This window comes from Acipenser ruthenus, chromosome 2, assembly GCF_902713425.1.
Source record: "Acipenser ruthenus chromosome 2, fAciRut3.2 maternal haplotype, whole genome shotgun sequence".
In the NCBI taxonomy this organism is placed as follows: Eukaryota; Metazoa; Chordata; class Actinopteri; order Acipenseriformes; family Acipenseridae; genus Acipenser; species Acipenser ruthenus.
In genome coordinates this window covers 66,097,549-66,153,032 of record NC_081190.1, presented here as the reverse complement: position 1 = coordinate 66,153,032, position 55,484 = coordinate 66,097,549, and the positions used below count along the sequence as shown (strand labels likewise).

The 55,484-nt window shown below is 39.5% G+C and overlaps 1 protein-coding gene across 1 annotated transcript; it reads left to right on the top strand.

Moving 5' to 3' along the window:
* The first annotated feature begins 7,609 nt into the window (after window positions 1–7,609).
* On the top strand, window positions 7,610–27,499 carry LOC117408931 (G protein-regulated inducer of neurite outgrowth 3-like). Its single transcript, XM_034014401.3, has 3 exons — window positions 7,610–7,861; window positions 8,819–8,866; window positions 23,477–27,499. Exon 3 carries the CDS (start codon window positions 23,616–23,618, stop codon window positions 26,073–26,075), a length of 2,460 nt encoding a protein of 819 aa, XP_033870292.3. The 5' UTR covers window positions 7,610–7,861; window positions 8,819–8,866; window positions 23,477–23,615; the 3' UTR covers window positions 26,076–27,499.
* The last annotated feature ends 27,985 nt before the right edge of the window (window positions 27,500–55,484 follow it).

Here is a 55,484-nt window from a genome sequence, read left to right as displayed (position 1 = left end):
CTCTATGGTGGTCTTCCATCACGCGCCATAAACCGATTGCAGCTGGTTCAAAATGCCGCTGCTACGATCCTTACCAGATGTAAAAAACATGATCACATTACCCCCTGTCTTGCCCAGCTGCACTGGCTACCTGTAAAGTTTAGGATTACTTTAAAAATTATCCTGCTTGCCTACAAGGCCCTTCATCACACAGGTCCAGAGTATCTCTCCAACCTGCTGACCCACTGTGCTGTGCTGTTTTACCCTTTCTTAGGCTTTCCCGTTTTCTTTTTCTTAGGGGATGCCAGATATTATAGCTGGCTATAATATTTGGCATCCCCTGTCTTTTAGGAATTAACATTTAGTTGGCTTAGTTGGCTGCACTTATTTGGCTGTAGCACACAGCCAAAACAGTGTGCTTTGGACTTTCTTTTCTTTTCTTATATTATTTTGTCACAGTCTGAGTAGCACTACGCTGGTAAAGCAGCACACTACAATATATACGTTTTAATGTCACCATTCACGTTGAAATGCACTGTGTAGGAATGCCAAGAAACTCATGTGCAAATATAATGCCGATCTCAATTTTCAAACTGCACAATATTTGGCAGGGTTAAAAACTGATAATCAAAATGATCTCCTGCCAGACCTGTCAACTCTCACTTATTTGCCGGGACTATCCCCTTTTTTGGACATTTTTTCCTGTACAGATTTTCTCCTGTATTTTGCTAAAACCTCTACTGTTAAACAGACTTGTTAGCAAACCTTTAATTCCTGCAAAGTCATGTACGGTATGTGGTAACTGCAATCCCCATCTGTACTTAGCAGGGTTTAGGACGCAGGGGAGCCCTGTGGCAGGCATGCATTCAGTGAGCGAGGCAAGCTCACATACACCCTGTTCACACTATTGTGCTGGCCTAGGGCCACTGCATATTTAGGTCTGCAACCCTTTTTACATTTGCGGTTTAAGGCGTCTTTACGCGTTTATATATGCGACTGTAAAGCAAGCCTAAAATGTGGCAAATTGCTTTTTTTTTCATGGAACGATAGAATGGAAAAGCTACCGGGATATACAGTTATGCTTGATTTGTAGCAGATGTTTCTTTATATATATATATATATATATATATATATATATATATATATATATAATTTCAATGCAGCACAGTAACAATGTTATGGTGTGTGTATATATATTAAAAACATATATATTACTGACTATTTTGTTATGGTGTGTAACAGGGTGATGATCTGAGCTTACCCCCACCCACAATCACATTATTCTCTCAAGAACACAGAGGTATTTACAACGCAGGAAACAGCAACTTGCTAGTGTTCACAGGTATAAATATTTATTTTTGTTGCTATATTGTTGCTTTCTTGGTGAAAAAAAAGTTATATTTTGGATTTGTCTGACCATAAAATTTGGTTGAAGAAATCATCTTCAGTTATTCAATAGAGAACTCCAATTGCTTTCTTTTTTTTTAAGGTTTGCATCTTGGTTTTTGCCCATGGACATTCGTTAAGGTATCTTTGATTTTTTCGCTCGTGAATTTCTTGACCATCTTCTCTCAATTCTTGTGTCAAATCTTTTGCAGTAATCCGAGGATTTTACCAGGATGCTCGAACGATTATTCTTCCAGATTTTGCAGAAATCTTTCTTGGTCTTCCACACCTAGAGCTAGTTGCAGTAGTTCCTGTTCTCCTGTGTTTGTCAATAACAGCCCACACAGTGCTTTCCAGTAAACCAAGTCTTTCTGCTATTTTTCTGGTAGTTTCTCCTTTTTCGTTTAGTTGTATCACTGCCATTTTGAGATTGTTGCTGTACTCTTTAGTTTTAACCATTTTTGTTGCTTTTTTGAATCACAAATTTCCAATTTATTTTTCAGCACTTGATGGTTATGTATTTATTTATTCTATAATTATCATCAGGTGTTGGTTTTCAACCATGATAATTGCCAATAATAATTAATTGCCAAACAAATGGCTTTCATACGAAATATGTTGATTGCCCAAATACTTTTGTCAAAGTATTAAACTATTTTTTGCATGTTAATTTTAATTTTATGCATGTTATGTAATAATTTGTTGTTTTATTATAAAGCTGAATCTCTAATTTATATCTTTCAATAGATTAGAAATGATAGAAATCACTTTCTTTGTGGGTTTTCTCATTTTTTTAAGTGCTAAAATAATTTTGTCTGTGACTGTATACGCAGTGTAATGAATAACATTGCAATACCACGTTGTTGTGTATTTTGGCTTTTTTTAAATACATTTTTTAATGATGCTTATTGGATGTAGAGTTTTTCTTGTTATAAAGTAGGTGCTGTACTATTTTCTGGTCACTCTTTAAGTAGTGTCTCTGAATGCTCATAAATACAATATGCAATACCACAGTATGTAAACGTGCCCTTTATTCAACTCCCTTGACAGAACTGCTCTACCCACTTGAACCAGAAACACACATTCTCATTGGTCTTAGAGACCTGTCAATCTTATAGCATGGACTATGCATAGTGATATCGCAGACTAAGATATACTAAGTGGATTTAACATTACTAAATGTTGCAGATGCCATAGCTCGTCCTTTGATGACGAGGTTAATATGCAGTACCAAACTCAGTCTTTGGTTTGTTGTGTGATGAAAGTAACAATGCCAACTGTGTATGCTTTGCTGTCGTGCAAAATCAGCTACAGTGGACCTGTTTACAAGGCATTGGCTGCTGCCAAATGAGCCACCTACAACTACAGCACAATAAGAACCACAGGGGCCAAGAGAAGGAGCACCGTATCACTGTATCATTCTACCAAGTAATAAAGTGGAATGGCTGCATGCCTTTGTCTTACGTAGGTATTCACGTCAATTCAGACCACTACGATTTCAGTTTACAAAATCTCCCTTATTTTGAACTCAATGTTGACAGGTATGTTGTAGAGAAAATTGCCTGCCTTGATGCCAACTATCAGTTTGGTTATAAATCATATATACCGGTATAAAAGATTTAAAAAAATGTGAAGTCTGGTCAGTTTCCCAAATGCATATTGAAAGCCAAAACTGCCAGCTGTGAAACACAAGGATAATAATCACTTTGTTTCACTGCTGTCAAGGTAAGGCACTGGAGTGACTGTGCACAGTGTATGCAGTGCATCAGAAAGGCCATTATTGAAAACTACTGTTGTCATATTATAGCCAGAAAAAATATCAGGAAAATGTGATGAGATTCGCATTGGGAAAGATTGTAATGCACTACTACAAATGATCTGACATGAACTGGCACAAGTGAATGCAGGTGGTAGTTGTTTTTTAAGGGGGTGCAGTAGACATTATCAACCTCTCTGACAACCTGACTCAGGTGCTGTGGCTCAGCAAGGTTAGACTCTCATGTTTGGTTATTAACATTTTTTTATTTTTTTAGATTATTGTTTTACAATGCAGTAATCTGCAAAATGCACAGAACCCCGACTTCTCACTGGAATTGACAGCATGGCCTGCTGCAGGGCATCCCTTATAAAAGTACTTGCAGTACACTATACATTGTTGCCTATAATTTTGTGACTATGTTTTTACTACCGTTCACTTTATTATTATCATGGTATGCTGCACTCAAGTTTTATTAGGGAATACAATGGTTGCTATTAATAGATTTGTTTTATTTCATATCAACGGTGTCAAACCGACTGTTTATTATAGCTGGGTGTGTAAAATAACCACCACTGGTTCTTGACATTTAAAATTCCATAGTCCAACAGACAGAGAGGAAAACTTTACATTTGACTGCAAAACATTTAAGAACGTGCATGAATGAAATGATTAAAAGGTTTGCTGGCCCACTGAACAACAGAAGCCTGGGGATGAACTGTTTACTTCAGTAAAACCGTTTTTCTTTCCAGATGACACTCTTGTTTACAGTGACACATTTTAAAAAGAAAATGTAAATATAAAAAACCTAAATTATAAGTCTATAATATACCGTATACTTAGTATTCCGCGTTTTCGGTTTTTATCTTTAAAAAAAAAAAAAAAATGGGTAATTTCAGAATAAACCAGAAACGCGGAACTCCACGTATACTGTACGGGGCGGCGCTTTTTAAAAAAAAAAAAAATTTTAACAAAAAAAGTGTAAAAATGTTTATAACTAGTTGAAACCGGAAATCTAATATGGTTGAGCAAAAGCACCCGAGTCAAGTTGTCAGACAGATAGAAAACATTTCTGCTGCAGTCCCTGATAAAAAAAAAAAAACCTGCTTAGTCTCAGACCCCTGCTCTGATTTACCTGACAAATGATCTTGCCATAACAAGACTACAGTTGTGTATAACAATAATACCAATTTGATCCACTGCATACACTCGCAGAAATGCTTTACCTTGACAGCAGTGAAATAGTATTATAAATTCACCTCATAGTATTTCTGCTGTGAATGAAATCCAACAAAAAGTTTGCATGATGTAGCAGGGCAGCTGAGTGATGACGCCCCAGACCAGAAAGCTGACAAAAAACTTTTTCACACTACATTATCCATCCCCAGGTCGAGTCGCCACTTGACTCACCCCTGAGTTCAGCCCTGCCTGCACTCCTATTTGCCTTGCTCTGCAATCTACAGGGTGAGGGTCGTCCTGGGGTTGGCCACAATCGTTTCACACTACATGTTTTCATCCCAGGGCGAACACAGAAGCGGAAGTAATGCGCTTGTACTCAATGGTAGGTCGGCCATTTTGATATTGGAATGAATTTGACCCTTGACCCTCAACGTCTGTTTTGTGGCTACTGACATGCGTGTTTTCAACCTGAGGCGAACGTTTCAGACTGGGTTGGAAATTCTCAACCCTATCTCGGGCAAAGGGTGCGTTCGCCCTGGGTTGACAGTTTCGCTGTATCCTTTTGTAAGGATATACAAAAACCACTGCTCACAGAGCAAAATAAAAAGTTAAAACTAAAACAAATCACCAACACTGACACCAAACAAATACCGTGCTTCCAGCACGCGTAGCAATTGCTTGCTTACAGTTTCATTTTTACTTTCATTTCTCTCGCTTTCTGTACACCCACCCCCAACACAGAAAAGCTGCAGTGTTTTATACACATGTGACTATCTCTGAATTAACACTCAGTTATTCAATTCGGAGATGTCACATTCCACACAAGTTTAACAGGATGAGGCTTTAACCCCATCCAAACAATAACAAACCAAAACCTTGTATAAACACAAAATACATTTAAATCATACCAAAGCAACACACAAACCATTATTTTAAATGCATGCAAAACAATACATTAACTCACCTGTTCTTAAACCCCAAAATAATACATTTAAAGCCCAATACATTTATTTACAAACAGGGCTTTGCCCTGCATGCCCCCTCTAATTATGTGCAGGGCTTTTCTTCTGCCCTGCTACAAATAGAAAGTCTAAATATTTATATCTATTTGTCCTATGTTTCAACCTTGATACCACCAACATACCTTACATCGTGTTGGGTTTCAGCCAGTTCCAATAGAAACTGTACCAGGGAAACTTGAGACAGAAATCCTAATTTGCATTTTGTTTTAAATGTTTAATGGCTATCTGACAGTGTACTAATAATGGATGACAACGTTTGACATTCAAAGGGCTGTTTACTCATTTTCTGTGTGTAAATATTTGGCCCTAATATAATTCAAACAGTTTTCTACAGCATGACACGTCTGGCCGTTCAGTATGTGTAAATGAACACATCCAGTAGATTCTAGCCTTTATTTCTAAGAATATCGTGCAGTAAATTGATTTGCCAGTGTTAGAACCTCACCCCATAGCTCACACAAAGCAGTTTGTCAAATTCAGATTATAACTAATATCGAACACAAACAAACATTTGAATTGCTAATACACAACATTAATAGGTTTCGGTAAATATCATCAATATTTCAATATGTGTGGGTAATAAATTTACAAAAACATATTTATCTGTAATGATTTATCCTTGACTATCTCTTGTTCTACATAAATGGGGCAGCAGTGTGGGGTAGTGGTTAGGGAGCTGGACTCCTGACCGGAGGGTTGTGGGTTCAATCTCTGTACCCTTGAGCAAGGTACTTTACCTAGATTGCTTCAGTAAAAATCCACCTGTATAAATGGGTAATTGTATGTAAAAAGAATGTGTAAAAAAGAATGTAATTGTGTGTAAAAATAATGTGATATCTTGTAAAATTGTAAGTCGCCCTGGCTACGGGCGTCTGCTAAGAAATAAATAATAATAATAAACCTCTATGATGCGTATCTAAACAGGAGAGGGCGCTTCAAGACTCCAGTTGGTTCTGGTACTTACAGTGTGACTCTATTACACCCATAGCTTCAAACACGTAATCATAAATACTGAGTTAAAACTAAATAGTCAAACGTTTTGAAAATGTATATGGAACAAGTATTGTTCTGAAAAACGTCATTCTTTTAATACAAAATTTATATTTCTGAAATCTGTGAACGGGCACGAGACTTTTGGGTACAGCAGATAATCGTAATAATATAATTTGGAACAAAATCTTCAACATTGAATTTGCTAGAAATATGAAACTCTAAAATTAAAAGTGTGCTTTTCTGGTTATCACCAAATTGCTTTTTAATACTAATATGAGTAGATGCTTACTATAGATATTCAATTTCAAACTGGCTATTGTATATTATATTCAAGGTTTTGATAACAAGTTACCTACTAAACTATATTGGTGTATGAACTAGTTTAATTACATAAAAACATCCACAATTGCGTACTAATTTTGTAGATACATTTTGATGCTTTTGTTTTTCAATGATTGATTGACCAGCAGCTTTTTTTTTTATTAGTTATTACTGATTTTTAATTATTTAAATACATACTTACATTTAAATTATACTTACATTAATATCGATGACAACAATATATTTTAATCCAACACACTTTTAACAGGCGGGGGAAATGAGCATGTGCAAAAAATAAATACATAAATAATCAACCGAATAGTTTACGATAAATCTTAAAGGAAAAACGTTATAAACTGGCTTTTATTGTATAAGGCAGTTGTGATAAATTAAATACGACAGTAATGACTCAATAGTGCCAACTTTTTTTGGTCTATAAGTGTAACATAACATATGATATTGTGGAAAGCACATCCCAAAAGGGAAAATCCACACGTGTCCCTAAAACTAATGGTCCTGTCAGCAATGTATAACGTATACATGTTAAAATGAATATGAGTGCTATGCAAGATCACACTCACCGAGAATGAGGAATACAAGCACAGTTTCGGCTCTCGCTGAGTTAATGCTAAATAATGTAATTTCTGTCTGTACGGGAGTGCGTATTTGTGTATTGGGGTTGCTGTGTTGACAGACCAGTACTGTTGTTTTGACATAATATCACCGTCACTGTAGGACGGAATGAATGAACAACAATTAAAACAAAATGGTAAACGATTGTAAGTTACCAGTACCGAAGTATTCACATGGTTAGCTGGTAAGCTTAGTGCTTTGTAAATGAAATACCTATCAAAGAATCAATAACCTCATTTTTTTCTGATAAAGCCCCTTATTCTCTTTAGCTTTCAGCTCCGTTCTTCAAAAGGCGTGGTTATGTGGCTCTGACGTTGCCTGTTATGTGGCTCCACTACCATTTGCATTGAAATGCAATGGAAAGGCTCAGCTGCAGACACAGTCAGGCAAACATACCAACAGCTAACCAGTGGCATAATCCAATTAAGCCTTTCTGTTAAATTAAACCACAGAGATTTAAAGTATTCTGGTTCTTAATTATTTTCAATCCTGGATGGGTGAACACCAGATGATGACTTTGTCTGCAAGGTCATTTCCACCTTTACTGATGCAGAATCTTGCCATTCCAAGGTACAGTACATCAAGGATCAAGGTAGGCATTGCATTGCATGATCTTTTTTTATTATTCCAGACAAAAAAGTACCAAGTTGTTGTTGGTAATTCAAATTTTTATATACTTAATTTTCGATAAAAAGGTTATATATTTCAACATTTCTAGAGATCACTTTACTGTTTTTTTGTTTTTGTTTTTTTAAATTCCGACACAATAGGCTACAGTTTATTATTATTATTATTATTATTATTATTATTATTATTTATTTATTTATTTATTTATTTATTTATTTATTGACGTTTTGATTCAGTTTCCTCTCTGCTCCGTGTACCGTCTCCCTGCTTTTTCAAATAGCCAACACACACTGCAAAAGGGTTACACAAGACAGAGCAAATAACGTGGGCTAGGTGTTATGTCTGCCTCCTGAGTTGACTATAGTGCATTGATAAGGATTGAGGTAAATGTGTATAATAGACAAAAACAAAAACAAATATTGCTGATTATATATATATATATATATATATATATATATATATATATATATATATATATATATATATATATATATATATACGTGTGTGTGTGTGTGTGTGTGTGGACTTTAGGCAATGTCAGTGATTTGTTCAGATTTGTAAACACTCAAGAGTCAGGATTTCGTCAGGCACGGACAAAAATAACTATTTTGCGATTTGAGCATTTACAAATTAACAAATTGCGAAATGTAAAATACCAAACAAGCAAAGAACGAAACAGAAAAGAAGAGACAGCGATATACGAAATGTGCTTTGAGCAAATGCACAGTTCCCGAACAGATTTTGAAGATGCTGCTCAATCTCTGAATAGCAATTGACTGCGGGGTGTTAAACATGTACGTCAAGTGAAATACAAACGTTTCAATAGAATCTTTTTTTGTATTGAATGAACATAGAATCAATAAATTATATTTATGAGATGCATGTCATTGATTAATTATGTATGTATTTATTATTTATGCAGGAGGTTAACCCATTGAGACCGACCGTGGCGTCATTTGCAAGGGTCGTGGTAAGTAATTTAGGAGGATAGTGACCTTAAACATTAAACTTCAAGCGAGTTTGAAATAACGTTCGTAATGTTCTCGTCTTGTTATTTAGAAAATACAGTTAGAGAAAAAAATAAAATAAAAATTGATTGTTTTATTCATATTATAAGACTAATGTGTAGTATACACAGCTAAAATGACCAGATTTTTAAGTCCTTAAACTGGGACAGTATAAAATATTTGAATAGCTTCCAACTTAAAAGATACAACGAAGCTGTAGGATTTTTATTTTCACTTTGGCAATGTTTGATCTAATATCATATTGAAAGTGAATGCAGACTCATGGTGATCTTCAGAGTGCAATCTTTTACTTTCAAAAACTTTTTTTTCTGTTAATAAATTATCTTATTGTCTTTCTAATTTAATGTCTACACAACAAGTATATTTATTACATTACACAATAGCAATTCAATAATATCAAATCCCGAGATTCTATTTTATTGCTGATTACTGCTGCAAATCTAGTCCCTTTTCTGCCTAAGAAACTGCATCTAGTCCCTTTTCTGGCTAAGAAACTGCATCTTCACTCTCTGATTTCCACTTTCCATCTCTCTCTCTCTCTCTCTCTCTCTCTCTCTCTCTCTCTCTCTCTCTCTCTCTCTCTCTCTCTCTCTCTCTCTCTCTCTCTCTCTCTCTCTTTCTCTCTCTCTCTCTCTCTGCTATCCTCCAGTGTCCAATCTGCAAACCAGGCCCTACCTGTATGAAAGCATTACATATCTCAATATTTCTGTTTATTAAATGGTTACTTCATAGAATATATTTTTTTCAAAATATTTATTTTCTTACCATTTAATATGATATGGTATTTGTTCTGTATATTTTTTTCTATTGCAGTTTCTGCTTGGATCATTAATGTGCCATGATTAATAGATACTAGGATTTCTTTTCAGCCACTTTCTACTATTAAACAATTACTGTTAAAGGTGATGAAATGTGTTAAATATCCTATCTTTTGACTGTGTGCAATAAGTGAAGCCCACTAAATCAGCTTCTCCGAGTTTTGTTCAGAAGCTGCCCTGAATGCAGAAACAGGAATTTCCTTCTGAAGTAGTTATTAAGTCTGGTAATTAGTAATCCACGTAGGCAAACCCTTTAAGTTTCTCCGAATAGTTGTATTTCCAAATTCCCCCATTAACATGCTGTAAGCCGACGGGCATCGCTTTAAATTAGATAACTACGTATTTTAAAAGGCTAATTTCTTTGCTGATCTTGGCTGGAGTTTATTTTTCTGAGTAAACAGTATAGGCTGAGAAATGGATCAAGATGTAATAAGATTAAATCATATTCATTTTCTGATCAAATTAAATGTTGTCACTTCTGTATTTACAAAAGGAATACAATTTAATCTTCCTTAATATAAGCATTAAGCATTAGCCTATGTAAAATGCACAGAGAAGTGTTCAGATTGTCTGGAAACGCTTTCTCTTTATCATTGATTGGTACTGAAAAACTGCAGACAAGGCAAGAAATGTCAAAACTAGGCAAGAAATGTCAAAATCAAACTATTTAGTGAAACTTAAAGGGATCGAGCCCACCCCAGCCCCCAGTAATTCGAGCCCTGACATTTGCCTCTTTTGAAGGAAAAGCATTTTTTTATCAGTGTTGTTTTTCTTCTATTAAACTAATAGATCTGATAATGTAAAATACTAATAAAATACCTTATATAGCTATCACATGTATGCAACAGATAGCATTAATCTTTGTCTCTATTTTTTTCTTAAAATTTACAGGATAAACTATACTTCTTCTATAACACATTTAACACAGAAATAAAAATAAGGGCTCACCAAATTAAAAAGAGATGTATCCTGACTCTAGGCAGCTTATTTAGATATGTTTTAAAGAAGAAAGGTAAAATGAAACAAGGACATGATTCTTTTTTTGTAATTGTTTTAAACTATTTGTATCATATACAGCACTCAACTATCAATGTAAAGACTTTTTTTAAAGTAATTAAATTGGCACCTGGAGACCTGAAACTATTGTATTTCATTATTGCTAAAAACAACATAAACTGAAACTTGTCAAATATTTTTTACATGAATTTCATAAATGTGAAAATAACTAATTAATAAATTATTTTGTATTATTCACTATCATACGTTTCTTAGAGGGTACCTGTGGTGAAAGTGAATATAGACTTATTTCAAAAGAAAATATGTTTTCAAATACTTTAACGTATTTTACAGCCCCTCCTATTGTTGTGATTTTAATGCACAAAGTGTTCAAACCACGACAAGCTTCAGTGCACTGCGTTGTAAACTTGGCACGGTGATGTCACATGACAGCGTTGATTTCCGCAATTGTCGCCTATAGCTACACACGAAGCAAAGACGTTTGCACACAGATATACAAATATCATGGATGAAGAGAATAATTCCAGCACAATACAATGGTACCTGTATGAGCCGTTACTGTTAGACTACAGTAGCCTAACCTCTTCGGGCAGTGAGAGCGATGATTCAGACGAGGATAGCTGCCAGTTCGTTTTAGCAGCAGTCAGTGGATAAACCCACCCGCAATTCTCTGTGATTGGTTTCAAATATGAACGTTGACTGTTCAGTAATTCTCCAGATTTGCACGCCGCTGTACAGCCGCTTTTTAATGCTACTGTCCATTCAACCTTCTCTTTAGTCACATCAAGTGTCATTGTACTGTATTAAGTTAGATATGGTAGTAACACAGCAGTCTGCATGAAAATACAATATGCTGTTACCAGCGCGACAATGCTCTGGGGAAAAAAATTGGACAAAATGAGAGTTCCAAAAAAGATTCTGGGGACACTGGGGCCAGTGTTCCAAAAGTGGGACTGTCCTGTCCAAAACGGGACATCTGCTCACCTTATACACAGCATTTAAACTGCAAAATCAAATGTCAATCCATGTTTGTCTAATCACTGTTTTTAAGCGAAAGAAAGAAAGAAAGAAAGAAAGAAAGAAAGAAAGAAAAGTATGGTTAAAAACATTTAATATTCTCATAAATCATAGGAAGGGGTGAACTACCACTTTTTAGAAAACAGGTTTTGCAGACCCGATCAGCACCAGACAACAAGAAAACCTTCTTACAATTTTTTTATATTAGATGATGACAACTTTGCTAAATGAACATTTTCAAAATAAACCATATTGAGAGCTCCACTGCACTGAGTCTCATTTTAAAACAATTTAGATTTAGAAACATACAAATCACTGTATTTTTATTTGTTTTTGTGAGGCATGCAGCTTTGGCATTAGTATTGCACTGAATGCCCTTACACACTTCTTTGTTTGACAAAACTTGTTGCACTTGCAAGAAATTAAGCCTTGCATAGCCCCAGAATTAGCTGCTGCTGCTGTACTGAGAAAGTTTTTCTTTGGGTACTTTGTCCACAGTTAGGAATGAACTATCAGACAATTGAAATTCATTCCGACTGTAAAGGCGCTTCAGAGATCCTCCAGCTGTGGCCAAGTGGTTCAGGCCATCATCCTTGACAATTTTTACAATGGCTAAGACGTTTTCCACCCTTCTTCTATCAACATCTGGAACGCATACAAGAATGTTTTGTCCACCCTCCACTGCTTTCAATTTATTTTAAGTCTACATTCAAAGATCGAAGCCCAGCATTGTAAGATGTAAAGTGTAGTGTGGCATGATTGACTGTTTGGCCCAGGATCTCGCCTTCTGGACTGATAGGAGCCGCCCTCGTTTGAGTATCGTTTGAGTATCGTTTGAGTTCATGTATCCTGCTGGTGTTAATATACCTGATGAAGATACGTTAGTGCACTTGCTACCAGATGCACTTTTACCATATATATATATGTAAAAGTGTAGTCACAGCTTAATAAACCGTTGAATTTCAAGAACCTGCAAAACTTGTGAGCCTGCTTCATTTCCACATAACACTACATTAGTGATCAGAAGTGGGATTATGGCTCGGACACTGCGGAAAATGAAGGTGAGGATCCGTGCTGGGATAGAGATGACACTGCCGCCAGAACGGACTACAGATGGCTGAACGAGGTGAACAAAAATGACTCCTACTCCCTTCCCCTCATCGATGAGTGCCTGGACCTATTAGCAAGGTCGATGTGGTTCTCATCACTGGACCTCAAGAACGGCTACTTTTCGATGGGCAGGGGACTCGGCTGTTCCATGTGATGTCGTTCGGGCTGTGCAACGTCCCAGTGACCTTCAAATGGCTCATGGAGAAGGTTCTGGTCGGCGTCCCCTCCCAAGAATTCCTCGTCTAACTGGACGACCTGCTGGTGCATGGAGCATCCTTCTGCGGAGAGTGCTACGCTGAGTGACCACTGCTGGACTCAGGCTACACCTGGACAAGTGCCACTTCATGAGGGGGGAGGTCACCTTGTTAATTTTGCAGAAATCTTTACTGCACATAACCGGATACTTGAGCTTCAAATCGTACCACGACTCAATATCACTATGGGGGAGGGATTCAGAGCTGTGAGTTTAGTCACGTGTTCGATCAAGACTCTATATTAATAACAGTGCCACAGACCATGAAATCATTGCGCATGGCTGTGCTATTTATATAGCATTTTCGTGAAACGTTATGAATACATCTCAGAATATTCGTTTTTCGTGTTTATTTTTTCGTTTTAGTTTTTCCAGTTTCTATTACTATTTCGTTTAGTTTTCATTAACTGAAAAAACACCCGCTGTCGCAGACAACCCTCCTTCATCCGCAGAGCGATGGCTTGGTTGAGCGGTTTAACTGCACGCTTGCGATCCATCTGGCCATCACCACAAATACTGTTGTAACAGGGCGATGTTACATAAGTGGGTCGTCACTGAATAATACTGAATCAGACGCAGAGCAGTGGGTGTTGACACGTCGTACAGTCCTGCAGATTCAATTACAACACAAGCCCAACGCTAGGGTACCAACAATGGTAATCCTAGCACCGGATTTAATAAAGAAAAGAAAAGAAAACAAAGCTAAAAATAAAAGTTTGCCCACAAATGGCAAGCACTAGTCCCACTAAAAGGAACATTCCGCTCCAGAAACCTGCTACATTACTAACCCTCACTGTACTTATTTTGGGATTAAATCCCCTAAACTGACCTACTGTACGCCTGGGCTGCCAAAGTCCCGGCATCCTCATGGCAACTCCGGCCTATTCAAACGGCCTTGGCTGGGCAATGCCTTCACGAGCACCGTCTTGTCTTGGAGTGGAAGGGCATTGTGTAGTAGTTCTCTCCATGGAGCAGCGTAGCGTAAGCTTTCGCTCAGCGCCCGCCTGTGTAGCTATGGTTTTGCAGTTGCCTCGAACGTTGGCGCTGCTGCCTTCTTAAACAGGCGTAAGCTCTCTGAGCATGCCCCCCCTCAGCCAATCAGGACCTCCCAATCAACTCAGCTCTGGGCACGGCTTCCTGTTTACCAATGCAGCAGTGCAGCTGAACCAGCAACAGGGTCCTCGCTGTCACAACTATGATGTTATACTGCATGACATGTCTCTGTGAATCACAGAATCTGGTATTACTATGTCATCAAAAATAATATGCAGTGTGTACTGTGTATGTATATATATATATATATATATATATATATATATATATATATATATATATATATATATATAAAATCAGTCTGGCAATGGAACGTGAAACAAGCAGCGTGATTGGTCGAGCAATGTTCCAGCTGTCTGTATATTGGATGGATACGGACAGTTGGAGCCTTGTCATATATTCGAAATCACTGCGCTGCCTCACAGAATTTAAAGTAACGGTAGCCATCTTGTTTACAGTTACATATGTACAGCAACTATAAAACTGAGTGACCACTTACCAGCAAAAAAAAAACCCCAAACGTAGTAAGTAGACATGCAGATTTGGATGAAGAACAATTAAATTAGCTGGAAGATAGCAAAATGGAAAAAAATCCAATTTTCTTTTTTAATTGCTTTCTTTCAGGTCTGGCTGAAACAAAAAACAAATTGTCTCAGCTGTGGAAAATGTACATCTTAAGGAAATCTTTATAAAATACTAAGAGATTTCTGTGGGAATGTAAGAAATGCACATGGAGAATAATATAACATTTCAAGCTAGATTAATCGCTGAGCTGGAATAAACCACTGTCTAAATGAAAACAAAACTGGAGAATCTGTCACTATACACACACTCACCCCGTCTTTTTAGCGGCTTGTAAACGCTACAGAAAAACACAAAAAGACACATCTGCACATTATCCAGCCCTTTCCGACACAGACCTCAAAAAATGATTGAAATCCAAGACGGCACTGAATTTATTTTTACCCACTCCCCCTCCATTCTGCTCAAACAACAGCGTCTTGCTCTGAGATGAAAAAAAAAAAATGAAATCAGTGCCGCCTCCTGGTGGATCTTTTCAATGGCAATTTACAGTTCAACCCATATCAAAAATAAACATTTACTTACTTTTGCTAGTTTCAATTAAATTAATTTGCTCAGCTTAACTTAGTGTGTAGTTCAAAGTTATAAATGGCACTACTTTATTGGCATAAGGATATTTAATAAAAAACAAATAATTTTTTTGCCCTAAACATGACTTTTTTTTTCAAATCCATTGTTTGACCTGCATTATAAATTCAATAAGTCCCTTCAGGGTGTCCGTGTATGTCGAATATACAGACTTCTCTGGGGTTGGAGACACTCGACTTCGTGCCTCACAACGCCCCGAGGCGTCCGTATATATTTCACGTATATGGACACCCTGTCGGTCCTTATTGCATACATATATATCATCACATACACTAATGACTAATGCCAAAATGTTTGTTGACTCCACTTACTTAGAATTTAAGATTTTGTTTTGGAAGTTACAGATGAAAAACATTAGCGCCAAATAGCCATAATTTAAGGATGTCAAAAAAAACAGATGATGCAACAAGCATATTAATTGTAACTGCTGTTATTAGCAGACCAGTTACATAGCCCTTAGTTGAGCATCAGGCATACATAGTTCTCTCCAGAACTAAATATATAACCACCTCTATTGGCACTGCTTAGGTATAAAAGTACTACTATTTCATCATGCCTCAAAGGAGTTGGTTCTTTTATATGAGTGATTGAGAGCACTGGAGAATGGAGACCTCAATCTGCCAAATCTGCTTACTGTAAGTCCTAAAATTGCCCCAACATACATATAAAATATGGCTTGGAGCAGCTGTTCTTCAATATAAGACAGCTATTTATGAGGCAGACTGCATGCCTCTATAGTTTTATGATGTTATATAAAAAGACTTTTAGATGTTGAGTTTTTAAGCGGGAATTCATTTGCAGAGATTGACAGATGTGAGTATTCTGAGGTATGGCTTGTGGTGTTTAAAGGGAATAGGAAACACTTTTTGGTTTGTTTGTAAATGATAAAATAGATGGGAAAGCAATGTAATCTCAGGTGTTTTTGTATTGTTTTTGATGTGTATATGTCAAACGAGCTGTTTAAATTCCGCGGGCTCTCAAACTGTAATCCGCCATTGCTGGAAATCGCTCCTGTGACGTCACTAGTTGGAGAAGTATGTGAAGTGTGTGAAGTAAGTGGTTTCTCTAATGCAAATTGTTTGGAAAATGTCACATTTTAACATTAGATTCAGTGCTTTGTAAGTACATTATATACAATCTACATTTAGCTTTTACATGAGTTGTCCAGTTACCAAATGTCCATAGTACTTAGTAGTAAAGTAAATGCATTTGGAATCTGAATCCTTTCTTTCAGTAGGGCCTATTTGGTGCTCTATGATTGGCTGAAATTCATAAGGCACTGGAAAGTTTTTACCAATGGATTGTAGCTCTTCAAAGTCTGATGAAGAACGGTCACTTCCCATGTCGGAGTGCTCTGTGAGATTTGCCATCTTTGTTTACAAACCTGCCGGTCGAGCTCTCCAACCAGTGACTTCACAGGAAATCTCAATATGGCGGAACACATCAAAATCTAATTCACTGAAGAACTGTATTGTCACTACGAGCACTAGAGCACACACTGTGGACTTGTGTTTGTGTCTGTGTTACGTGTGGGTGAATAAGAACGGGGCTGTGTATTATTTCGGGACCAACCCGTGGATTGTAAACAGAGCAATACACGCCGCTGTATTGCCTGTTAACATTTATATTGTTTACTGCTGTTTTGCCATCAGGCAATTGTATTATAAAAAGTCACGTTTTGATAATCGTATTTGTTCCATAAAAAAGTACATTTGTTGTAACCTCCCGCCAAATACCAGAAACTGTTAATGAAGTATACTTCAATGACTTTACAACTATTTCTCTTCTTCATGTATACAAGCCATTCTATGACAAAGCTAAAAATACAAACCATTCTATGACAGTGCTAAAAATTCCCTTTCATTATACCCCCGGGTATGCTCTTCTAGTTTATAAACAAAATATTCAGTATTTTTTGTAATTGCCTGTGATGGAGAGGCCCACCTCCTATGTATATTTGTCCGCTGTTTATTATGATTGATTATATTATTATGATTTATTGTATTATATATGACAGCAGAAAGCCTGTAATGTTATTATTTGCGGTGTGGACGAAAAGTCGCTGCCATTTGTACTGAATTAGCTGACAGTCATGCAGACTAATTTAAACCCGTGTAGAATGCGACCATCTCCGGATTGATTGATTGTTGTTAATCTGGAGATGGTTGCATATAAATGGAGACCCACAGCTTTTGCAAGGGGGGAGTGGAGAACAGAGATGTGTCTGTCTGAAGAGAGATAGACTGGAAATACAATTGCTATCCTACAAACCTTACTTGCCTACTCACCTTCCTGAAGGGTACGCGTTTTCATTCGTTTTGTGTTCTGTTATAGTGTTTGTTTACTTTGGCCAATGCGCCCTTTTGTTTTGTGTTTATTTAAAGTGTATTATTGTTTAATAAATAGTGAGCGCCGTAGCGTCTCATATTTACCCCACAGTTGCCGTGTGTGTGTGTGTGTGTGTTGCCTTTACTTCCTGGTCTGATGTCACCCACTGCAGCCAACTTGCCACATATGGAGTCAGAAGGGGGATAAACAACGCCTCCATGAATCAGACCAGGGAGTGCTGTAGGTATTATTTTCTAAAAGTGTTTATTATTTTTTTTAAGAAAAAAAAGTGTGTTATGAAGAAACTGCCCCCTCCTCCAGGAATAGGAAGAGAAGAAGCACCAGTTTCCAGCACAAGAGGGAGAAGTCCTGCTGTCTCCAGCATGAGAGGGGGAAGCCCCGCTGTCTCCAGCGCGAGACGGAGGAGACACACCTACCCCAGTGACCGAAGGAGCACTGCACCAGTTCCCCTCGAGCGAAGGAGAGCCACACCAGTCCCCTGAGACCGAGGGAGAGCCGTATCAGTCCCCAGTGCTAGAGGGAGACTACCTGCTGCTCTTGCCTCCACTGCTAGAGGGAGACTACACGCTGGTCCCACCTTCACCGCCAGGAGACTACCCGCTACTCCCGCCTTCGCCACCAGTAGGAGACTACCCCCGGCTCCCACCTCCACCGCTAGAGGGAGACTACCTGCTGCTCTCATTTCCACCACCAGAGGGAGACTATCCGCTGCTTCCACCTTCGCCGCCAGGAGACTACCTGCTGCTCCCGTCTTCGTCGCCAGGGGGAGACTACCCGCTGCTCCTGCCTCCACCGCCAGAGGGAGACTACACGCTGCTCCCGCCTCCACCGCTAGAGGGAGATTACCTGCTGCTCCTGCCTCCACTGCCAGAGGGAGACTACTACTTATTTACTTTGGTCAATGTGCCCTTTTGCTTTGTGTTTATGTAGAGTGTATTATTGTTTAATAAATAGTGAACGCCGTAGCGTCTCATATTTACCCCGCAGTTGCCGTGTGTGTTGCCTTTACTTCCTGGTCTGACGTCACCCATTACAGCCAACTTGCCACATAGCCACATTCTTATTTCAGATTTTTTATTTTTTTATTTATTTTCATTGTTAATTAAGGAAAAGGGTAAAAAGCACACACTGAATGATTACGCACATACTGGTATTAGGCACTGTGGCAAAGTGCCCCGCCCTGTGTGCATTTGTGTGTTCTGTGTTGTGTATATGCGTGCGTATGTTAATGTTGGTGTATAGATTGGTACACGGGATATAAACGGGTCTGTGTTTCACGTGTGTGTAAAGTGTATAATTATATTTAGGCACGAGGATGGCACATCACTTCACGTGCAGATAAAATGTGTATAATGTGTGGCACGGGGTTGCACGTAATGAATTCACGTGCTGGGATTCAAGTGAGTAATTAATTAGTAATTGAATCCCAGCACAACAGTATATATAGATGCACAGTTTCACTCAGTCGGGGTTGGTGTTCGGTGAGTGGAGAACGGGAGAGAGAGAAGGAGAAAAGAAAGTCTAAAGTAAAGTAATTAGTGTTATCTGCTCACCGTGTTTGTCCGTTTGTCTGTTCACTGTTTAGTCCGTTTTGTTTATATGTTTCTTTTGGCGTCAAGTGCCGTGTCCTGTTTTTTGTACTGTTAAACCCTTTTATTTGTTAAATAAACGCTGAGTGCAGCCATTGCACTCAGCTCCTCATCACCACCGTCTCTGTCTGTGTATTCCTGTCTGGTCTGACGCCACCCACTCTGGCCGTCTTTGTGACACGTGGTGTCATCGTGGGATAGCCGCGCCTCCAAGCGTCAGACCAGGAGGGGTCTGGGAAAAAAAAAAAAAAAAAAAAAAAAAAAAAGGTCAATGGCAGAAGACGCCATCAAACTGCGGGGCTGGTTCCTAGAGAATGCTGGGCTGGAGGCCCAGTCTCTGCCCATAATCGTCCGGGCCCTGTGGATGATGGACAGTGAGAGATGGGAGGCCTATCAGGAGGAACACACCCCAAACACCTTGGAGGAAGGTGTGGAGTTTCTCCTCAGCTACCTGGAGGCAACGATAAAAGGAACAGCAGCCCAGGTAGCAGGCCCACCAGCAGAGGGTGAGTACCTGCTGTCCCCATCTCCACCAGCAGAGGGTGAGTACCTGCTGTCCCCATCTCCACCAGCAGAGGGTGAGTGCCTGCTGTCCCCATCTCCACCAGCAGAGGGTGAATGCCTGCTGGTTTTGCCTCCACAGCCCAAATGGGAGGAGCCTGAGCATCCACAGCCCAAATGGGAGGAGCCCAAGCGGAAGGAGCCCGAATGTCCTACGCCTGAGTGGGAGGAGCCCGAATGTCCTACGCCTGAGTGGGAGGAGCCCGAACGTCCTACGCCTAAGTGGGAGGAGCCCGAACGTCCTACGCCTGAGTGGGAGGAGCCCGAACGTCCTACGCCTGAGTGGGAGGAGCCCGAACGTCCTACGCCTGAGTGGGAGGAGCCCGAACGTCTTACGCCTGAGTGGGGGGAGCCCGAACGTCCACAGCCCAACAGGGAGGAGTCGGGGCGTCCACAGCCCAACAGGGAGGAGTCGGGGCGTCCACAGCCCAACAGGGAGGAGTCGGGGCGTCCACAGCCCAAAAGGGAGGAGTCGGTGCGTCCACAGCCCAAAGGGAGGCAAGTCGGGGCTTCCACAGCCCTGGGACCCAAGCCACCAGCAGAGGGAAAATGCCTGCTGGTTCAGCCCCAAGAGCCAGAAGGGGAGGAGTTACAGGCTCAACCCCCTGAAAATTTTTGGGGGGGAGAAGGGCAGGATGCTGGTGTCCCCCAGCAGCCTCTCGCTATGCTGCTGAAGGCAGCACGGCGTGCACATGCCCAGCCGCCACAGCAGAGGGAGCCAGCACCGCCAGGAGCAGAGGAGCTGGAGCTGCCTCTGCCTCCACCACCTCCAGGAGCAGAGGAGCAGGAGCTGCCTCTGCCTCCACCACCTCCAGGAGCAGAGGAGCAGGAGCTGCCTCTGCCTCCACCACCTCCAGGAGCAGAGGAGCAGGAGCTGCCTCTGCCTCCGCCACCACCACCGCAAGGAGCAGAGGAGCAGGAGCTGCCTCTGCCTCCGCCACCACCACCGCAAGGAGCAGAGGAGCAGGAGCTGCCTCTGCCTCCGCCACCACCACCGCAAGGAGCAGAGGAGCAGGAGCTGCCTCTGCCTCCGCCACCACCACCGCAAGGAGCAGAGGAGCTGGAGCTGCCTCTGCCTCCACCACCGCCAGGAGCAGAGGAGCTGGAGCTGCCTCTGCCTCCACCACCGCCAGGAGCAGAGGAGCTGGAGCTGCCTCTGCCTCCACCACCGCCCGGAGCAGAGGAGCAGGAGCTGTCTCTGCTGCCCGTACCTCCGCAGGGAGTACGGTGGCCGGAGCCACAGAAAGGGGAGCTGCCGGCCACGAAGAAGGGGGATGAGGTCTGGAGACCACTTTCCCCAGCAGCAGTTTCGCTGCAGGAGTTCTTGTGGCCGGAGCCCCACAGGAGGGAGCTGCCGGCTATGAAGAAGGGGGAGGTCGGGGGACCACCTGCCCCCGCAGCTTTTTCGCTGCAGGACGGGACCAGCATGCTGTCAGCCGTGCCACTACCGGCAGGGGAGCTGACAGCATGTCCAGCCATGGGCCCACTAAAGCCTCCCTTCCCAGCCCGAGACTTTGGCCTGGACTGCTGGGTATTTAAGGGGGGAGGTGGCCGTTGAGGCCATGTGTGCTGCGCACAAGGGGGGGTATATGTGGCAAAGTGCCCCGCCCTGTGTGCATTTGTGTGTTCTGTGTTGTGTATATGCGTGCGTATGTTAATGTTGGTGTATAGATTGGTACACGGGATATAAACGGGTCTGTGTTTCACGTGTGTGTAAAGTGTATAATTATATTTAGGCACGAGGATGGCACATCACTTCACGTGCAGATAAAATGTGTATAATGTGTGGCACGGGGTTGCACGTAATGAATTCACGTGCTGGGATTCAAGTGAGTAATTAATTAGTAATTGAATCCCAGCACAACAGTATATATAGATGCACAGTTTCACTCAGTCGGGGTTGGTGTTCGGTGAGTGGAGAACGGGAGAGAGAGAAGGAGAAAAGAAAGTCTAAAGTAAAGTAATTAGTGTTATCTGCTCACCGTGTTTGTCCGTTTGTCTGTTCACTGTTTAGTCCGTTTTGTTTATATGTTTCTTTTGGCGTCAAGTGCCGTGTCCTGTTTTTTGTACTGTTAAACCCTTTTATTTGTTAAATAAACGCTGAGTGCAGCCATTGCACTCAGCTCCTCATCACCACCGTCTCTGTCTGTGTATTCCTGTCTGGTCTGACGCCACCCACTCTGGCCGTCTTTGTGACAGGCACATACAAATAATAAGTTGTTCACAGCTTTAATGATTCAGTTCAGACCAGCATTTTAAACAGTCGATACCAAAATCCCAAGTGGTTTCTGCAAGAGTACTTTAACCCTTTGCGGTCCAATTTCGGACCCTGTCCGACATCATCAAAAAGACGCAAAAAACAGGTTTCTAGTCGTTTATTCTCCGGAAAAAGCCAAGAAAACCATTCAATGGCCGACTGGGAGCGACAGAAGCCGAGACAAGCCGAAAAAAAAGAAAAAAAGGGCGTATCTCATGAATAGTCATACTTGCCCCTGGCATCAGATAACAGCGGCCATAAGGAAACAAGCTGCCTGCTAATGCATCAGCACTCAGGGAATATCACGGACATTTGCAGGGCTTTTTTCAGATGTTATAGTAATAAAATAATGACTTGGATCGCATTATTGAGGAGTTTGGTGATAAAACGAGTGATCAGGAGATGAGTGATCTGTATGTATGACTATTATTATTATTATTTATTTCTTAGCATATGTGAAAGCTATAGCGAACGAAAGGGTGGGGCGGGGCTGGAGATGCCTAGTGAGTGCTTTGTTAATATGCAGGGCCTTTTAAACCAGTTTGACTGTGGAAAAAAATACTTTTAAACAGCGCGTCTAAAATTAACTGCGCGTGTGAAAATAAATTGAACCTGACGCGCCTGACACACACTTAATAAATGGACTGCAAAGGGTTAAAAACTGAAAATCCAGGCCTAAAATAGTATCATTGGGATTCGCTAGAGCATGGTCTGTTAATGTTATCCTCCAGGAGTCCCTCAGCCTTCAAAGGGAAATAAAACAGTATGATCTAAACTGAAACTAAGATTTACATTTTGTTAATTATTTTCCCTTACAATATGAATAAATATAACAGTATTCTTAAAATATTTCTAATGATGAAAACCCTAGCTATTGGGATATAGTTATAGGAGGTGTTCATGCATGTTTTCTTTTTTAACTGTATTTTGGGAACCCCTAATGCAATGGTAATGAAACTTGAACTGGACATTCCTTAGCACAAGTTCTTCTCTGTATCATAATATTATGGGCTCATGAAAGTTATACCTTTAGAGGCATGAATATTTTTTTTAGCCAGAAGACCGTTAAAGTATGCAACAGTATTATTTTGTCTACTATCAGGAGCTAATAAACTATCAATTTCTCAAAATAAAACCTACTATGTACCTTTTTTTTGACCATAACAAGTCCTAACATGCTGCAGAGTTGTTGTGCAAAGGGATAGGGTTTCTCTCCATGGAGATACAGCTGCCCTTTAAATGCAAGTGCATCGCATAGCACTAATGCATTACTGAAGTTGAAACCATCCTGTGTAGGTCATTAACAACGACTGCTTCTACTGAAATATAAAAAGCTTCTCTTTTTGTTTTTGTTTTAGGTGGTCTAATCCGTTGGACTTAATTTGGCTGGACAAGACTTTACTTCTCTTGTAAACTCTGTAACCCCCACAAAAGGAAACCACCGATATCAGCTGTCAAAGACTTCTGCAAGGAGACAACGCGTTGAAAGGGATTCCAATGGGGACGATGCCTAATCCGCAGAGGACTGTAACAGTTCAAATGGGCACACCTCTCGTAGCAGGAGATCACCAGGGGAACAAGGAGTCTACTGACAACTGGCAAAAACAAACAAGCTCAAATCTAAACAAGACTTGCACGTCCCCAGCTGATCACAGACAGAGTAATGCTTGTTTAATTGAGTCAGACATGACTTCGGCTGATGAGACCCTAAGCTGCGGAAAACAAAGCAGGATGGATATTTGTAATCCAAAAGGAGATAACAGGAAATCACAAATGATAATTCCCAAAGAATTGGACTCAGCCGGAAATTTGAAAAGCTGGTGTAACATTGACCATAACACTGACCGTAACACAGAAGAAAACATGAGGGATAACAACTCCAATCTAACAGTATTGACAGCTTCTCAGAAGGAGGAAGGTTCTACAGCAAGCCAGCCTGCTCCAGTTTACTTACCAAAGACTGATTTACAGGCAAATGACAAAGATATCCCCTCTGATTGTCTCCTTACAAAGCCAAGTATAACGAGCCATGCTGGCATTGTCACAGGTGATGTCATTGCCTTGTCCTTGCAATCAACAAAACGAAAGGATTCTGACATCACTAAAGTGAATCTCTCGGTCTCAGCGGAATTGAAAGCACAGAGCTCCAATATGGCAACAGGTAATGATGTTTCAGAAAAAACTGATGGTGCCAAAAAGAACCAAGAGGAGACAGCTCTAGTGAAACCTCACAAAGAGCTGTCAGAGAGTAAGGCAATACATTCACCAATTGAAGTTCAACAGACTACTTTAAAAGGAGCATTAAACCATGAGTGTATTGAAAAGGACTTAAAGGTCTTGAAGGACTCTGAGAGATCTTCATACAGAGCCACACAGGAAGGCCTGCCAGAGGATATTGTGACTCCTGGAGGACAACAGAAAGGCTTAACACTGGCACAGATGGCAAACCAGGCAGTGTATATCCAGAGCGTTCTGCCAGAATCATCACAAGGCCAAAAAGAGCAAAGGAAGAAATTTAAAGAGGTAGCAACAATGACATTTCCGTCTGAATGCAGTCCCATTGCTAGAAAGAGCTGCCAGGATGTAGAGATCCAAGCTGTTCCCAGTGTTCAGTGCAAATCAGCATCCACTAGCCCATATCTTTTCCCACCAATTATTTGCCCCAACCATTGCTGTGAAGGGAAAGATGATTCTGATCATCTAACAGTTGTGTACCAGATTAAGACTGGGTTGGAGCCATTGAATCCCGTTTACGAAATCACCACAGGAGTAGGTCCATTGAAAGGTCCTAGTGTCATTCAGGATGTACTTTCGAAGACACCTCTTACAAATGCTTTTCAGGCAATTGTGTATCACCCACCAGGAAATGGTATACACAACTTAACTGACCAATCCGAGACAGCTAAAGTGGATGCTGATTTAGCTGAGGCTACCTGTAAAATAACAGTGAATACTCACCATTCCGTATCAACCACTCAAAGTGAACTTGGACCTGGAACAAAGCCCAAGGAAAACACTCTAGAATATAAATGCATTGTAAAAGAGGATGCTTTGCCTTTAAAACCTGTTTACCAAATAAATATAGAGACTCCCAGCCATGCAGACCCTATTCCCAGTATTAAGTTACAGAGTGAGCCATCAAAGACTCAGGAAAACATGAACAAAGCAGACCCTACTGGAGTGAATGATGTATCTTCTGATGGCCTCTCTACTAAACCAAGTACAACCAACCATTCTTGCAGTGCCATTGCTGATGTTACGCCCTTGCCTAACCAGGCAATCAAACTAGATGTTTCTGATACTAAATGCTCTCCCTCAGCAGAGGAAACGAAATTTTGCCCTATAAAATTAGATACTTCAAAGCAAGCACCACCTTCCTCCACTGGGAAAGCTAGTGAATCTGCACAGTCTAAAAGAGATGATCATAATACTGTTCTTTCAGCCAAGCCAAATATTGTCATTGATAGTATGAAGCAATCCATGCAGTCTGAAAATAAATCTAAGGTCAGTAGCAAACCGACACAAGCCCAGAATCTCAAGACTAATTCTAAGCATTCAGACCACAAATCTTCTGGGGCAAAACAAAATTCAGCTCATAGAGAAACTAATTTGGGAAACAAGAAAAATGAGACAAACTCTAAAAGCAAACAGCAAAAGAAATCTAAGGGTGTCCGTGACGTACTGTGGGATGAACAAGGAATGACTTGGGAGGTGTACGGTGCCTCCCTAGACCCTGAATCTCTGGGATTTGCCATCCAGAATCACCTTCAGTGCAAGATCAAAGAGCATGAAAAAAAAATAACACCGCAGACTCAGAGCAGAAAGTCCATTTCCTCAGAGACCTCCACCAGTAAGAAAAATAAAAGGAGGCAGCAGAACATTTTCAGGTCCGTCTTTCAGAATGTCCGACGGCCCAACTGCTGCGTGCGCCCTCGTCCCTCCTCTGTGATAGACTGAACTCGGGTCTGTGCTGGGGTCTAAAATATCTTTTACGTTTCCTTCATCATCTGTAAAATAGTCTCCGTTCACATTGTTTTTTTGAAATAAACAAGTAAATGGGTAAATGGAAATTGGTTAAAAGTGCGATCTAGCCTGAACTGTTTAACCCTTTGCGGTTCTATGTCGGACCTGGTCCGACATTGCAATTATTCCTATCAGGTCCAAAATCCCAAATGGTTTCTGTAAGAGTACTTTAATCCTTTGCGGTCCAATGTCGGACCCTGTCCGACATCATCAAAAAAACGCAGAAAACGGGTTTCTAGTCGTTTTTTCACCTGAAAAAGCCGAGAAAACCATTCAATGGCCAAGTGGGAGCAACAGAAGCCGAGACAAGCCGAAAAAGAAAAGGGCGTATCTCATGAATAGTCATACTTGCCCCTGGCATCAGATAGGGGCGGCCATAGGAAACAAGCTGTCTGTTACTGAATCAGCGCACAGAGAATAACACAGACATTTGCAGAGCTTTTTTGAGATATTATAGTAATAAAATAATGACTTGGATCGCACTATTGAGGAGTTTGGTGATAAAACAAGTGATCAGGAGATGATCGATTGGTATGTACAACTATTATTATTATTATTATTATTTATTTCTTAGCATATGTGAAAACTGTAGCGAACGAAAGGGTGGGGCGGGGCTGGAGATGCCTAGTGAGTGCTTTGCTGATATGCAGGGCCTTTTAAACCCGTTTGACTGTGGAAAAAAATACTTTTAAACAGCGCGTCTAAAATTAACTGCGCGTGTGAAAATAAATTGGACCTGACGCGCCTGACACGCACTTAATAAATGGAATGCAAAGGGTTAATGTAAATTTTACATATAAACAACTTGGGCAACCAGTTGCAAGTTTTTTTGTTTTTTTTTAAACAACTGTAGTAACTTAGTATATGAAAAACACTTTTAAGAAAGATTGTATCATAGAAATCCAGATTACAATAATAATAAAAATGATGTGCAAGTGAATTTGTTACCCCTAACCATCCCAAGGGATTTTATGTATGATAACTTTCACGTTACTGGTAAATAATAAACCATTGCAAAGCATGTGCATTTGTTAAATGTTTTTGAACAGATTTTTTTGAAAGATTTAACTTACATCCTAATTTTAAAAAATCATCAAAGACCATTTCACATTGAGACTCATCTGTGTTGCTTCCAGGTAAAAGTTACCGTTGTTGGTTTATTTTTTGGCTAGACACACCTAAATGGGTCTGATATATTTCAATGTCCATGTTGTGTTTTTTGCTATTGCTACATACCAATCTGACCAATCCAAAACTTGACCTGATTAATTCAAGGTGGTTGGCTGTATTTCAACTCCCAAGTTGTGTTTACCTTTTATTAAAAAAGATACTGCTATAAATCTCTGTGGATTTCATTTTCAATCATTTGAAAGTGTGACCTGGAAGACTTTGAACAAACTATACATTACACAGTACTCACATTCTTATCTGTACCAATTAACACTAGGCTTTTTGTCAAGACACTGATTGAAATCCCAACTGAAGCATTGCACTGAAGGGCAAATAGAAAATGTGATTAAGAGACAGAATTAAAGTGTGTGAAATAAGCTATTAAAAAAAGAAACTTAAAGAAGGGTTGTTCATTTTACATCTGCGTTCCTCATTAATGCATGCTTTATGTCCAGGAGAATATTTAAAGTATGTCAATGATGGGAATGTGAAGTTTCAAAGACGAATAACCTTTTTAAGCGAGGCAAGGTTTGTAAAGATTTATCATGTGGTTCCTCATTAATGCACACTTTATGTCCAGGAGAATATTTAAAGTATGTCAATGATGGGAATGTGAAGTTTCAAAGAGGAATAGCCTTTTTAAGCAAGATTTGTAAAGATTTTATCATGTGGTGCCTCCCCTAGAGAAGTCAGGTCACGGGTGGTGAAAATACAAGTAACTTGTATTTCAAGGACCTATATCGTCTTAACAGTTTTCCTTTTGAAGAGGTCGATTCCATGGAAATAGACTGGTATTTTCTGTGGCTAGTTATTATAGGATAATACTGGCTAGAAATCTTAGTAAAACAGGTTTAGGAAGGAAAGGCATTTGAGTTCACTTTAAAGGTCAATTTGGTATGGTAGGAAATATCAGTCAGCTAATGTATTCCTTATGTTTTAGTTTTGTATTTTGTATCATTTTTTTAGCCATTACATGACTTTTTTTTAGAACTAAAGTACCTCTGTGATCTCAGTGGAGATCTGAGAATCCATTCTAAACTCGTCAGATACATCAGGTACCCCAGAGTGTAACCATTAACCTGAAACACCGCAGTGGGTGTAAGAAGTGCCTCATTAACTCTAAGCATAACAATCTAAGAGCAATATATTTCTTACCCATACCGTGTTTATTAACCCAAGATTTTCTTATGGTCTCCATATCTCCAATCTGTAAAGCTCCTAGGAAGTCATGCTTAGATTTTTTGAGACTTTTTTTTATTTTATTTTTTAAAGCATATGGTAAAGACTTGATTGCTTAGTCTTTTGTTTGACTAAGTAAGTTATTGCTATACAGGTGGCTTGTTAATCGTCTGGACATTGATTTTTATTTCAATGTTTTTTTTTGTTTTGTTTTTTTACTTTTTCTATTTACTTTCAGCATTTCAATATGTTCAATCTGGTGCTATTCAAACAATGCATACTAATCATTATACCAAACATTTAATTGCACCCATTATTGGCTTAATTAACAGGTGTTCCCTATCTTTAGCCATTGATGATGTAGATACCTATAAAATGTGAGGATTCTGGGCTCTCCAGGACCAGGGTTGGATACCCCTGGTCTAGACAATAATACAGTTTTACTGTACATAACTGAGTATGGTTAGTACTGTAATCTTAAAAGACACCACTGTTATGTATTATACTATAGACAGTACTGATACTCAGTTATCATTTAAATCTGTTTTCAATTTGATCTCACATTTCAATGCTATTTTTTAATATATACATTTTAAGCACAGCTAAATCTCACATGCATTTAGGGGGCAAGACGTCGGAGCACTGAGAAAACCTTGTGTTCAATGGAGCTGACAAATGAAAAGCCTTTTTTTATACTTTAAATCAGACAAATTACTTCCTGAATTACATTGATACTTAATACAGCTTCAGTTTGTAAAACTAAACAAATGGATGACAAGAGATTTGCATACAAAGGTGTTATTACCCTTTTAGGATAATATTTTGTGAATAACATTCTTCAATTGAAAATATGCAGTGTTTGTATTATTATTATTATTTTTATTATTATTTTATTTCTTAGCAGACGCTCTTATCTAAGTTACAAGATATCGCATTATTTTTACATACAATTACCCATTTATACAGTTGGGTTTTTATTGGAGCAATCTAGGTAAAGTATCTTGCTCACGGGTACAGAAGCAGTGGCCTCTACCTGGGATTGAACCAACAACCCTCCGGTCAAGAGTCCAGAGCCCTAACCACTACTCCACACTGCTGCCCATGCTGTGAATTTATTTATTTTTTTTGCCCTAGAATGCTTTGTTTGCACATCACATTCTGGTAGGCATAAATATCTAATCTGCTTTCCTTAGCCGACCGTACATAAAAAGATGACCAGGCTGCTCAAGTGTTACTGTTCTTGTGAAAGTAATCAGATAATGTAAAGCACTGGAAAAGTCTCATTCACTGTAAGGTATAATATTTGAACAGTACATGTTTTAATAACACTTTGGGAGTATGGGATGTATTTATATGTGAACTATCTATCATTGCAATATTCTAAAGATCAGACCCCTGTCACTAAATCACTAAAAATTTGTAAAGAGTAAAAAACTGACAATGGACTCTGATGGATACTGATAATCAGCCAACTAGCTATTTGCATTTCATTAACAATCAAGGTCATACCTACAGTTGATCTGATCTAGCCAGCATTTGCAGTTACATATGAATGCCTTTTGCTCTTAACAATCTTTTTGGAAATATTATGATAGAACCATCACATAGCCTCATGTTTTGTAGTCTTCAAGCTTGAATGAAAAGTTTCCTTTTTTATTTTGTAAATTCAGGACTTCATATTCAGTTATATATGGTTGATTACAATAACTTTAGGCACTTCTTAAGTTATATTTATTCAGATAACTGTCACTTGTCACTTGTTTTTCCTGCTCTTGTGTTGTTTACTTCCTTCTGTATCCTGCGATATTCTTCAATACAGTCTGCACATTTTTTAGAGTCACATTTTCCTAACAAACTTTAGATAGAATAATCTGGTGAATTTGGAGAGTCTTTTTCTCAATTTCCTCATGTCTTGCCCATACTGAATACGACAAACATAAATAGTGTTCCCCTGACAAGAAGGTGCTGGCTGTAGGAACATATGTCACCATGAAGTTGAAAGGTTCCCTTTCATTGATGGAATAACAAAATAAATCAATCTCCATCCATGGCCTGCCCGAAAAGTCGTAAATATCTTTGAATTTCGGACCTAATGTAAAAAACATTGAAAGACCACTAGTGTAGTAGACAAGCTGAAGTAACTCTCCACGGGTGGGGTCTTGTACTATGTGACTTATCATACACCCAGAATATTTACTGCAGATGTTACAGTCAACGGAATATAAACTACTGCTGAAAGTACCAAAGAGACTTGAATAGCCCAGGGTCACTCTTAATAAAAGGATTTAGGAATTATTATTGGACATAACACTTACCTTATTCTGTTTCAATACCATGGTGTAAAATGTTTCAACAAAGCAATCAGACAGAGGTAATCATCAGGGGTAGCCTATGGAGAGCACGTTTTTCTCTGCACTTTGTGATCTGTTTTATGATGGTCCCCATTCAGAGGACATGTTTCCTTGCCTACTGGTACAGTTCTTATATTGGTGGCCTATATATAGCGAGTTGAAGCAACAATTGCATACCGAAATGAAAACGAGTATGCTGTAGGTCAAATGATCAGATTGCAGCAAGACCAATGGTGTGAAGTGATTAGGTACTAGGAAGCAGTAGCCATCTTTGAGCTACAGCAGAGAAATATTTGTGTTCCAAAATACTGTATATTGTAAGTATATAAACAAGCAAATAACCAAAAGATCTTTGATGAAAGAAAATAATTTTCTGTTATTAGACTATTATGGAAATGACATCTGGGTATACAGTAATCTATAATTTATTTGTATTATGTATTGTTTAACAAAGTAGCGATTGCAGTAATTAAGCTGTTAATATTAGTAAATTGATCAGACATTAATTACTGTATATGCATGACTCCTTTAGTGAACCATGAGTAGTTACTTATTTTGTAATATTATGAGGTAGTATTTCTTTAACAAATGGGTGTAAATTGCATTTCAGCATTACATCTTGACAAATCAGGAACTAAATTAATTTTCCAATGCCGATGAGAAGGAAGGACCAAAGAAAAAAAGTGTTTAAGGTCTGTCAAATGTAGTACACTCCAGTATATTTTACTGCTCTTAATGACAAAAGTACTTTCTCACTTGGGGTGAGTTCAATGCCACTGTTCACTCGGTGTTGCATGAAATAATTGGCAGAGCTACTCTCTTCATTGGCTTTGCACCCAGTGGAAAACGTGTCCTACTTTACTTTGTGGTAAAACCTACAGGAGCAGAATTCCTATTCTTTTTTTCTGTCACTGCTGCACCATACCCATTGAAGCAGCTTGGCTCTTTATCTGTCCTTTTGGTGCATATCTACATGAGGAGATTTACATTTCAGTGTCCTTATTATTTACTGCTAGACAGCGGAAGGACCCTGCAGCAAAGAGAGAAAGTCAAATTGATCTGAAGGGCACCTTTTGCTGCTTCATAAATTAATTCTTTATTAGGGCTGACAGACCAAGAACACATAAATCAACAGCCTCTAGAGAACACACTCATTGTTATGTGTGGAGTGACCCTTTGCGCATCATTTCATACAGCGTATGTACAGTACCTAGCTTAGGTAGCTTTCCATTTCTGATTCTTATTGTATTGGGAAGAGTGCCGAATATTATGGATTATGTTTAAATAAATACATAAATAAATAAATAAATAAATAATAATAATAATAATAATAATAATAATAATAATAATAATAATAATAAACAAATACTTAAATAAAGAATTTAAAAATGGTAGCCAGTCTGTGGTGGAAAATCAAAAACATTATCATTCAAAAAATGCATACAACAGAAATGCAAATACAATACCAGTATCTCAATTTATTTCACTTTGCTAATTTCCCCTTTATGTATGTTTCGCATGATCGCTTCCATTTGCTGAACCATAGTCCAGACATTCCCTGCCCTGGTTGTAAACACAAAAAAAGGTATAATGCAAAATACATAGTATTACTATGTTCTACAACCACTGTATGTGAAAATGTAAGCTTGACATATACAATGGACAGATTCCTCCATATCCACACATTCTGATACCTGTGTGTGACAGAAAGACAATGATTCTTGGTGGTAAATCTCCCTCCCGACCTGTGAGGGCGCTAAGAGTACCCTGGACTACTTGGCCTGACACTTCGTTCCTAAGGTTAAAAGGAAGTCGGTCATTTAGAAAAGGGGCAGAGCTTCGGGACATTAACTCATTGACCCGGAAGGGAAATTATGTGGCAGCCACGGATTAGAGGAGCGGCTGCAATCATTTACTAAGGGGTCAGGAGTGATGGTATAAGTAGGGGACACTCATTCCTAAAATGTATAAGACTACTGTACAAGAAAAAGGAACTTGTACAAATGTCTTTTTTCACTAAGCTGACAGAAAAAAAAATATGTGGAAGAACTACTGTAGCAACTGTTATTATTTTTCCTTCTTACAAATAGGGCCTGATTTTCAGAGGGGGCAAAGTGAAAAATAGTTTTCAAAACACCTTTACATAACTCGTATTACTCAGCTGCGCAATGGCATTTTAGGGTTTGTACTTTTTTTAAGTACACTCGCATTACAGCTTGTTAAGCAATTGAAATACGTAATTGGTTCTATTTTGCAATTAACTCCTTATTTTCAAAGGCTGCAAAACACCAATGTGATCACTTAGTACAACAAAATACAGGTGCAAACCCTCTCGTGTCTTATTTCACCTGTGATCACTGACAGGGCTACTGAGCTGTAATCAACAACGGATGATATCGAAGTGTTTCTGATTCACCGACTGCAGCACGAGAGGGAAGGGAGGAGGAGAAGACGACCCTACCCTAAACCCAGAATAGTTCATCCCCGTGACACATTTCTAGATTTAACTCCAATACAGATTGGATACAGACACTATATTATAACAGAGCTGTGTCATAAGTGATTTAGAATCAAAAGCAGCCAGCAGTCACGCCATACCTGTACCTGTAAAGGCATTTGCCAGTCTTCTATGTCAAAGGCACTGACTGATGTCACAGATGCAGTTTTCCATAGGGCAAGGGAGCATATAAGATTTCCAGTTGGGGATGTGGAACAAAATGGAACCAAGCACACATTTTATCCGTTATTTTGCTTCCAAAACGTACGAGGTGTAATAAATTGCGCACATGTTGCATTATGCCCAGATTCTAGGAATGAAATTGCTTTCCGAAACAGAAAACATGATCATTCTTTAAATGTTCAAGTTTTATGTGATGCTCAATCTATTATCACTGATGTAGTGCGTGTCATGACTTATTTATCCTGGAGAACACTGCCTTGTTCAGAAAATTTGAACAGGGGATTCTAAGTGGAGGCTGGATTTCAGGTAGGTTGCATTTGTCATGGTTTGTCTTTTAATTGACATACTCAATTTGAAGTTATTTCAATAGCTTACTAAAAACTATTTATGTTTGCAGATGACAGCACATACCCACTTAAAACGATGGCTGGTGATAACCCCAATATTAAACCCACAAACATAACAAGAAATACAATACAATGCTGCTCACATTTTAACTCAAAACGCCATTGGATGATATTTTTGAAAAAAATATTTAGATGTCTTCATAAATCTACCGGTGAGCTACATTATGATCCTGGTAAGTTATGCAAGATGGTTGTGGTATGTTGCATGATTCACAATAGCCATTGTGGTCTGGAGCTTCTACTGGATAACGGAGATGAAATGCTACCAGGGGACATCGATAGAGATCAGCATGACCATTATCAACGAAACCATGGAGCACAGGCAAGGCAACTGCGTGAACAGGTTATAAAAGGAATGTTTCATACTTGGTAAGTTTGCTCATTAAACATCATTATTGATTAGCAATAAAGTACTTTTGATAAATCATTTTAGAATATATTATACGATCACGCTACAAAATAAATGTAACAAATGCATATTAATGTTTTAACATTTTTATTACGATTTTTCACAAACACTACAGAAATATTCCAATGATATGCAATATTGATTCCATTTTAGTACAAATGTTTTATTACAATCATACTCTTGCAAATCATTTTGATGGTTCCCTTTCCCTGTCGCTCCTCTGCTGTGCCATGCCAAGAGCCTTGCCCTTGCCACGCGGTCCACCTGGTTTGGATGCAGAAGAGTACAGCTGCTGTTGAATGTTAGTTGGTACTGCAGGGCTCTGGCACAGTGGAGGCAGTCCTGGGGTTGGAATTATGCTCCATTACCATGAACATATGCTCCAGGAGTGCATTGGTTCTGACTAGCTCCTGGTGTATATGTTCATTGGAACCTACCCACCGGTCTACCACTACAGTTTAATTTATTCTAATATTTCACATATTAACTTACATGCTTTTTGTTTCTATTGGTGATATTTTACATTTTTCTTTCAAGGGCATTTAAAGAGTAAGTAGTTCCAAAAAATATACTGTTACACGTCCCCAGGTGTTTTAAATTGTTTAAATAAAGTACCTGTAATTTCTCTTTTCATTGTTAACATCCTAACAGCGTTTTACACTTATAACTTTAAAGTCTGTTTCTATGTTATTCTCAAAATGTCCACTCTAGTGCTCTGATAGAGTAAGGATTATTGCCCACACTGTCAAACAGGTAACACAGCAATAATGATCCTTGATGTGGTATGGAACAGAAAAGCTGTTGTTGTTGTGTTTTTTTTGTTTTTTGTTTTTTTTTAAATCGCCTTCCTGCAGTGATTTAGAGGACAGATCTCAAACCCCAGTCCACTAGAGCGGACATTTTAAAAACAGCTTTGAAACAAACTTTAAAGTTATAAGTGTAAAAAGTTGTCAGGAAATTAGAGGTGCATTATTTAACCAGTTGTAGCAACACGTGGGGAAACCTGCTACTTACTCTTTAAGCAATCTTCCCTGGTGAAGCGACGGCAACGTGCAGGGGAAGCAGTACCTTCACCCTGGCTTTGAGAAGACTGGGATGTAGACACGTCTGCTCTTCTCCTTACTGCACATTTACACATTCACCTGTATGAGAAGCCTCGTCTCTTGCTTCCTCGGATTCCATTAGATCTGCCCGATCATGTATCCCAGATACAGCCACTGGATCGATCAGGCAATGAAGTTTCATCTCTGACGGCGTTAGCTGGGCTTGAATCGGTGGAATCTAGATTGAGCATCGCAATTTTTTGCTTAGTTCTGCGCTTAAGGTCCCAAAATATATTTTGGACTTCCTTAATTGAAGTTTTTATGGAAGAGGTTGTGCTTATTTTTTTGGTTATTTTATTGTAATGTTGCAGGTTATTAAGAGACTAAAGCTACCACTGAACTAATATGCATAACTCAGCCTTCATCCGTGAAAGTGAACTCCTAGGCCAAACAGCAATGAAGCTGGTTTAAAACCTTGAAAAAAGGCAATTGGGAAACTTGCTTCCTCACATGTGCCGTCAAAAAATCCAATCCAAGAAGGATTTAGCTTCCTACATCCCTTTAATTGCAAAAACATCATCGTTGGGGTACAAGTAGAAATCATTATTCATCTCTCTGTGTTGGCATAAATGAATTGCTTCCTGAGTACTTTATTTTAAAAAGAGAAAAGCAAAAAGAACCCTTCTTGGCTGACCTAATTTATAATCGTCTTATCAAATGCATGCTGACCTAGTTATCATATTGCACCCTGTAGCCAGCCTGCCAGCTCTTTACTGCATCCCCAGAACCAGGCTGCTACATTTCTATCAAATCAATACAGTATCTCTATGTGTCTGTGGCTGCAATATTACTGATTCCATTACATTAAGGAGTACTATACTGGATTTAACATCTTACCAGTTTAATACCCTTTGTTAAAGTTTACCGCAGTAAATTTGCACAGTAATTCTGTAGTTTATACTATGCATTTACCATAGTTTGCTATGATTTGCCATGCTTTTGGATACGCTTTACTATATTCTTTATTATAGTCAATGTTTATTCGTTTGTGATATTAAAAATATCCTGTTCAGAATACATTGGAACACACTCAATGTTAGGTCAAAGGCTGTCAGGCACTAAATCAATGCTAAAGCTAACCTGCAGTGAGTTCCAGTTGTAAAAGCTGCAATGCATGAGTTGATCTGAATACCAATATGTGAAGTCACTGTAGCAGCTGTTAAAGCCTATGTCCCTGATATACAGCAGTGGTGTTGTTCCCTACTGAATTAAACAGCTCAACAGCTGCACGATTTATAGATGAACAAATAGAAAACAATCGAAGTAAGCAATTCTGGCATGCTATTATGCAATTCATTTCTGCTCATTGTCAGGAAGTGACAAATGGAACCAAACAACAACACGTTTGAAGTATTCCTCTTTTTTACTTAATTTAAGAAATGCTAAATTCTGCAAGGAAATATTTTATACAACAAGCGATGCAACAGCCTTGCATTAACATTGGAATCAGTTGTTTAGAATGGAACTCATAGAACAGGTGTGGCCCAGCATCTTGCCCTTACCCCCTCCTTATGAGGTGTGACAGCAAGTCCTTAATTAAATGATTCCTCAATCATTCTGCCTAATTGTCCAAATTGCCACCTCCGGGCCCCTAGTTACCTACACTCTTAAACATAGAAGACTGGATATACTATACAGTGCTTAATTTGTAAATCGGGAGGTCCCGGAACACATAGTGAGCGCGAGAGTGGGGGTGTTCCGGGGGGCTCTGAGGTACCGGAACGCATGAGAAAAAAAGTGACTAACACAATGTAGCCAGACAATGTAACTATAACCTGTGTTAAGGTGTCATCTTTAGCCTTGGCTACAATGCTTGCTGCCGCTGGTTCGGGCATGTTCAAAAACCTTTTTTCTGAGGGCTCTTTGTTGTTTGTTTTTTTACGTCGGAGGCAGAGGACGTTACTGTATATTCCACCCACGTTTTTTCTAGTTTCATCCCTCCAGTCTTTTCCGGACCAAAGCTCCCTACCTTTTTGCATGTTGTACAGCCCAGCTTTGAATTTTGCATGACAAGCCAGGGGTTATACGTTTGCTTTTACTTGAACTGAGCCTCCGTCCAAACTGCACCTGCTCCGGGCACTTCGTCGGTGGATGCACTGTCCTCCCTAGTGATGTGTAGTTCGCGAACGAATCGTTCTTTTTGAACGACTCACTAAGGTGAACGATGGGAATCGGATCAGAGTCCCTATTGAATCTGTTCTTTTGATTCACCCAATGAACAAGCTGCGTGGCGCACAGGAGTCGAGTTACCAGCCTATCAAAAGTCATGAAATGATTCCTTACCTCTCGAGTCTGGCTGATTTGTTCGTTGTAACATTGAGTGTTATGAAACTGAAGACCGTATGTGCCATGTTGGATCCAAATTCCCGCTTACTTAGTGCATGTTAAGAACTCTGTGTGAGCCACAATGGCGTCAGTTACATCCTCCAGACCATAGCTATATATCTATGATCCAGACGGTGTGTACTTTCTAGAGAGCTGCTTCACGCCGTCAGAAACTCAGATTACAAGTTTGTGCACCATAATTTTATTTTTTATTTTTCTTACAGTTCTTCTTAGTTTCCTATGTATGTAACCTTGTGTAAGTCTGCCAAACAAATAAATAATAAAATGAATCACTACTAGTTGTAGCCTATGTGTGTTTGTTATTTTTTATACACATACAAAATTAATCATATCTATAGTTAACTATTTTGCACAAATTATGATTAATACTTCTAAGTCATCTTGAGTAAAGTCAGCCAAATTACTAAATATTATTAATAATAATAATAATAATAATAAGAATAATAATAAGAATAATAATAAGAATAATAATAGAGATATACGCCTCATTTCCAAAATAAATAAATACAAACATCTACTGGTATTGTAACGTTATTGTACCCAAGGCTTAATTATATAACTTGTGATTACATATTTGACCTTGAGGAATGAATGTATTTTATACATGACAATTTACAACTACGGTTAAATATTTTATAATTTAATAATGACGGCGATTCACCTTAGTCCAGAAGGTGAAACGTAGTATCAGCTACCATACAACAACCTTTTAGGAGGATATTGCACATTCTAAGGGATGACGTTCTTAAACGCCCATTATATTTTACACGCACATTACATATACATTTTCTAAATGTTATTTTACTGTGTTAAACACTAAAAAATATTAAATATATACACGTTTAAACTTTGTACATGTTGCGGTTATGGGTGTGCTTCAACGTGTGATTGATCATATGACTAATCCCAAAGGTTTACTGGATAGAAGAGGAATTGGGCAAACAGCGTTTTGCTATGTGCTGAATATAAATACCACGGATTAGTTCCACAAATACCACTCGTTCGAACCTCTCTTTTTTGTTGTTGTAAAAAACAATGGATGACTCCAAATGTAGAGAAAAAAACACCTAAAAAATGCAATTGACTATTTTCTTTTAAAGATTAAATTCAATTAGATTGATACTGATGACTAAACAATGCTAATGGTTCAAACTGTAATGTTATCTCCAGGATTCTAAATACATATTATTATTTTTTGTCACACTATATTTAATTTACTGTTTATGAACCCAGACAACCAAATATAGATTCTCCCTCGTTCTTTTGAATCAAATTAATCGAGTCAATAAAAAGAATCGAACTGCCCATCCCTAGTCCTCCCCGACCCCGTCCCCCTCTCCCGCCGAGTCTGACTCACTAGTAGGGTTACTAGCTAGTGGAGGACGTGCCGGTGGTGATGCTGAACTGGCGGAATTAGCCTAAGGCATCGCCATCAGGAGCAGTTTCCCCCTCATTTTTGATTGGGCTTTCCTTTCTCACGATACGTTTCAGGCTACTTGACGTGATTACGTAGAGACCTCTCACTAGCTGACCACCTCTGTTTCAAGATCAGTTACTTACCTCGCCGGCCCGCCCCATAACCTCAAATAAGAGAGCAGGTCTGGAATCGGTGTGGCAGGATAGGATGCGCTTTTACGGGGGGCGGGAGAAATAATGAGGAGGCAGAGGCAACTTTAACTCTGATCTCTTTTATTAGAATGTTTACAGTGCAAACAGTGGAAAAAATAATAAATCATGCCGCGAGAGGTACCGGATCCGGACAAATTAGGTGCCGGAACGAAAAAAGTCAAATCTGAGAGGTGCCGGATCCTGTTCCGGCAGGATCCGGCTCAAATTAAGCACTGATACTATAACATCCTCTGTTTTGGGTCTGTTATAACCAGAAATTGAGATCATTTTTAAATGCCCACATGAAAAATATACTGTGAGGTTTAAGACTGAGAATGAATTTTGCAGTCCCCAAGTTAAGTATATTCAGGGGCTGTTTTACTCAGGGATTTGAATATGCAAATGTTTCCTTCAGTGGGGATAATAGACTTGGGTATAAAATATTCCACACTTGTCAGACCAGCTGAATAAACCAAAAGCAGAACATGCAACACCGTGTAACAATTTTTTTTTTTTTTTTTTTTTTTTTTTCCTGGGTAGTAAGTGTTATTTCCTAATTGCTTATGCCTCAGAAGTATAGAAAATGGCTATTATTCCCCACAAACTTTGCTTTTGTGACCAGGACAGTGATATTTTGAAATTTACCTATTTTCCAGAACATTCCAGATAAATTCAGTGCTGAGTAAACTTGGAGTAACTTCTAGAACTTTCTAGAACTTTCCAGTAATATAAATAGTAGTATAAATACAGGGGCCTTAAGCCCACCAGTTCAGTTTAGTTCCAGCTGCCTAAGTGGATACATATCTGCATTTTTCTGAGATGGCATCAAGAGGCTGCAATGGTGGCATTCCTGATGGGTTTCCAAGGCGGTTTTACCAAGTTTCCCTGCTATCTTTGCCTTTGGGACAGCAGGGACACCAAGGCTTCTACCACAGGCGGGACTGGCCACAGCGGACCGAGTTCTTTGTGGGGAGGAACAACGTCAAGTGGGAGCCACTGGTGGACCCCCGGAAGGTGCTGATGCCACCACTGCACATCAAATTGGGCCTTATGAAACAATTTGTCAGAGCTCTAGATAAGGAGTCGGCAGCCTTCAAGTACCTTCAAGACTTTTTCCCTAAGCTGTCTGAGGCAAAGGTCAAAGCCGGTGTCTTCGTCGGACCACAGATAAAGAAGATCCTGGAGTGCAAAGAATTCCCCAAGAAGCTCACTAGTAAGGAGATAGTGGCTTGGAACAGCTTTGTCGCAGTGGTTCAGGGCTTCCTAGGCAATCACAAGGCCGAAAACTATGTGGAGCTGGTTGAGACTCTGGTGAAGAACTACGGCACAATGGGCTGTAGGATGTCCCTCAAAGTCCATATCCTTGATGCTCATCTTGATAAATTCAAGGAGAACATGGGAGCGTACTCGGAGGAGCAAGGCGAGCGCTTCCACCAGGATATACTGGACTTTGAACGCCGCTACCAAGGACATTATAACGAGAACATGATGGGAGACTACATTTGGGGGCTGATTCGTGAAAGTGATTTACAGTATAATCGTAAATCTCGAAAAACTACTCACTTCTAAATCTTTTGTAGTCATTTTTGTATTACTTTAGTATAAATACATGTTAATTTGGATTCATATGTTGTTTTTTTTCTGACTTTATGTGAACGAAAAGACACAAATTCGCCCGTTTTCTCATTGGAAATAGGTAAATTTCAAAATATCACTGTCCTGGTCACAAAAGCAAAGTTTGTGGGGAATAATAGCCATTTTCTATACTTTTGGGGCATAAACAATTAGGAAATAACACTTACTACCCAGGAACAAAAATTGTGTTACATAGTGTTATTAGTGAAACCCACACACAGGCTGCAATTCTGGCACCTGTCCAGGAGATGTCCCCACAGATATGGCATAAATTAGTCAAAAAGCCATAACAAATGCAACATTACAATAGAGTTAACAGAAACTTGGCTGTGTGTCAGTAGTAAAAGTTGATAAGGAGGTATATTGGGTAGAAATACTAAAAGATATGAGCTTTCATTTTGGTTCTACTTTGAGTGTTTTATAGTTATGGATTATTAGGAATATTGAGGTTATGTACAGGTAGTGGACAAAAAAATGGAAACACCAATGTAAAGTCACTTAATAGGGCGTTGGGCCACTATGGTATCCCGGTCTGTGGAGTTCTCGGCGGACTGTTTTTGATGAAACTGCCTGCTCGTGCCCCAGGTTGAAATTTGCAGTCACTTGATCTGTAGTTGCTCGCCTGTTTTGCCTTGCACTTCGAATTAATGCACGGATATCACGATTCTGGAGTATGCGCTTCCGCCCACTGTTGCCCTTTGCTGATGATGTCTTTCCCTCAGCGTTCCATGCCGACATCACCTTAGACACTGTTGCTCGTGAAACATCAGCAAGTTGAGCTGTCTTGGTCACTGAAGCTCCTGCCAAACGCGCCCCAACAATCACCCCTATTTCAAAGTCACTGAGGTCTCCTATTGCAGCCATGCTAACCATAATTATAGGCAACCAGGCCTGTCCAGCATTTTTATACATGACCCTAAGCATGCTGGGATGTTATTTGCTTAATTAACGCATGAGCCACACCTGTGTGGAAGCCCTTGCTTTCAATATACTTGGTGTCCCTCATTTACCCAGGTGTTTCCATTTTTTTTGTCCACTACCTGTATATTGTGAAATGGAAATTGTTTTCATGAGAAAGGAAACTTCAAACATATTTATTGCTGGCAATAAATAACCTACTTATGATTTTAAACAACCCTAATTATAGATAGTGAAATGCTGCATGTTGCTGTATATAAGAGGCCTCACCAACAGTATTAATTAGTGTGCTTTATTGCTGCCATAGCCACTGGTTAATATAATCAATCAACATTTTTTTTAAGTATTTGAAGTAGTTCTTGCATTAAAAACAAACACTATAAATATTAGGTATGCTTTCTGGATTCAGTTCATTTGGGCTTTTTAAGGCAGGCTATTTGGCATACCGTGATAAATGATTCATATTTTGTAGCACAGACATTAACAATCATATTAACTTTGAGATTTTGTACATAAAAAGCGGGTACAATTTGAATGCAAATCAATTCCCACTGCTGTCTTTACCATCTCTGTAGCTGGAGGGAAGGATTGAGACACATTTCAAATTGCAATTAAAGGGGAAGTCTCATTCCGCTGGTTAATTGTGCACTTTTTCCATCTTCCACCTTGGTACCCAGCTCTCATTTTTAGTATGAGTAAGCATATGTACAACTCCAAATGAGTCCATGAATAAGAGCTGCTTGCTTCTTCCCAGAATTTTACCATAACAATCTTCCATAGATCACCTCTTAATATATGCACAATACATTGATGACCCCAAACCAAGACCAAACCAAAACCAAGTCAAATTCAATTTCAGCTCCTCTGCAGTTTTGAGATGTGAAAATAGTATCTTGCTCCATAGGGTAAAATGGCCCTGTTAAAAAGCTTTTTTTATTTTTTTTGGAATTGCAACTAGATATATTGTACAATATTTATATTTGAACCCATTATTGTTGATTTGTTTTTTTCTCCAGCGTATTAAACCAGGTACTTTATTGTTAAATAGCTTACCTTTCAATAACTGATAATGTCTTGTGTTCTTAGAAATGAAAATGTATGATCTTATCAGGTTTATGGTGCTGTTTTGCTTTTCTTGGCGAGTGAAATTATGAACTACATTTACAGATACCTACAGATAACTATTGTACTCTGAACGAGTCTCTTCGCTGCAATCAGCTCAAATTGCTCCAAACCAGCTGGCACATAACAGAACTCCTCGTCCTGGTCTGAGTGTGGTGAAGAAAAACTAATCATGTGTATTATAGTTTAAGAGCAGGACACCCATGTGACAGATGCATGACACAATAATATTGTCACCTGCAAAAATGGAAGTGTATGAGGTACACAGTTATGAAATTGTGTTTACATGGGTGAGTGGAATGCGCTGTGTCATGTCAGTTTGAGAGGGCAGCACCAACAACACGGATCAACCAAGAGTTTTTCAGTGTCATACTGGAAGAGCAACAGAATACAGTTTAATGGGAGGGATTGCCTCACCGTCACAGTTGAGTAGTATACGTTGTGCTGTAATGCCAGTATATTCTGTATTCTCCAGTGTTTTAGGACTATGTTGGCAGATAGCACACATATGTGTTTTGTAAATATCCATCCTTATGCAGTGCAGATGGATGTCTCTTGTTTTATCTGCAGAGTTGTATGTTGTTTTCTCGAAAACAAATCATTTTAGGAAAAATCTTTTGTAGCAAAAGTTTTTTTTAATGGCTGAGGAAAGTTACAAGAAATAGATGTCTACATGATTTATTTCAGCAATTTTTGCAAAACTCAAAAAAATGCTAATTCAAAAGTATTCATACTGTGACAAGGAAAATGAAATTAATAACTAGTTGAGGCATCTTTAGCAATATTAACCTCTTTTAAACGATTAGGATATTTGTCAATGAGCTTTTGGCATTTTTCTTTAGTGATTTGTGACCATTCTTCTATGCAAAATTGTTCCAGTTCATTCAAATTCTGAGGACTTCTCTTGTGCACAGCCTTCAACTCATACCAAAGATTCTCAATTGGATTTAGATTGGGACTTTGACTATGCCATTCCAGAACCTTGATTTATTCTTCTTTAACCATTCTGAAGTAGAATTTGATGTGTGCTTTGGATCGCTGTTGTGTTGGAACGTCCAGTTGCACTTTAAACCAAGTTTTGTAGTGGAGGGTTTCAGATGATTGGCCAATATCTTTTGGTATGCTATGAAATCAATTTTACCATGTATTGGTCCCGTAGAAGGACATTACCACCTCTATGCTTGACAGTAGGTATGATGTTCTTTTCTTTGTACGCCTCACCAGACTTTCTCCAAATGTAACGACTATCAGCGTGACCAAATAGCTTGATTTTAGTTTCATCACTCCACAAAACCTTTGAGCAGAACTCATATCCATCATTCAAATGCCGTTTTGCCAACTTTAAGTGATTGTCCTTGTGATGTTTTCCTAAGTGTGGCTTTTTCCTTGGCCTGCGACCTTTGAGACCTTCAACATGCAATACTCGACATATGGTTGAAATGGAAACCCCAGTCCCACTTGCAGCCAGTTTACTTTGAATATCTTTTTTTTTTTTTAATTTAGTTGTTGCCAATTATTTTTATTATTTTCTCCCAATTTGGAATGGCCAATTATTTTTAGGCTCAGCTCACCGCTACCACCCCTGCGCTGACTTGGGAGGGCGAAAACGAACACACGCTGTCCTCCGAAGCGTGTGCCGTCAGCCAACCGCTTTTTTTCACACTGCAGACTAACCATGCAGCCACCCAAGAGCTACAGTGTCGGAGGACAACGCAGCTGTCAGGCAGCTTACAGGCACGCCCGCAGGCGCCCGGCCAGACTACAGGGGTCGCTGGTGCGCGGTGAGCCGAGGACACCCCGGCCGACCTAACCATCCCTCCCCCCGGGCGACGCTCGGCCAATTGTGCGCCGCCCCCTGGGAGCTCCCGTCCACGGTCGGCTGTGGAATAGCCTGGACTCGAACCGGCGATGTCCAGGCTATAGAGAGCATCCTGCACTCCACGCGGAGCGCCTTTACCGGATGCGCTACTCGGGAGCCCTTCACTTTGAATATCTTTCACAGTCAATCTTGGATTGTTATTAACCTTCCTCACAATTCTTCTGCTTGTTCTTGGTGAAAGAACCTTCTTTCTTCCAGACCGAGGGAGCATTATGACAGTACCATGAGTCTTGTACTTCTTGATAATAGAAACAATAGTTAAAATTGTGATACTTAAATGCTTGGAAATCTTCTTCTATCCTTCTCCAGCTTTCTGACAATAAATCATTTTCTGCCTAAGGTCTTCAGATAGCTCTTTAGTTTTTCCCATATTGACTTATTGGTAATGACAGCAATCATCCTATGCCTAACCCTTTATACTCTCTAAGAATGTTCACCTGCAATCCAGCATTTTCTAGCCTCACTCCGACAGCCGAACCTGGGGCGAGCCCATTCCCTCTTCCCCTCTCCTGACCTGCTCTCTTTCTCGAACTTGGTTTGCTTTGTTGTCGCTTTTAACTGAACTCCCCACCGTCATTTAGCCAGAATATTTATAGTTTAAAAACGGCTAATTAAAATGATCCACGAGTGGGAATGTTACCTTTTTTTTCTTGTTGTATTTTTTGTAAAATAAAAATATAGCGTTGATTACATGGTGCTTTCTGCATGGTTAATTCACGGAAAGTTAAATTTTTGCTTTGCTATATGTACATTATAGAGAGGGAGTTATTTTATTTAGTATTTTAGCCAGATGTGTGTTGTTATGTGTCCCGTGGCGTCTCGTGGTATTCACCCACTTTGCTATGACACACCTAAATAAGCTCTGGGGCAACCAACTGTCTTTAGAAGTCACATAATTAGTTGAATGGCGTCCACCTGTGTGCAATTAAGGTGTTTCACATGATTTCTGGTTAAATACACCTGTCTCTGGGAGGTCCCACAGTTGGTTAGTACATTTCCTAACAAAAACTACATCATGAAGACGAAGGAACATTCAAAGCAAATCTGGAATAAGGTTCTTCAAAAGCACCAATCAGGGGTAGGATATAAGAACATTTCCAAGGCACTGAATATTCCCCGGAGCCCGGAGCACAGTAAAGTCCATTATTAAGAAATGGAGAGAATATGGCACAACTGTGAATCTGTCTAGAACTGGCCATTCTCAAAAACCCGGGCGAGAAGGGCACTAGTCAGGGAGACCACCAAGAGGCCTATGGCAACTATAAAGGAGTTACAGTCTTCCACGGCTGAGCTGGGAGACACTGTGCATACGGCAACAATAGCCCGGGTGTTTCACAAAACTGGCCTTTATGGGAGAGTGGCAAAAAGAAAGCCATTGTTGAAAAAAACTCACATCAAATCTCGGCTAGAGTTTGCCAGAAGGCATGTGGGAGACTCTGAGACCAAGTGGAAGAAGATTCTATGGTCTGATGAGACCAAAATAGAGCTTTTTGGCCTCAACGCTGAGCTATGTTTGGCGCAAGCCTAACACCGCACATCATCCTGAGAACACCATCCCTACTGTGAAGCATGGTGGTGGCAGCATCATATTATGGGGATGCTTCTCTGCGTCAGGGCCTGGAAAGTTTGTGAAGATAGAGGGCAAAATGGATGCAGCAAGGTACAGAGAAATCCTGGAGGAAAACCTGCTGAAGTCTGCAAGAGACCTGGGACTTGGGAGAAGATTCACCTTCCAGCAGGACAATGACCCCAAACATACAGCCAAAGCCACACTGGAGTGGCTTAAAAACAAAAAGGTCAATGTCCTGGAGTGGCCCAGTCAAAGCCAAGACCTCAATCCAATTGAGAATATGTGGAAAGAGTTGAAAATTGCTGTTCACCAAAGGTCCCCATCCAACTTGACGGAGCTTGAGCTATTTTGCAAAGAAGAATGGGTAAAAATTGTAGTGTCCAGATGTGCAAAGCTGGTAGATACTTATCCAAATAGACTCATGGCTGTAATTGCTGCCAAAGGTGCCTCTACCAAATATTAACTCAAGGGGGTGAATACTTATGCAATCAATTATTTTCTGTTTTGTATTCGTAATTAATTTAGAACAATTTGTAGATTTTATTTTTCACTTTGACATTATGGACTTTTTTTGTGTTGATCTGTGGCAAAAACTCCTAATTAAATCCATTTTGATTCCATGTTGTAACACAATAAAATGTGGAAAAGTCCAGGGGGGGTGAATACTTTTGAGAGCCATTGTATTCTGCCAGAACAATTTAAACACCCTGCAGACTAGTCACATTAATTAATCTGCCTTCTGTGTGCTATGAGGGTTATTTATGAGAATTTGAGAACAAGTAATATCCAGCCTTGAAACAAGAACAAGCTGAATAATTAAAAAAATGCTTTTGGAATAGAAATAGATGGGAACTAATATTTAGTCTGACTGTAATGCAATTGGTTGGTCCTAGTGTATGCTGGCCTGTGCCTGGTTTGCCTGTCAGTTCTTCTTCTTCTCCTCCTCCTCTTGAAAAGTGCTGGACTGATAACAATGAATGCTGACGATTGTACCACCATAATTTGTTATGTGAAAGACCAGTGCATAAACCCAGTAACCCAGTGGGCCACCTAGCCCCCCGGCCTGTCTATTTCTAAGCGTATGATAGAATAGAAGAAAAATCGCATTACGGTTTTGCTTTGCTTTTTATAGCAGCATTAAAATGCAATATCCAAGCTATAAATGTTTTATAAAACTGCACTTTTCATTTGGAGTCAAAGCAAAGCAAGGGTTAAGTGAATTAGATTACCATGAGGTAAAAATGTGCTGTCTGGTAAACCTCACCTGATGAATCCATCTCAGTCAGGCAACTGTCCACAAGGTTGACATTTGGTGGTAGAGCTAATATTTCAAACCAGGACCTCCCGGCTGCTGCCCCAGCTTAACACAGCAAAAGATAAAATATTTATCTAAGTAGGCAACAACATTGAGATGCACTAATGGGGATTGCTTATTGTTTTGTGAACTACATAACCATCATTTGCCCTTGACTTTTTTTGTGTGTGTGTGTGCTAGCCAGTTTAATAACAAGACACCTGGCTAAATTATTTGAGTCCTATTGGAATTGCAAATGTTTCAGGTGCTGCTGTTACTCTTCCAGATTTAGGAAGGTTTGCTTAAGAGGTATTCATGTATATGCCAGTGCTACAGGATGACATTGAGCTCTGCCACTGGTAATTTATTGATTCAAGTTACAGTAGGTATGATGTTTGCAAATTCTATCCAGATGATGTCCTGTGATTTGTCAATGTTCCTGTGTTGTGTACTGCACTATATTCTGTTTCCTGTATATCTATCCAGTAGCACTTAGAACCGTTATACATCCTAATATCTAATCTCAGAGAAGTGGGGCAGTGGCAAGCAATTGCATTAATTACCTAACTTTCTATAATTCTCCCTTGGTAGAGCTAAAATGTTTACTGTTACATAAACTGAAAAGCTACAGACATAAAAAAAGCCTAGTTCCTGACTCACAGAATGATTATCAACTACACTATATCCAGGCAAAGGGATGGTGAATCTTGTATTTAAACAACACAATCTGTTACATACTACCGGTATTCCTACTTCTTTTTTTGTTTTTGTTTTGCAGACTGGCTGTGACAGCAGTGGTGTTCTTTATGGCCGCACTACCCAGAATCCTACCCTGCAGACCTGCACTGCACCTGGAACATCACCGTCCCCCAGGGACTCCTTGTCAAATGAACAGTAACGGACTTTGCCTTTGTGGGGGATCCGGGTTAATGCAGTGGAGACAAACTTGAAGTATCAGACAGCTTGTATTACAAACCATTCTGTATGCCATTCAGCTCTGTGGTCTGAGCATTCATGAAAAATGTTTCTTCCAGTTTTCAAAATAGAATGTCCATATATCACCGGCATTTATGAGAGAGAGAGAGAGAGAGAGAGAGAGAGAGAGAGAGAGAGAGAGAGAGAGAGAGAGAGAGAGAGAGAAATATACACTATCTCAATCAAACAATGGGCCAAATAATTTAATTTTAATGTTTTTGCTATTATTGCTATTATCTACTAGTTTGCAAAATCCAAGTACAGTAACAAGCCCTGAGATTGAACAGAAACCACTTGCTTAAATGGTGCCTGAAGTTTTTTTCCATTCTAATATGAACTGCCTCATTATTTTATATACTAGTAATTAAGTAAAATTAGTAAAATTAGATCTGACAAGCAAGGCATTTGGTTGGAAGGGTGCCAGTTTTATTGAGGATGTTTGAAAAGAGAGAATTCCTATTTTAAAATATGCAGGGTTTTTTTTTTTTTTTTTTATAGAATACCCAACATGGATTTCAGTGGTGCCCCAGAAGCAGTTGCTGCCTGGGATGCAATGGTTCAGCTGTGATAATAAAGCTGTGTGTGTACCCATTTTACACCCAACTAACTAAAAACAACTGCACCTGGCCCTTTACAATGTCAATTATGTTACTCGATTTGGTTCCTTTACCTAACATTGCCTCATATTGTGCTTACTATATTTTCTAATAGTACGATATAGGCTCTTGCTGGATGGCAAAGCACATTGTTTAAGTCTCCAGTTTGCATGTACAGTGCACTAGAGATTGAAACGCATGCTGTCCTTGTGTGCCCTTGCTAATGTCTGTCACAGAGGCTTGCTGTGATTGGAGAAATCCGTGGCTGGCTCACTGCTGGACAAGGAGCTGGCCTGGCAGACCTTCAGCGGAGCAGCTGTCTGAGCAGCAATAACTGTCTGACAAATATGCCTGGATCACTTCAGGACTGAGGAATCGACAAAAACAAATAGAGATGAAATAGAAAAATAGCAACGCTTTAAAAAAAAAACAAAAAAAACAAGACAAAACAACAACCGCAGGGCTTCTCTAAAATCATTTTGCTGGCACAGACAGGGCTGGAGCAGCTGCTATTTTACCCATGGCTGCACACTCCTGCTAAGTCTGACGCTGGCTGTTTAGCTAATGTAGGGTATCAATACAAAACACTTAACTCCTCTTCTGAGATACAAATTGGCAACACTATAGTTTAAGGGGTTGAGGCTCCAGGGTACAGGACTTCAGTGACTTGAGCCCTCACACTGGCTCTGTACTGAAATTCAAAATATTTTTTGTGTTCAGATGTTCTTTCAAGTCCTGACAGTATGTACACTAACATCCTCTTCAACACCGGACACGATGCGACAAGCAAATTGGTGTCTAACTGTCGGAACTGACCAATGAGGAAAAAACTTCCCTTGTGCGCATTTAGTAAACAGTGGTGGAAGAAATTATCATTCTTGCAGTATCAAAATACCCGGAGCTGTACAATAAAGGACACAAAAATGATTTAGAAACGGCAATGAGGGAGAACATCTGGCAGTCCATTTCCAGAGAACTTGATATAGCTGGTGTGAATGATTCATTTACCTTTACTGAAAAATATTCAGAAAAGCTATTATTTCTATGTTTATTAGCTGTATAACAGGAGTATCATACATGTGATTTTTTCCAGCTGATGATACAATCAGAGGAGTTGCCTATCACATCGCGCACATACCATTTTATCGCAGGACAGATCGCATCGCGTCTGCTGTGTGGAGACCTTAAGACAGTTTGTGCATTGCATATATTACATGATGACTGTTAGTCTCACTCGTAATCTGGAATCCCATCTATTGAAACTAGTCGGCTCTTAAAGCATCCAGTGACGCAATAGCAAAAAAACATGTCGTAAGCCTGAATACTATGGAAGGCCATCTGGGTCAAAAACGCATTGTGTAGTACACGTTTCAAATATTCGCTACACGTACTCATTTGGACCAATCAGAGCACAGTATGGAAGGTCATCTGGGTCAAAAACGTGTACTGTTAGTACACATTTCAAATAAATTACTATGTGTATTACTGCATACACTAAGCATTCTATTATCTACACGTACTATTTTTACTACACGTACAAATTTGGGCCAATCAGTTATTTAGAAATGAAATAAGAGCCAATGAAATTAAAGAAAATAGTATGTGTACTAAATTATCCAGTGAAAAGTCACCTCACATTTTCCATGTGCTTCCAAAAGTGATCAGGGAATCTGAGCCTTTGAATATTTTTAAAAGCCGTCTCAAAACATACTTTTTAAAACTTTTTTACTTGTGTCTTTACTTTTCCTGTAGTATTTTTACATACAATTACCCATTTATACAGTTGGGTTTTTACTGGAGCAATCTAGGTAAAGTACCTTGCTCAAGGGTACAGCAGCAGTGTCCCCCACCTGGGAGTGAAACCACGACTCTCCGGTCAAGAGTCCAGAACTCTATTATTATTATTATTATTATTTATTTCTTAGCAGATGCCCTTATCCAGGGCAACTTACAATTGTTACAAGATATCACATTATTTTTACATACAATTACCCATTTATACCGCTGGGTTTTTACTGGAGCAATCTAGGTAAAGTACCTTGCTCAAGGGTACAGCAGCAGTGTCCCCCACCGGGGATTGAACCCACAACTCTCCGGTCAAGAGTCCAGAGCCCTAACCACTACTCCACACTGCTCCACTGCCCTACCCTTTTATTTCTGTCATGGTAAAACTTCCAATAATCGCCAGATGGCCTTCCATAGAATACACTCAATTTCCAACTCCGTTTTCTGGTCCTGGTCTCTGTGACTTGATTTGCAGTGACTCAAATAGCAACTGCACAGTATTTAAGTATTTTGAGCCATGACAAAGATACTCCATTAAAGACAGAAACTGTAATAAGTGTAAGACAAGGTCAACAGGTACCGCTGTAACGTGTGTTGCTTGGGTTGGGTGGATTTAGAATGGAAACAGACTCTATGTCTTCCTTTTACAGGTTTTGGCTCCTACTGAGGTACAGGATTCTTTTCATTTGAATACATACCAGTTGACCTAGAACACCTGAAAGGGGAGGAGTATCAAATCTGAATTTGCTATTTGTCTGTATTAAGGCAAGATGCATCTTCTTATAGGTGTGGGATATGAAGCATGTTGCTATCGAGAGTGTTTATAGGAAAGGTAATCATGAGAATGTGTATGGTCTTGCCACAGTATTTACAAGCAAAGTAAATGCATGTGGCTGATCTTTTCCCTCTTGCCTCTCCCTCAGGTTCTTACTGTGGATTATTTCTGCCTCTGGTGGTTGTCAGCTCCAGCAACAGACTTTTCCTGAGGTTTCAGTCAGGTGCACACTTGGCTGGACATTGATTTAGCGCCAAGTGGGAGGCAGTATATCCGGAGGACACTAAAGGTGTAGTGTAGAGGTAGTTTCACATACAGTACATATTTAAGAATTCGGAATATTGACTTGTTTCCATGGAAGTGTGTAGTTCGTTACAATAGATAATGTAAATAATTTTAAATAATAACCTTTTGTTGTGGTAAAACCATTTTTTGTCGAGAGAAACAGGTGTAATGTCCTGATAATCCAGACAAGCAATATAACTACCTCAGGATATCTGCACTGTGTAAGTAAGGTTCCTTAGTGTTTCTACTAAAGGCCTACAAAATGTAATAACATTAATATAGTATTTCTGTTGTTGAAAGAGAATATATGTATGTTTATGTAATAATTGTGTATTAACTGAAAATAAGATCCCCAATTAAAATACTTTGCCATCCAACCTGTTTTTACAGAAATCCAGGGATGTGGTGGCATCTTCCACGAGGAGGTGGATATGATCAATTCCAAGACCTGGCCTGAGAGCTTGTGCTTGTGGACTGTCGAGGTACCTGCAGGGAAAACTATCACTGTGAATTTCCCCCATTTTGAGGTGGAGGAACCAGCCCCATTTACCAAGAAATGTTTTGATAGCCTGCTCATTTACGATAAGGCAGCAGGTATCGCAGAGAAGTATGGTGAGTGTTTGAGACGTAAGCAGTGCTGTTTAAAGCTAAAAATGATTATTTTATGCATCCTTGGATACAGAAGCACTTGTCAGCCCCCTATCAAAGTCATATCTGCTGAGCTTTCTTGGCCATTATGACTGAAACTGACTTGTCACATACAGCTTTCTGTACATTGCAGAATCCATGTCAGGGATGCCATTTCCACAAAAAAAAAAAAATGATGGGCAATCCCTTTACTCATGACCCTGTTTTACCATTGAAAAATAGCTTGTGAAAATAAAATAGTCAGTGAGGAGACTTGCTTGAGCTGGGTGTGTTCTCAGTTTAAATATAATTAAATCAACGTTACATTTTCATTTCTCCAGGTCCATATTGTGGAACTAAACTCCCACCAGCAATTACATCCAAGGGAAACAAATTGGTGATGCGCTTTAATGCAGATTTCTTCACTGAAGCACAAGGATTTCGAGCCAACTGGACAACAGATCCCACAGTACCACCTCCTACAGAGGTCCCACCACAGCCTAACCCTTGGGATAACATTCTTATTGGTAATAACTAATTCTCACTGTGATTAGGAAAAACTATGCACATCAAACTAGAAGAGGGTGGTGGATACTGGGAGGCTTGAGAAATAGGATATGGTTTTCATTAAAATACAAAAATAAAAATAGTTCAAAAGTTTAACAAAAAGGTACTTTTTCAATTTTATTTTATTTTATTTATTTTTTATGAATTTAGTCGTCGCCAATTTTTTTACCCCGGTTTTCTCCCCAATTTAGCGTGCCCAATTATTATCAGTATCCTTGGCTCACCACTCGCAACCCCCCCCCCCCCCGCCGGCTTGGGGAAACGGCAGCTGGAACACGCGTCCTCAGAAACGTGCTCCTGCCAAGCTGTCATTTTTCGCACTGCAGATCCACAGCAATGCCACCAGACCTATAGTGCCGGAGGACAACACAGATCTGGCGGCTCCACTGCAGAACCACAGGCGCCCTATCGGCCACAGGGGTCGCTGATGGGCGGTGAGCCGTGGATTCCCCTACCAACCTAAGCCCTCCCTACCCGGGCAGCGCTCAGCCAATTGTGCGCTGCCCCCTAGGAACTCCCGGTCACGGTCGGCTGTGACATAGCCTGGATTCGAACCTGCGATCTCCAGGCTATAGGGCACATCCTGCACTCCGCGTGGAGCGCCTTTACTGGATGCGCCACTCGGGAGCCCCACTTTTTCAATTTTAAGCAAGGCAGATATAATTGCTGTAGTTGATCAGTAATAAAAAGAATGAAATATGTATTTATTTTTAAAATATAATGTGGTTTAAACTGTTAATGATACCTAGGCTTTAAAAATGTGTATTTGTTTTACCTTTCTTTTGCATTAAAACATTGTCACAGGTTCCTTACTAAAGAGATTAATCAAAAGTGAATTATGACTTGCACCAACTCAAAAGAACAGATCAGTTTGGATTTGAGACAGAAACCTAAACTAATTGGCTTTAAGGAGAAATCAACCATCCTAGGCTGTTATCAATGCCACTCTGTTAACTGCTGCAGAGACAAGCAGTTCCCCACCATCTTATCCAATTAATATCTAATTAATTTCTAAAACAGAACAACAGATCCAGACGATTGCAGGGTAAATGTTTAAAGTCATCCATTCCAGGTCAGCTTTGAAAAGGGCTTTATATACAGTACCTCTGTTAACCACAAGTTACTAATTCTAAACACCAGTCAATATGGGGTTCAGTGCAGAAGATTCTACAGGATGTTATATACTGTATGAGGAATTATCAATAGTCTCCTCAGGTGTTCCTAAGGGATGAATTTGACCTATTTTGTTGTTTATGCTATTCGTAAATCAATTGCCCAGACTCCAGATTTTGTACATTGTTAAAACTGCAGTGTCTCACAATCTTGTTCAGTTCTAAACTAAAAAATGGCCATTTGTTGTCTGTTTTACGTTATTTAAATAGTGCCAAATTGTGTGGTGGTTTCCACTACAGAGATGTATGGAAAAGCATGATAAATGAAAACTTGTTTAGCTTGTTATATATATATATAAAACTTAAACCATGAGTTGTGCAGAAATGTGGGCCAGTGCATTTAAACTTATTAGCATAGGGTTGCTTCAGTAGTATGCTTCATACACATTTGTGTGTTTGATCAAATTTCATGATTACACACCATCTCTTTTAGGAAAACATACAGTTTACAGTATGCATCAACCAACAGGTAAAATGTTTAGAGGAGATCTAAGAAATATAAATTTGTTTAACTATGTCCTATGCCCCTCTGACTGCTTTGATATAAACATTATCCAAGACTTACTGCATCACTACTAATGTGTGACCAGCCATGTCAGCCTATAACGTTGTAATGTAACTGTATAGCATTAAAAAAAAAAAAAACATGATCCGAAAGGGTTTCATGTGGGAGAAGATTTCAATACTTTAACCTTCAATATTCATCTAATCCTTAAGGTCGCTTCCCTCCATGGAATGTATCTGGAGGCAAGGGACTGTATAATTTACATGTATAAGAGCTTGAATGAGAGCAAATTATCTATTAATATGACACAAAGTGATATATTTCAATGCATGGACTGCATTTATTAGCCCATTATACCCTATGGATGTGCATCATCATCACTATT

Coding starts and splice junctions, on each gene's coding strand:
- LOC117408931 (XM_034014401.3), top strand. CDS start 23,616: ATGGGGACGATGCCTAATCCGCAGAGGACTGTAACAGTTCAAATGGGC.